Genomic DNA, 72,089 nt, shown 5'->3' on the forward strand with positions numbered 1-72,089 from the left:
CCGATATGTCAATCCATGACCTCCTCTTTCGTCGCGATGAAGTCACACTCAGTTTGGAGGAACAACACCTTGTATTCTGTCTGGGTAGCCTACAACCTGATGGCATGAATATTGATTTCTCAAACTTCCGGTAATGCCCCCCCACCTCCTTCACCTTTTCCCCATCCCCTTTACCCTTTCTCAACTTATCTACCTGTCTGCCTCCCTCTGGTGCTCCCCCCACCTTTTTTTTTTCTTCCATGGCCTTCAGTCCTCTCCTATCAGACTCCCCCTTCTCCAGGCCTGTATGTCTTTCACCAAGCAAATTCACAGCTCTTGACTTCATCCCTCCCCCTCCCAATTTCACCTATCACCTTGTGTTTCTCCCTCCCCCTCCCCCCACCTTTTAAATCAACTCCTCCGCTTTTTTTCCCAGTTTTGCTGAAGGATCTTGGCCCGAAACATCAACTGTACTCTTTTCCATAGATGCTGCCTGACCTGTTGAGCTCCTCCAGGATTTTGTGTGTCTTGCTTGGATTTCCAGCATCTGCAGACTTTCTCTTGTTAAAGACAAAGTTACTAAACTCTTCACTTTTACCACGCCCCCACCTACGTGACTAACTACCGGAATAAGCATAATAGACGTGCTGCACTAAATACAATGCAGATAGAGAACAGATACATGGCTCCTGATGACTTGATCTGTGGATAGTATGCAAAACAAGATTTTCACTGCAGACATGGAAATAATAAAAAAAACACAATTTACCAACATACCACTCGAAGATGAAAGGAGGAAGATCTGAGGGATATGTTTTTTTTCCACACTTTGAATGGTGGATGCCTGGACTGTGTTGCCAGGGATGGCGGGAGAGGCAAATATGACAGACGCGTGCAAGAGGCTAGACACACCCACTAAAGGAAACATCAAAGTTCAACGTAAATTTATTATCAAAGTACATATATGTCACCAAATACAACCCCGAGATTCATTTTCTTGTGGATGTACTCAACAAATCTATAGAATAATAACTCTAACGGAATCAAAGGCCGAATCAACTCAGGCGTTCAACCAGACTACAGAAGACTGTGCAAATACAAAAAAAAGAAATAATAATAATAATTATTAAATAAACAATAGGTATGGAGAACATCAGATGAAGAATCCTTGAGTCTATGGGTTGTGGGAAATGAAGTTGAGTGAAGTTATCCCCTTTGGTTCAATAGCCTGATGGTTAAGGGGTAATAACTGTTCCTGAACCTGGTGTGGTGGGTCCTGAGGCTCCTGTACCTCCTCCTTGATGGCAGCAGCGAGAAGCGAGCATGGCCTGGGTGGTGGATGCTACTTTCCTGTGACAGCACCCCATGTAGATGTGCTCAATGGTGGGGAGGGTTTTACCCATGATGCACTGGGCTGTATCCACTACCCTACGTCCACTCAGTCAAGGCCTCTCAATGTTCGATATGTTTGAATGAGATCCTCTTCATCCTTCTAAGCTCCATCAAGAACAGGCTAAGAGCCATCACGCACTCCTGACACATTAACCCTTTTATTTGTAGGATCATTCCCATGAACCTCATGTGGAATCTCTCCAGTGCCTCTCTGATGCTCATGGCTAGAATTAACTCTTGCCTCAGCTTTGGATTTGGACCCACTGTGATTTGCCTATCGCCACAATAGGTCTAGAATGGCTCGACCTCACTGTCTCTCCACACGGTCTTGCATTGCATGGACAATACAAACACCTACATCAGGATGATGCTCATTGACTATAGCTCAGTCCTAAAGTTCAAAGTTTGAAAGTTCAAAGTAAAATTTATTATTGGTGTATATACACGTCACCACATACAACCCTGAGATTTTTTTTCTGCAGGCATACTGACTAAATCTATAGAATAATAACTGTAAACAGATACTGATCCTACAGTCCTGCTTGAAAATTTACAGAACTTGGGCCTTTGTACCTCCCTCTGCAACTGGATCCTCGACTTCTTAAGCAGAGACCACAATCTGTGTGGATTGGTAATAACATCTCCACCTTGCTGACGATCAACACTGGCACACCTCAGGGACGTGTGCTTAACCCACTGCTCTACTCTCTCTACACCCATGACTTTGTGGCTCAGCATAGCTCAAATGCCATTTATAACTCTGCTGATGATAGTAGAATTTCAGGTGGTACAAGCAGGCATACAGGAGTGAGACATACCAGCTAGTTGATTGGTGTCACAGCAACAACTCAGTGTCAGTAAGACCATAGAGCTGATTGTGGACTCCAGAAGGGATAAGAAGAGGGAACACATACCAATCCTCACAAAGGGATCAGAAGTAGAGGAAGTGAGCAATTCCAAGTTTCTGGGTGTCAATATCTCTGAGGATCTAACTTGGTCCCAACGTATCGATGCAGCTACAAAGAAGGCAAAACAGCAGCTATATTTTGTCGGGAGTTTAGGGAAATTTGGTTTGTCAGCTCAAACACTCCAAAATTTCTACAGATGTAGGAGAGCATTCTGACCGGTTGCATGATCATCTGGTATGGGGGTGGGGGGGCGTGCGGAGAGAGGGGCTACTGCACAGGATCGAAGTTAAGCTGCAGAGAGTTATAAAATTAGTCTGCCCCATCATTGCCTCCATAGTATTCAGGACATCTTCAAGCAGCGGTGGTTCAGAAAGGTGGATTCCATCGTCAAGGACCCCACCGCCCAGGACATGACCTTTTCTAATTGTTAAGATCAGAAAGGAGGACGAGGAGCCTGAAGGCACACACTCAGTGATTCAGTAACAGTTTCCTCCCTTCTGCCAGATGATTTCAAAATGGGCATTGAACCCAAGAAGACTACCTCGCTACTTTTTAAAACATTTCTGTTTTTGCATTAATCTTAATTTAACTATTTAATATACACAAATTCATTAAAAAAATATTTATCACGTATTTCATTGTACTGCTGCCTCAAAGTTAACAAACTTCAGGACATAGGCCGGTGATATTAAACCTGATTCTGATTCTTCGATAAGGGGCCCAAAACATTTCTCACAATTCTCCAGGTAGGGTATAACTAAAGCCTTATAAAGCCCCAGCATTACATCCTTGCTTTTATATTCCAGTCCTCACAGAGTGCTGGGTGCCTCGAATGTGCTTCAAGGGGTGGTGGAGGAGGCAGATATTACAGAGGCAGTTAATAGGCTTTTAGATGGATACATAGGTACCCAGGGGATGGAGAGATATGGACGCTCTGTAGGCAGAAGGGTTTAGTTTAGTTTAGTCAGACATTTAATTACTAACTTAGATCAGCATAACATGATGTATTGCATTTCCTGTTCCTGTGCTGTACTGTTCTATATATATATAGATCTGCACCTGGAAAGTCTTCACTCTCCAGGGCGCAGGCCTGGGCAAGGTTGTATGGAAGACCGGCAGTTGCCCTTGTTGCAAGTCTCCTCTCTCCACGCCACTGACGTTGTGCAAGGGAAGGGCATTAGGACCCATACAGCTTGGCACCAGTGTTGTCACAGAGAAATGTGTGATTAAGTGCCTTGCTCAAAGACACAACACGTTGCCTCAGCTGGGGCTTGAACTCACGACCTTCAGATCGCTAGTCAAATGCCTTAACCACTTGGCCATGTGCCCACAAATATATATGGCTAGGGTGCCTAAGCCTTTTTGCACAGTACTGTAGTAATTTTATGTAAAACAAAACAAATTTCATGACATATGTGAGTGATGATAAACCTAGTTCTGATATAGGGCTCTGTTGTAGACTGAGAGTGGGAAGGGGACAGGGAGAAGGGAATCATGGTTGGGAAAAAGGGGAAGGGAGTGGGAAGCACCAGAGAGACATTCTGTAATGATCAATAAACCAATTGTTTGAAATCAAATGACCTCGCCTGATGTCTCAGGGCTGGGTGTGGCTGCACCCTCACCACTCCACCCCCCCGCTCCTGGCACTCGTTCTCTGCCTCCTGTCCCACACCCCTCCTGTAGTGCACCACCTTCACCATTCACTGTTCCCAACATTATTTGCTCCTGCTAGATTTACAAACTTGTTGTCCACTGTATGCCGACAAATACAGTACTGTGCAAAGTTCTTAAGCACCCTAGCTATATATATGTGCAGAATACCATATATGTCACCGTATACAACCCTGAGGTTCATTTTCTTGCAGGTATTGACAGGAAAATAAAGAAATTCAATAGAATCAGTGAAAGCTATACATAAATAAAGACTGACAAATAACCAATGTCCAAAAGGGCAAATTGTGTAAATATTAATTTAAAAACTGAATGGAATAGTACTGACAATGTCAGTTGTCGAGTCCTTGAAAGTGAGTCCATAGGTTGTGGAATCAGTTCAGTGTTGTGTGAGTGAAGTTACCCACCTAGGTCCGGGAGCCTGATGGTTGAAGGGTAGTTGTTCCTGAACTTGGTGGTGTAGGACCTGAAGCTGCTATACCCCCTGCCTCAGAGGAAATGGCCTGGATGGTGGGTAGTGGTCGGGGGTGGTGTTCTCAATGATAGACACTGCTTTCTTGTGGCAGTACTCCTTGTAAATGTGCTCAGCGTTGGGAAGGGCTTATCCTGTGATGGATTGTGCCATGTTCATTGCATTCTGTAACCTTTTCTGTTCCTGGACTTTGGTGTATCTATACCAGCCCATGATGCAAAAGATCAGAATACTCTCCGTTGCGATCTAAATTGTAAATGTGATGCAAACCCTGGATACACTGGATGCAAACTACGTAAATCTCTGGAGCTGAGAGGTGGCATCTCTACACAGTGCGTCACTGGAACACCATCACTGGTTACATAATTTTATGATGGGATCATCAAAACAGAGTAGGAATTCCACAGTGATCGGCAGGGCCCTGGGGAGTGTTGTAGAACAGAAGGGCCAAGGGTACAGGTACATGCCTCCCCTGAAGGGGTGAGATAGTTAGACGCGATGAGGGGAGTCTTCGGGAGCTTTGATGTTTCTTTCATTCATTCTATGGGTTTCTTGCTTCATGGATGTCTGCGAAGAGTAAGAATTTCAGGCTGTACACTGTATACATTCTCTGACATTAAAACGAACCTTTTAACCTTGAAGGCAGGTTGGCACGCTGACCTTTATCAGTCAAGGCACTGAGTGCAGGAGCTGGGACGTTATGTTGCAGTTGTTGGAGATATATCGTGAGGCTGCAACTGCAGTATTTTTGTGAGGATTTGTGAGGATGTTGCCAAGACTCAAGGGAGGAAGTTATGGAGAGAGGTTGGGCAGGGTGGGACTTGACACTGGAGTGCAGGGATGTAGAGAGGGTGGATACAGTCTTTTCTTCAAGAATTAGAGATTTTCTTCAAGAATTAAATGGCTAGCTCTATTCCACTCGAAAAAATTATTTATAACTTAAGAGATAAATATATAACATTTTTGAATATTTGGCACCCTTATTTACAAAAGATAGGATGGCATATTTAAGTGGTCCGATAAGGATCTTGGTCCCATGGAGAAAGTAACGAATAAGTATACCAAATTTATTTTGAATTCCATGGAGCATGTGGAAACCTTCCAATACCCAGGCGGCTCTCTTTTTTTTCTTCTTTTCTTTTTTAGGTAGGACTTTATATGGGGGGGGGAGGGTTAAGGGGAGGGGGGAGGGTAGATATTATCTTTTCATGTATTCCTTTTGAAAACTCAATAAAAATTATATAAAAAAAAGAATTAGAGGTTTGAGGGGAGAAAGGAGAGATTTATCAGAGACATCGGGGCAACGTTGCACACAGAGAGGGTGGTCAGTACTGTATATGGAATGAGCCGCCAGAGGAAGAGGCTAAGGCAGGTGCAATAACACTTCTAAAAGCAATTGGCAGGTACGGTAGGTGTACAGAAAAGCTTTAGAGGGATGTGGGGCAAACACAGGCAAATGGAACCAGCTTAGGCAGACATCTTGGTCAGCATGGATGAGTTGGCTGAAGGGCCTGTTTCCATGGTGTAGAGGTCTTTGACTCTATAGGACAAATTCTTATAGCACAGGATAGAGTCATGGAGTCATATAGTACTGCAGCACAGAAATAGGCCCTTCAGCCCATCTAGTCCAGGCTGACCTGATCCTATTCACTAGTACAGGAGCAGGGAGGTTCTACTGAAGTTGTACAAGGCCTTGGTGAGACCACACCTGGAGTGTTGTGTGCAGTTTTGGTCCCCTAATCTGAGGAAAGACATTCTTGCCATAAAGGGAGCACTAAGAAGGTTCGCCAGATTGATTCCTGGGATGGCAGGACTTTCATTTGAAGAAAGATTGGATCGACTAGGCTTATACTCGCTGGAATTTAGAAGATTGAGGGGGATCTTATTGAAACGTATAAAATTCTAAAGGGATTGTACAGGCTAGATGCAGGAAGATTGTTCCTGATGTTGGGGAAGTTCAGAACGAGGGGTCACAGTTTAAGGATAAAAGGGAAGCCTTTTAGGACCGAGATGAGGAAAATCTTCTTCACACAGAGAGTGGTGAATCTGCGGAATTCTCTGCCACAGGAAACAGTTGAGGCCAGTTCATTGGCTATATTTAAGAGGGAGTTAGATATGGCCCTTGTGGCAAAAGGGATCGGGGGTATGGAGAGAAAGCAGGTACAGGGTTCTGAGTTGGACGATCAGCCATGATCATACTGAATGGCGGTGCAGGCTTGAAGGGCTGAATGGCCTACACCTGCACCTATTTTCTATGTTTCTATGTACCTGGACCATATCCCTCCAAACCCCTCCAATCAATGAACTACTCTTAAATGTTGAAATTGAACTGACATCCACCACTTCTTCTGGCTGCTCATTCCACACTCTCAGCACCCTCTGAGTGATGAAGTCCCCACTCAGATTCCCCTTAAACATTTCACCTTTCACCTCAAACCTATGACCTGTACATTTTGTCTTGTCCAACCTGAGGGGAAGAAGCTAGTTTATATTCTATCTATCCATACCCTTCGTAATTCCGTATACCTCTGTAAGAGCTTCCTTTGTTCTCCTGCGCTCCTGGGAATAAAGTGCTAAGCTATTCAACCTTTCCCAGTCACTCAGGTCCTCAAGTTCTGGTAACATCCTTGTAAATGTTCTCTGTACTCTATTCGATCTTATGAGTATCTTTCCTGTAGGTACATGATCAGAACTGGACACAATACTCTAAAATTGGCCTTACCAATGCCTTGTATAAATTCAACACATCATCACATCTCCTATACTCGAATCACCTGTAACAAAGGATGCTTTGAATACCTCTGTGAGAGCCCCTGCAATTGCTGCACCAGCTTCCCATGAGATCCGAGGAGAAGCCTTGAGGCCCTGGGGACTTATCCATCTTAATTTGCCTCAATACTACAAGCACCTTCTCCTCCCTAATTTGTATTCAGCTCCATGCTTCGGTGAGCAGACTGATCTTCAAGTTTGTCCGACCTCCACTTTCGCTCCAGGCAGAGTCGCAGTGAACCTCGTCTGCACCATCTCCAAAGCCCGCCAGATCCTTCCGGAACCTGCATCCACCACTTGTGCTGGCAGCTCGTTCCCCACTCTCACCACCCTCTGAGCGAAGGAGTTTGTTCCCCTTAAACATTTCACCTTTTACCCTTAACTCTAGTCTCATCCAGCCTCAGTGGAGAAAGCCTGCTTGCACTTACCCCCTCTACACCACCCCTCTTAATTTTGTATACCTCCAGAAGACCACTCTGCACTATCCTGCGCTCCTGGGAATAAAGTCTGACCCTGTAATACAAGTCGTCATGTCCATAAGACAAGACAAAGACAAAGGAGCAGAAGTAGGCCATTCGGCCCATCGAGTCTGTCCTGGCAATGTCCGTGTAAAATTTCCCTGCTCTCCTTCAAGCTTGTTGATACCACTTGAGCAGAAGTTTGCGGAAATTCTTAAAAAAAGTGTTAAGGCACATCGTTTAGGCTTCTACTTGCAGAGACCACCAATACTATTCTTAGACAAGTAACCCGGGCTGTCAGTAAGTTCTTCATTTGCCTCACTGTGGTTTCCACAACGTTATTCCATTGTATGATACGAACAACTGCGCATCTGAGCTATGTAGTGTCAGGAGCTGCTTTACGCTGTGTTTCAGGGTAAGGGAGATCCACACAGCACAGGAAGGTCATAGAATCGCAGGGCATTACCGCAAGGATATAGGCCCTTTGGTACAACTGGTCAAGTTCAAAGTGCAAAGTGCATTTATTATCAAAGTATGTATACATTATACAACCCTGAGATTTGTCTCCTTACAGGCATTCAGAAAACAAGAAACCCAAAAGAACCCATTTTCAAAAAAGACTGACAAACACCCAATGGGGGGGGGGTGGGGGAGGGAGAGGGAGAGAAAGAAAGAAAGAAAGAATCGTGCAAACAAGAGAAATAAGCAAATAGTATTTGGAATGAAAGTGAGTCCTCAGACACAGAGCCCTGGAGCAGGCCCGGAGCCTCAGCCTCAGTGCAGGGGAGTAAACTTGGCAGAGCTGCGAGCAGAACCACCCCACGCCCACCCAGCTAGCCCCACCGTCCTGCATTCGGCCTATAATCGCTCTAAACCCCTCCCATCCATGCACCTACCCGAGTTCTTCTTAAATGATACCACTGTGCCTCAATCACTTCCTCTGGCAGCTCCTTCCATACACTCACCACACTCTTTGTGAAAAAAGCCATCCTCCCCATGTCCCTTTTAAACCTTTCCCCTCTTGCCCTAAGCCTATGCCCCCAGTTTTGCTCTCCCCTACCATCCACACATAATGTGTCCCATAATTTTAAACATTTCTTCCAGTTCGCCACTCATTCTCCTGTGTTCTAGTGGATAAAGACCGAAGTTGGCCAACTCTCCCTATAACTCAGGACCTATGGTCCTGGCAACATCCTTGTACACCTTTTCTGCACTCTTTCCAGTTTAACATGTCTTTCCGATAACAGGATGACCACATGAATGTGGCATTCCACATGATGCCTCATCAGTGTCTTTATTTTTTTTACAAAACATACTTTGTAGGGACCGGAAGTCCTCACAAAGGACAGTGAGAATGGCTGAGAGGATCACAGGGCTCTCCCTACCCACTGAAGACATTTATCAGCAGCACTGCACACACATAGACCTTAATATCATCAAGGATCCCTCCCATCCATCCAGCATCCTCCTTGACTTTCTACCACCATTCAGGAGACTCTGATGCACAATGACAAGAATGGTCAAGGTGGGAAAACAGTTTCTTCCCGCAGGCCGTAAGGCTTCTGAACTCCCTGTTGCATTGCATTTGAAGATCGCCGGTTATTCTGTTTTGAATATGACAATATTTAATTTATGCAGATGTGTAATCCATCTGTAGATTTCTTCCTTACTTTCATCAATTATTATGTGTTCTATGTACTACTGTGCTTTACACCCAGCATCAGAGAATCGTCTTGTTTGACGGTATACATGTGTATAGTTAAATGACAATAAACTTGACTTGACTTTATGCATAATAAAATATTTACAAGAATAAACCATACAATGCCTTTTTATTGTTTGCATTCATAATCATTGCTTTCTCTACTGTATCAATAGCACTGTTGCCACTCAATGTGGCCTCTGGGGGGCTTCCTTGCTCAACCTGGCCCCTCCCTCTCCAGTAGGAGAAGAACCTACACTGTGGTCCTTGCAGTCAGCTCTTTCAAGTTCTTGGGTGGCAACATCTTCGAGCATCTAACATGGTCCCATTATGTAAACACGAGGAAATCTGCAGATGCTGGAATTTCAAGCAAAGCACATAAAAGTTGCTGGTGAACGCAGCAGGCCAGGCAGCATCACTAGGAAGAGGTACAGTCGAGGCCCGAAACGTCAACTGTACCTCTTCCTAGAGATGCTGCGTTCACCAGAAAGTTTTATGTTTGTGGCTTGGTCCCATTATGTGTTTGGCAGACAAACTCGGAGGAAGACTCCTCACCAGCTCTCATACAACTGCAACTTAACAGTTCAGGACAGGTCAATTTCAATGTTTAGGAGAAGTTTGGATAGGTACATGGATGGGAGGGGTACGGTGGGATATTGTCCTGGTGCAGGCCGATGGGAGTGGGCAGTTTAAATGCTTTGGCATGGGCTAGATGGGCTGTAGGGCCTGTTTCTGTGCTATACTGTGACTCTATAACACTCCAGTTTCATGAAGGACTGTGCGCCAAGTGCCTCCTTCAAACCCTATCTTTCCATGGCACGACTATGCATTTGTACCCCAAGGTCCCTCTCTTGTACAGCATTCCCTAGTGCCCTACCATGCACAGAATGCACTCACTCTATTAGCTATGCTCTGCTCCTAACAAAGTGGCAGCTGAGTGTATGTTCGTGGTTTTCTGCTGCTGTAGCCCAGCCACTTCAAGGCTCCTCGTGCTGTATGTTCGGAGATGCTCCTCTGCACGCCACTCTTGAAATGCGTGGTTATTTGAGTTCCTGTCCTCTTGAACCACTCTGGCCGCTCTCCTCTCACCTCTCTCATTAACAAGGCGATTTCGTCAACAGAACTGCCGCTCACTGGGTGTTTTTTTTTGTGTGTTTGCCCTACTACTCTCTGTAAACTTTAGAGACTGTTGTGCGCGATCAGGAGATCAGCATTTTGCGAGATACTGATATCACCCCGTCCGGGGCCAGTCAATCATCCCACTGTCGAAGTCACCCATTCTGATGTTTGAACAGCCTGCATACTTATTATGCTTGAGTTGCTGCCGAACGGGGTGGTTTCAGTATCACAGAAACTGTTGATTTCCTGGTGTTTTCACACACAACAGTCTCTAAAGTGCGAAAAAAAAAACATTAAATCCAATAGGCGGCATTCTGTGTGCGAACAATTAAGAGGCCGATTCACCACATTGGCTGCTTGTCCGCCCCGTTGGGTGCGGTCTTTTTGTTGTGCTTCTGGGATTTGCTGTGTATACCGGCAAGAAGCCAAGTCTCAGGGTTGTATATATGTTGACAAACAAGTATTTTGTCCTTTCATGATAAATTTACTTTGAACTTTCATCATAAACGTTTAAGTCATTGTCTTCCCCTGTGTTGTTGCAGTAGTGTAGGTTCAGGATGTTTCACACCGAGTGGCCTGCTTCATCGCTCTCCCCACACTGACCAATGAAAACCATAAGACATGGTGAATAAGGCCATTTGGTCCATCCCGTCTGCTCCGTTTTTCCACCATGGCTGATTTAATACTCTCCCCTACCCCTAACCCCATTCTCCTGCCTTCTCCCTCGGACTATTTTCGTTAGGTCTCATTTTGCATTGCGGCAGGATCTCGGCATGAAACGCCGACTGTCCGTTTCGCTCCGTAGATTATGCCTGGCCCGCTACGTTCCTGCAGCCCTTTGTGGGAAATATTAACAAGGTGTAACGCCGCCCCCACCCTGTAAATACCCATTTGGGAGTCAGAGAGAATCCAGTGGATTTCATGTACTTCCCCATCTGAAAGGGGTTGGTAGGGTACGTTGTACGAGTGCCTTAGCGAGTATAATCTGCAGGCTCACACCTCTCTCTTAACAACCACTTTATAATGCCGGATAGCAGCCCTAAGACTCAGAAAACAACCCGTTGTTCTACCGGCAGCTGCTGATGGTGACATCACTCTTCCTCTTTCTGCCTCTGCAGATTCATTTCAATTGCCATTTCGGCGCTGCTGGGATCCCGTCGCGCCTCTTGGACCGAGCCGCCTCCGTGCGCCTCCTGCGCACTTACCTGGAACTTCCGGTATGTCAAACCGTAGTTTTCTTTTCTCTCCCTGGTTGTAAGGAAAAGGGTGCCTGAACTTAAATCTCTCTGCAACTCTCTGCGGGAACGCACGAGTTCTCGACTGGACACAGCTTGATGTATTTAGCGCTGTTAACTTTCATTTCAAGTTTCTTTCAGTCTACAATTTAAAAACAAAGATGATTTTGAAGGCATTGGTCGAAGGGCTGAGGGCTGGCTGCATGCTTCTTGCTTGTGGCTGGGAGTTGGGGTTGGGCCAGACTGGCAGTTGGGGCCGTTGATTGAGTGGGTGGGGACTTTGGCGTGGAGGAGCCTAGTAGTTTGGAAAGGGTTAGTTTGTAGCCTATGGCTGCAAAAGGTGGCGGGGGGTGGGGTGGTTTGAGATTGAAGGAGGAGGACCGGAGACTGTGGAATACTCCAGAAGTAAGGGTAGTGAAAAAAGGGGTGCATCAAGTGAAAGACCAGAAGCAATGGGGGACAACAAATTGAGGAAAATGGGTGAATTGGAGGAATTTATTCTGTATAAAATTAAAGATCAGAAGGAAGGGGAAGGAGGTTTAGAACCCTTAATCCTTTGAAAGTGGCAGCAGCATTAGAGAACCAAATAGGTAAGGGATTCCAGGCCAAGATTTTGTCTAATGGATTGCTGAAAATTTGTTGCAAAGCTATTGACCAATATAACAGTGCTAAAATGGTGGGAAAGTTGGTTGTGAAAGTGGAGTGTATTACTCCGAAAGAAAGGAACGAGTTGGGGGGGTGGGGTAGTGTATGGTATTCAGTCTGGCATGACTGAAAAGGAAATTTTGGACAATATTAAAGGTGGTTGAGTGATTGAAGCCAAACGATTAAAATCAGAAGATGGTAATTGGGATTCCCCTGTTCCTCTGGTTTTTGCAGGTGATGTTCTTCCAACTAGAGTCTATCTTGGGTGCATGTCTTATCAAGTTAGAGAATACATTAGGCCTCCCTTGTGCTGTTATAATTGCCAGAGATTTGGACACGTTGCTGGTTCACGTTGAGGTAAAAGAAGATGTGTGAAATGTGGAGAGGATCATGATATTAAAGCATGTAAGGCAGCGGTGCCTAAATGCAGTAACTGTGGAGGAGACCATATAGCGGCGTTCAGAGGATGTGAGTAATTTAGTAAGGCAAAGCAGATTCAGGATGTTAGTACCCAACAAAAATATCATATACTGAAGCAGTAAAGAAAGTTGATAGAGAGCAAAGGATAAGTAAATAAAAGATTAGAATGATGGGGAGTCAGTTCATTTCGAGTTCTCCAACTATGGTTCCTTCAGGCATGTTGTTGATGACTAAAGAGTCTTTTTTGGTGTTTGTTGTTGATGTACTGGTCGGGGCTAAAACTACAGCCAAGAGATTGGATATGATAAAACTAGTTGTTGAAGCTGCAGAGAGATTCCTTTATATAAAACAGATTTTGCCAGAGAAATTACATGAGTATATGACAGACAAACAATCACTGAATACTTCCCAGTTGTCAGGGTCAGAGAGAATGAAGGAGCTTTATATGGCTGAAGAGGGCAATACTTAGTATTGGGGTGTTTTTAATATGACAATGGAATGCAAGAAGTTTATCTGCAAATGGTCAAGAATTAAAAAGATTTGTTAGAACTTTTAGAGACAAGCCTGATTTGATCTGTATACAGGAGACATGGTTAAAGCCTCATTTAGATTTTGTGATCCCTGGATATGATAGTTGAGAGCTGACTGAATGGGTAAATCTGGTGGAGGGTGTGCAACTTTCATAAAAACAGGACTCCAGTTTACAAGACTTGATTTTATATCTAACCTTGAAATTGTGGCTGAGGAGTTTTGGAGCTCTTGTGGTCAAATAACTTTGATTAACTTTTATAATCCAGGTAATATGATGTTATCAGATTTGGATGAAATTATGAATAAGGTAAGATCCCCAGTAATCTGGGTTGGAGATTTCAATGCCCATAATCCTATATGGGATACTGAAAGTAAAGATAGTGATGGAGCGGTAATAGAGGAGTTTCTAGATAAATACAACGTGGTACTGATAAATGACGGAAGGCCTACAAGATTTAATATTGTAAAGAATACTTGTAGTCACTTAGACTTATCTATCACTTCCTCAAACTTAGCTAGGGTTGGGGAATGAGATGTTATGCACAGATACACACTAGGAAGTGATCACTACCTATGTTATGAAGATTTGGTAGAAATTTGATAGTAGAAGTTGAGGAGAGGTCTGCTAGGTATAATTTTTCTTTGACCCATTGGGATAAGTACCAGGAGACAGCTGTGGATATAATAGAAGAGATTAATAGCGAGGGCTCCATAGATGATTGGAATGAATCCCTTCGTTCTATAATTCATAAAGTTGCTCAGTTGACTATTCCGCTACGGAATGTTCCTAAGGCTCGAACACTAGTTCCATGGTGGAATAAAAGTTATGATATAGCAGTAAGGAACAGAAATAGAACTTACAGGAAATTAAGAAAGTACCCAGTGTTAGATAATGTTATGGAGTATAAAAAGGAAAGTGCAATAGCAAGGAGAGTAATTAAAAATGCAAAGAGGGATAGTTGGAGAAGATTTTGTGGAACCCTGAGCCCTGAGGCACCCATAAAGCAGCTATGGACGATCATTCACAGAATGTCAGGGATATATAGGAAACCATCTATCCCAGCTTTGCTGGAAGAAGATATTGAAGCTGTAACCAATTAGGAAAAGGCTGATATGTTTGTAGAGGTGTTCCAAGCATTACACAGTTCTGGAGAGCTAGGTGATTTGAGAAAGGAAATTATGTTAAAGGAAAGTTGGAAATTGTACAGGAGTTTGGATGATAATAGCTCCAAAATTTGTTTTTCTCCCTTCAGGAATTGCAGGAAGCTGTCCAATCAGGTTCAAACACTTTTCCTGGTAGGGACCGACTGCGTTATGAATTGCTTAAACATTTAGATGACTCTGTATTAAACGAAATACTAGCTTTGTTTAATTCAGTGTGGAAAGAAGGAAAATTACCAGTAGAATGGAAGCATGCGGTGTTGGTTCCAGTTTTAAAGCCAGGTAAGGATGCGTCTAGTCCTAGTTCGTATTGGCCTCTAGCTTTAACGTCAGTGCTTTGTAAAATTATGGAGCGAATGGTCACCAACAGACTTGTTCATTTTTTGGAAAATAAGGGACATTTTGCTGCCTATCAAAATGGTTTTGGAACTGGAAGATCAACAACGGAATCTGTTGCACTTTTAGATCATGATATTAATAAAGTGTTTCAACTAGAGAAGTAATGGTAAGTGTATTTCTAGATATTGAAAGAGCATATGACTCACTGTGGAAGGATGGCTTATAAATTAAACTCTATGATGCGGGAATTAGAGGTTGAACGTTTAATTGGATCAAAGATTTCCTTAAGGAAAGGACAATTCAAGTAAGAATAGGCGGAGCAAGCTCCAAGTCAGTTAAAATAGGTAATGGTACCCCTTAAGGAAGTGTCGTTAGTCCAGTTCTTTTTAATGTCATGATAAATGATATCTTTGATCAGGTAGGGACAGGATTTGGCAAATCATTGTTTGCAGACGATGGTGCAATCTGGAAAAGAGGAAGAAACGTCAAGTATATATTAGAGCAGGTACAAAAGGCTTTAAGGTCAGTTGAAAACTGGGCTAATAAATGGGGTTTCAGAATTTCTGCTTCTAAGTCCAAATATATGATTTTCGGCTTAGAAGGAAGATTCCTGATTGTGAATTGTATCTATACAATTCTCCACTAGAAAAAGGCAAGGTATTCAAGTTTTTATTTGCCTGGTTTGAAGAAAGACTTACTTGGAGGGTTCATATAGATATAACAACTGGAAAGTGTGAGAAAGTTTTAAATATTATGAGAAGTATTGCTGGATGCGACTGGGCAGCAGGGCAGGAAACTATGTACTTAATATATCTAGCTATGATTAGATCAGTTACAGATTATGGTTGTATTGCTTATGGTTCCACTGGTACAGCAGTGCTTGGAAAACTAGACACTGTGCAGTCCAAAGCACTTAGACTCTGTTGTGGAGCTTTTAGAACAACATCGGTCCCGGCATTATGTGTGGAGATGGAAGAAGTGCCTCTGCACTTAAGACAAATTCATTATTGGGCAGAACTAAATAGATTCAATCACAACTGTCCGCCAAAGTGTCTTTTGCAGGGGAAGTCAGAGTGCCAAAGTAAAATTGAAAGATACGCATTTTTAGATTTGGTTAATAACTGGGCTGTGAAATTGAAACTGACTGAGGAAGACATAATTGACCAAATTTGCTTGCCACCCATCCTTTTTTGGCTCTTGCCAGAACCAGAAGTAGACATAGTCCTCCGTTTTCAGCTTCAAGGAAGCAGTGTGATTTCATCAGTTTTGATCACAAATGAATATTTAAATAATAAATGGGGATCTTATCTGAGGATTTTTACTGTTGGCTCAGTGGACCCAGAGAGCAGTAGGACAGGATTTGGGATGTATGTGTCTCAACTTGGAGTTAATGTTGGTCACCGGGTTTCAGATGGTGCTTCTGTCTTAGCAATCGTCTGGGCCTTATGGTGTATAGAAGACTCTCGACCACGTAGGGGTGTCATTCTGCTGCTGCCTTAGAGGCTATAAGAGGGAATAAATCAAAAGCTCATCCTGACATAGTTATTGAGATTTTCTTAGTGTTGTTTAGAGTAGGGAAGATGAGTTGTGCAGTTAGATTTTCATGGATACCTGGGCATGCTGGGGTGGAGGGAAATGAAATTGTGGATGGCATTGCAAAGTCTTCCTTACAGAGCAGACAAGTAGAAATTAGAGTTCCCCTAGGCAGAGCAGAATTGAGAAGTAGGATTAAAAAACAGTATAGAGAAGAAGTGACAGAAGGATTGGAAAATGAATTAAGGGGCAGGCAGTATTTTTCTAGACACCCACAAGTTTAAAAAGGTCTCAGACTGTCACCTTTTAAGTCATAGAGGTATGGTGAAATTAACAAGGCTTGGGTTGGGGCATTGTGGGTTAAACTATTATTTAAAGATAATAGGAAAACATCCTACTGGATTATGTGACTGTGGTAGTCCACTGTCTGTCCAGAATGTTTTGCTGAGCTGTAATCGATACAGAATTGAAAGAAGCATACTGTTCAAGAGGCTATCCAGCTTAAATTTATTTTGGTTTTCTATTACATCTTTGTTTGGCCATGAAGAGAATCAACATCTGATTGAAGAGTTTATTATTCAGTTTATACGTAAGACTAGGTTGTATTCGAGAATTTGAGTTCCTTGAAGTTCTATAATTAATTATACATCCTGCGGAGGCCTGTAATAGACGAAGAAGAAGAAGACGAAGAAGAAGAAGGCAGCATTGGTCAGACTGATCTTGGAGTACTGTGAGCAGTTTTGGGCCACTTTTCTAAGAAAGGATGTGCTATCATTAGAGAGAGTCCAAAGGAGAATAATCCCGGAATAACGTATAAGGAGTCTTTGATGGTCCAGGGCCGGGGAGTTTAGAAGAATGAGGGAGGATCTCACTGAAACCTATCGAATTATGAAAGACCTAATAGAGTGGACATAGAGAGGGTGTTTCTTATAGTGGGGGAATCCAGGACCAGAGGGCACAGCCTCAGAATAGAGAGACATCCATTTACATCAGAGATGAGGAAAACATTTATTTAAACAGAGGCTGGTGAGGGCTCAGCCTCAGATTAGAAGGATGTCCCTTTAGAACAGAGATGAGAAGGATTTTTTTTTAGCCAGAGGGTGGTGAATCTAAGAAATTCATTGCCACAGATACCTGTGGAAATGAAGTCATTGGGTATATTTAAAGTGGAGGTTGACTGGTTCTTGATTAGTGAGGGGGTCAAATGTTACAGGGAGAATGATGCAAGAGAATGGGGCTGAGAGGGATATATTAAAACAGGCTGATGGGGTGGAGATACATCTCTAACAGAGGAGAAGTAAGGCGCTCCTTCCCTCTGCTAGCCTGGCAGGTCACCCTTGGACAAGGTGTAGCCTCCCCCGCCCACCCCCCTGTCAGAGTCACGTGAAGCCATGGGAGCTGGTGGTGGATGGTTATATGAGCGGCTGGTGCATCTCTCAAATCCTGGTTATGCGACCACTGATGCCAGGCAGACAATCTCTGAGGAGTATGTTTGGGGTCACCCGTCTTGTAAAGTCACTGCCCAGAAGAAGGCAATGGCAAACTAGTACAGCAGAAAATGCCAAGAACAATCACGGTCGTGGAAGGACCATGATTGCCCATGTCATACAACATGGCACATAATGACTGACTGATATTGAAACAGGAGCGACTGCACGTGATGGACTTGGAGTAGTGTGTGCAGTTCTGGTCACCCAGCTATAGGAAGGATGTCATTAAGTCAGAGAGGGGGCAGGAAAGATTCACCAGGATGTTCCTGGGACTGGAGAGATTGAGTTATAAGGAGAGGCTGGACAGACTGGGACAGTTTTCTCTAGAACGAAGGAGACTGAAGGGTGACCTTCTTGAGGTTTATAAAACCACGAGGGGCATAGATAAGGTGGATGGTCACAGTCTTTCTCCTAGGGGAAGGGAGTCTAAAACGAGAGGACATGGGTTTAAGGTGAGAGGGGGGAGATTGAAAGAGGACCTGAGGGGCCACTTTTCTGCATAGAGGGTGGGGTGTGTATGGAATGAGCTGTCAGAGGAAGTGGTAGAGGTGGGTACAATTTTGTTAAAACTCCTCAGAGGTTTCTGTCCTCCCCACCAATGGTGGTGGAGGGGCATCATTGGACAGAATGGTGGCGATAGGGAAGTGCTTGAGGATGGAAGACTGGAGGGTGACAGGAAACTGGAAGTGAAAAGTGGGGGACAGTGATAGATTGGCCACTCACAAGGAAAGCTGGGGCACGTTTAAACCCGCTGCTCCCTGCGACCTTGTGTGATGACCCTTTGAATGATTTCATCAGTACTTCCGAGAAACGTTCAATGCCACTCAATGTCCTTCCATATCTCTGCACTCTCATTTCTGGAAAAGAGGAAGCGGTGATTTCATCCTTGATGTCAGAAGACTGATGTAAATACTTGTACATTTTCCACGCTCTGTGCCTTCCACAGGTTTCAACATCAGCCCTCTCCGCATATAAAATTCCAACTTTTTTTTGGTATGCTTTTTTTTTAATGAGACTATGCTGGTCAGTTCCACGTCCTGTAACTTCCACAGCATTTCTGCACCAGGCGTCTCAGAGTGTAAGATTCCACCGTGCTGCATGTTTTGTTTTCAGAGGATCTCAAATAGGTCCATGAATGTGCAGGGCATGGCAGGGTATGGGCATTGTGTAAGCAGAAAGGACTAGTTTAGTCAGGCACTGGCTTAGCACAACATCTTGGGCTGAAAGGCTTGTTTTTTTTCACAGTACTGTTCTATGTCCCATCTAGTACAGGTTAAGGATCGCAACCCAATGTGTTGACTGTCCCTTTCTCTCTGAATGATTCTTCATTATCAAGGTTCAGAGTAAATTTATAATCAAAGATCATATATGTCACCATATAAAGCCCTGAGATCCATTTTCTTCGGGGCATGGTGAATCCAAGAACCATAATAGATCAATGAAAGACTGCACGCAACAGGACAGAAAAACAAATCACGATCAAACAAGGGTTTAAAAGTACATAGAACATAGAACAGTACAGCAGAGTACAGGCCCTTCGGCCCACAATGTTGTGCTGACCCTCAAACCCTGCCTCCCATATAAGCCCCCCACCTTAGATTCCTCCATATACCTGTCTAGTAGTCTCTTAAACTTCACTAGTGTATCTGCCTCCACCACTGACTCAGGCAGTGCATTCCATGCACCAACCACTCTCTGAGTAAAAAACCTTCCTCTAATATCCCCCTGGAACTTCCCACCCCTTACCTTAAAGCCATGTCCTCTTGTATTGAGCAGTAGTGTCCTGGGGAAGAGGCGCTGGCTACCCACTCTATCTATTCCTTTTATTATCTTGTACACCTCTATCATGTCTCCTCTCATCCTCCTTCTTTCCAAAGAGTAAAGCCCTAGCTCCCTTAATATCTGATCATAATGCATACTTTCTAAACCAGGCAGCATCCTGGTAAATCTCCTCTGTACCCTTTCCAATGCTTCCACATCCTTCCTATAGTGAGATGACCAGAACTGGACACAATACTCCAAGTGTGACCTAACCAGAGTTTTATAGAGCTGCATCATTACATCGCGACTCTTAAACTCTATCCTTCGACTTATGAAAGCTAACACCCCATAAGCTTTCTTAACTACCCTATCCACCTGTGAGACAACTTTCAGGGATTTGTGGACATGTACCCCGAGATCCCTCTGCTCCTCCACACTACCAAGTATCCTGCCATTTACTTTGTACTCTGCCTTGGAGTTTGTCCTTCCGAAGTGTACCACCTCACACTTCTCCGGGTTGAACTCCATCTGCCACTTCTCAGCCCACTTCTGCATCCTATCAATGTCTCTCTGCAATCTTTGACAATCCTCTACACTATCTACAACACCACCAACCTTTGTGTCATCTGCAAACTTGCCAACCCACCCTTCTACCCCCACATCCAGGTCGTTATAAAAATCACGAAAAGTAGAGGTCCCAGAACAGATCCTTGTGGGATACCACTAGTCACAATCCGCCAATCTGAATGCACTCCCTCCACCACTACCCTCTGCCTTCTGCAGGCAAGCCAATTCTGAATCCACCTGGCCAAACTTCCCTGGATCCCATGCCTTCTAACTTTCTGAATAAGCCTACCGTGTGGAACCTTGTCAGTTGCCTTACTAAAATCCATATAGATCACATCGACTGCACTACCCTCATCTATATGCCTCGTCACCTCCTCAAAGAATTCTATCAGGCTTGTTAGACACGATCTGCTTTTCACAAAGCCATGCTGACCGTCCCTGATCAGACCATGATTCTCTAAATGCCTATAGATCCTATCTCTAAGAATCTTTTCCAACAGCTTTCCCACCACAGATGTAAGGCTCACTGGTCTATAATTACCCGGACTATCCCTACTACCTGTTTTGAACAAGGGAACAACATTCGCCTCCCTCCAATCCTCTGGTACCATTCCCGTGGACAACGAGGACATAAAGATCCTAGCCAGAGGCTCAGCAATCTCTTCTCTCACCTCGTGGAGCAGCCTGGGGAATATTCCGTCAGGCCCCGGGGACTTATCTGTCCTAATGTATTTTAACAACTCCAACACCTCGTCTCCCTTAATATCAGCATGCTCCAGAACATCAACCTCACTCATATTGTCCTCACCATCATCAAGTTCCCTCTCATTGGTGAATACCAAAGAGAAGTATTCATTGAGGACCTCGCTCACCTCCACAGCCTCCAGGCACATCTTCCCACCTTTATCTCTAATCGGTCCTACCTTCACTCCTGTCATCCTTTTTTTCTTCACATAATTGAAGAATGCCTTGGGGTTTTCCTTTACCCTACTTGCCAAGGCCTTCTCATGCCCCCTTCTTGCTCTTTTCAGCCCCTTCTTAAGCTCCTTTCTTGCTTCCCTATATTCCTCAATAGACCCACCTGATCCTTGCTTCCTAATCCCCATGTATGCTGCCTTCTTCCTCCTGACTAGATTTTCCACCTCACTTGTCACCCATGGTTCCTTCATCCTACCATTCATCTTCCTCACTGGGACAAATTTATTCCTTACATCCTGCAAGAGATCTCTAAACATCGACCACATGTCCATAGTACATTTCCCTGCAAAAACATCATCCCAATTCACACCCGCAAGTTCTAGCCTTACAGCCTCATAATTTGCCTTTCCCCAATTAAAAATTTTCCTGTCCTCTTTGATTCTATCCTTTTCCATGATAATTATAAAGGCCAGGGAGTGGTGGTCACTGTCCCCCAGATGCTCACCCATTGAGAGATCTGTGACCTGACCGGGTTCATTACCTAGTACTAGATCTAGTATGGCATTCCCCCTGGTCGGCCTGTCCACATACTGTGACAGGAATCCATCCTGGACACACTTAACAAATTCTGCCCCATCTGAACCCTTGGAACTAATCAGGTGCCAATCAATATTAGGGAAGTTAAAGGCACCCATGATAACAACCCTGTTATTTTTGCACCTTTCCAAAATCTGCCTCCCAATCTGCTCCTCTGTATCTCTGCTGCTACCAGGGGGCCTATAGGATACCCCCAGCAGAGTAACTGCTCCCTTCCTGTTCCTGACTTCCACCCATATTGACTCAAAAGAGGATCCTGCTACATTACCCACCCTTTCTGTAGCTGTAATAGTATCCCTGACCAGTAATACCACCCCTCCTCCCCTTTTTCCACCCTCTCTATCCCTTTTAAAACACTGAAATCCAGGAATATTGAGAATCCATTCCTGCCCTGGTGCCAGCCAAGTCTCTGTAATGGCCACTACATCATAATTCCATGTATGTATCCAAGCTCTCAGTTCACCACCTTTGCTCCTGATGCTTCTTGCATTGAGGTACACACATATCAGCCCTTCTACCTTACTGTCTCTACACCATTTATTCTGCTTCTCTTTCCTCAAAGCCTCTCTGTATGTTAGATCTGGCTTTACTCCATGCACTTCTTTCACTGCTCTATAGCTCTGGGTCCCATCCCCCTTGCAAATTAGTTTAAACCCTCCCGAACCATGCCAGCAAACCTACCTGCAAGGATATTGCTCCCCCTCGAGTTCAGGTGCAACCCATCCAATCTGTACAGGTCCCACCTTCCCCAGAAGAGATCCCAATGATCTAAAAATCTAAAACCCTGCCCCCTGCACCAACTCCTCAGCCACGCATTCAACTGCCATCTCCTCCAATTCTTACCATCTCTGTCACGTAGCACTGGCAGCAATCCTGAGAACGTCACCCTTGAGGTCCTGTTCTTCAGCCTTCTGCCTAATTCCCGAAACTCTCACTTCAGGACCTCATCCCTCTTCCTGCCTATGTCGTTGGTCCCAACATGTATGACGACTTCTGGTTGCTTTCCCTCTCGTACCAGGATGTCATGCACCCGGTCAGAGACATCCCGGACCCTGGCACCCGGGAGGCAACAAACCATGTGGGTGTCCTTCTCATGTCCACAAAATCTCCTGTCTGCTCCCCTGACTATAGAGTCTCCAATGACGACAGTTCTCCTCTTCTCCATCCCACCCTTCTGCACCACAGGGTCAGACTCAGTGCCAGAGGCCCTGCCACCGTGGCTCACACCTGGTCGGTCGTCCCCGCCAACAGTATCCAGGACCGTACTTTAACAGGTATGTCATATAAGGAGTGTTGGATGGCTCTGGACCTCGACTCTGAATTCTGAAGAATGAGGTCACCACGAACCATTGTGGTCCCTGCTGACCACATCTGCAGCAAGTGTTGGCGGCTTGAGAAACTCAGGCTCAAAGTTGATGACCTGGAATCTGAGCTTCAAGCACTGCGGCGCATCAGGGAGGGGGAGAGTTAACTGGATTCTCTGTTTCAGGAGGTAGTCACACTCATTAGATTAACTGCCTCAAATTTGGTTTGTGCTCAGGGAGAAGAGGGTGTGACTGCGAGCGAGGTGGGTAGTGGGATCCAAGAGACAGTGCTGGAGGAGCCTCAGCCCTTGAGCTTGTCCAACAGGTCTGGGATTCTTGCTCCCTGTGTGTATGAGAGTGGGGGCTGTAGGAAGGATGAGCATCCTAACTGTGGCACTGTAGTTCAAGGAGCCATTCAAGAAAGGGGAAAGAAGAGAAGTGTAGTGGTAATAGGGGATAGTATAGTCAGAGGAATAGACAGAGTTCTCTGTCTTGATAGAGCATCCTGAAGACTGTGTAGCCTGCCTGGTGCCCGGGTTTTGGACATCTTATCTGACCTGCAGAGGAATTTGCAGTGGGAGGAGAAAGATCCAGTTGTTGTGGTTCGTGTGGGTACCAATAACATGGGCAGAACAAGGAAAGAGGTTCTGCTGAGGGAATTTGAGTAGCTCGGGACTGAAAAAGCAGAACCAAAAATGTAGTAATCTACCCGAGCCACGTGCAAGTTGACACAGGGTGAAGAAGATTAGAGAATTAAATGTGTGGCTCAATGACCGGTGTGGGGGAAAGTGGGTTTGAATTCATGGGAAATTGGCACCCGTATTGGGGAAGGAGGGAGCTGTACCAATGGGATGGGTTTCACCTGAACCGTGTTGGGACCTGGATCCCAGCAAATCGCATAACCTGGGCTGTGGGTAGGACTTTAACCTAAATCTGGCGGGGGGCGGGGGTGGGTGGGGTAGGTGGTGGTGAGTGAGTTCAACAGATTGAAGATGTATGGATAAAGTAAAAATGAAAAGTGTGGATAAAGAAAAAGCAAAAGATAAAAGAGAGAGAAGTAACTATGGAGTGAAGAAATGATAAGTGCAAAAGGGTAAAAGATTACAAGATTTTAAAAGCACAATGAGTGTAAGGGCACTTTACTTGAATGCCCGCAGTATCTGAATCAAGGTCAGTGAATTTGTGGCTCAGATCAGTACAAAGAGATATGATTTATTGGCCATTACAGAGACATGGTTGCAGGATGGAGAGGATTGGGAATTAAATATCTAGGATATCATGTAATACGGAAGGATAGGCAGGAAGGTAAGTGAGGTTGTGTTCATGTGTTCAATCTCCATTCAGCAATTGATGGCGAAGAGTAAGAAGCTGTTCCTGAATCACTGAGTGTGTGCCTTCAAGCTTCTATACCCCCTACCTGATGGTACCAGTGAGAAAAGGGCATGCCCTGGGTGCTGGAGGTCCTTAATAATGGGCGCTCCCTTTCTGAGACACCGCTCCTTGAAGATGTCCCGGGTACTTTGTAGGCTAGTACCCAAGATGGAGCCGACTAAATTTACAACCTCTGCAGCTTCTTTTGGTCCTGAGCAGTATCCTCCCCCGCCCCCATACCAGACAGTGATGCAGCCTGTCAGAATGCTCTCCATAGTACATCTATGGAAGTTTTTCAGTATATTTTTTGACTTACCAAATCTCTACAAATTCCTAATGAAGTATAGTCGCTCTCTTTCCTTCTTTATGACCGCAACAATATGTTGGGACCAGGTTAGGTCCTCAGAGATCTTGACACCCAGGAACTTGAAACTCCTCACTCTCTCTACTTCTGATCCCTCTACGAGGATTGGTATGTGTTCCTTCGTCTTACCCTTCCTGAAGTCCACAATCAGCTCTTTCGTCTCACTGAAGTTGAGTGTCAGGTTGTTCCTGTGACACCACTCCATTAGTTGGCATATCTCACTCCTGTACGCCCTCTCATCACCACCTGAGATTCTACCAACATTGGTTGTATCATCAACAAATTTATAGATGGTATTTGAACTTTGCCTTGACACGCAGTCATGGGTATAGAGAGAGTAGAGCAGTGGGCTAAGCACACACCCCTGAGGCGAACCAGTGTTGATTGTCAGTGAGGAGGAGATGTTATCATCAATCCACACAGATTATGGTCTTCTAGTTAGGAAATTGAGGATCCATTTGCAGAGGGAAGTACAGAGGCCCAGATTCTGTAACTTCTCAATCAGGATTGTGGGAATGATGGCATTCAATGCTGAGCTATAGTCGATAAACAGCATCCTGACATAGGTGTTTGTGTTGTCCAGGTGGTTTAAAGCCGCGTGAAGAGCCATTGAGATTGCATCTACCATTGACCTATTGCGGCGATAGGCAAATTGCAAAGGGCCTAGGTCCTTGCTGAGGCAGGAGTTTAGTCTAGCCATGACCAACCTCTCAAAGCATTTCAGCGCTGGAGATGTGAGTGCCACCGGGCAATAGACATTAAGGAGCTTACAATTATTCTTCTTAGGCATTGGTATAATTATTGCCTTTTTGCAGCAGTGGGAGCTTCTGCCCATAGCAGTGAGAGGTTGAGAATGTCCTTGAATATTGCCACCAGTTGGTTGGCACAAGTTTTCAGAGCCTCACCAGGTACTCCATCGGGACCTTCCGCCTTGCAAGCGTTCACCTTCTTTAAAGACAGCTCAACGTCGGCCTCTGAGACAGCGATCACAGGGTCACTGGGTGCAGCAGGGATCTTCACAGCTGTAATTATTTTCTCCCTTTCAACGTGGGCATAGAAGGCATTGCGTTCATCTGGTAGTGAAGCATCACTGCCATTCATGCTATTGGGTGTCGCTTGTAGGAAGTAATGTCTTGCAAACCCTGGCAGAGTTGTTGTACATCCAATGTCAGCTCCAACCTCATTCAAAACTGTCTCTTCACCCTTGAAATAACCCTCCACAAATCATACTTGGTTTTCTGATACAGATTTAAATGCCACAGATCTAGCCTTCAGCCGATGACGTACTTCCTGGTTCATCCATGGCTTTTGGTTTGGGAATGTACAGTAAGTCTTTGTAGGCACACGCTCATCCACACAGGTTTTAACGAAGTCGGCAACCACTGCAGCATACTCATCTAGATTCGAAGATGAATCCCTGAATACAGTCCACTCCATCAATTCAAAGCAGTCACATTTAAGGCAGAGATTGCTAGATTGCTAATTTGAAATAGGGTTGCGGGTTGCGGGGAGAAGATGTGAGATGAGGTTAATAAGTAAAATGCCATGGTTGAATGGCGGAGCAGACTTTAGGTGCTGAATTGGTTTAAGAAAATCTTGGTTGGCATGGTCTAGCTGGGCTGAATGGCCTGTTGCAAAGCTGTGATTGCATGACTAAGTTCCATGTGCTCCCAATCTTCAGACTGCCATTTCTGGTAAATTTAAGTATCATTATTCAAATATGTTTTGTTGAAAATGTTTCAGGCACAGATGAATCATGCTTCCTCTTGTGGTCTTGTGCCTTAAGTAAATATATCTTCTGCACAATGTCGTTGACAGTTCACCATAGCCACAATCCACTGGCATTCTTTTCAAAGTTCAAAGATTCAAGTAAGTTTATCATCAAAGTACATAATGTACATGTCACCATAGACTGCCCTGAGTTGCATTCTTTTTGAGGGCATTCACAGTAAATAGTAAAAAAAAAGCACATTAGAATGAATGGAAAATGGCACATAAACAATATTAGCAACGAAAAACAACCAATGTGCAAAAGGCAAGTTATGCAAATTGAAAAAAGGAATAGTAATAGTAATACGGGACACAGAAAGTGATCAAATTACATGATAAAAAACCAATAAATTCAAGATGATAAATGCAGAAAATGCCAAATGAAACCAGAAACAATCCAAGATATTACAGGATCCTTTAGCAGTTTAATTAATCTGATTACTTATACAGGCAACCATGGCAATCATCATTCAAACAAATCTTGTTTAAAATACAAATTCATAAATGAAATCACAAATTATTATAAATGCAAGGCTGATCCATTTGTAGAATCAGAGTCCCACCAAAACGATCGATCCATTATTACAGATAGGACAATCCAAAATGAAAGTCCAGATAAAATAAAACAGGATACACATGCAAGAATTACTTACTTAATAGACATAGCCATTTCAAACAGACACAACTTACAGAAATCAGTATGTGAAAAACACCAGAAATATGCTGAATTAAAAGAGGGAATTGAAAGACTATGGAACATGATCAAGTTATACATTATCCTGATTATCTACAACTGGTGTCATCCCAAAGGCACTACACAATAACATTAAACAATTAGGGCTACACAGCAATATCTGTGTAAATCTTCAGAGAGCCACAATACTAAACACTACCAGAATAATCTGAAAGTTCCTAGCAATTGAGAAATAAGCGTGCTTGTCTATGCCTGTACCTTAGGTTTTACCAGCTTGAGCGAGAAAAAGTAACAATAATAATATTAAATAGTAAGACCATGAGTTATTTTCAACCCTCCCCCCGCCATGGACATTCCCAAGCCCAGCTGTGAAAGAAGGAGGGTTGGGCATGGAGCTAGCAAACCCATCCCATAAAAAGTTGGGCTTCTGCTGCACATTCCAGCTATTTTGATTTGTCATGTAGACCTGAGACAGTGTGAGGTCTTCTTTTGGTTTTCCTTTGGATTATCCCTGCTGTAATAGGGAGACTTTTGATTTGCATTAAGGAATGTCTTCTTTTGTAAATTTTTCAGGTATTTCCTTTTCCAAAGTTAAAAGGCACAATTCATCAGCATTTCCATGATTGGTTGTCCTCTTGAATTTAATATTATAACGGTGTCCTCCAAGAAACAGAGCACATCTCTGCATTGGTGTGGCTGCTGTTAGTGGAACACCTTTCTGGGGATTGAAAATGGACACCGGCAGTTGATGATCAGTAATGAGGGTCGACTCTCTCCCATACAAGTACTGGTTGAAACATTTTACACCCTGAACTAGACTCAAGGCCTCTCTGTCAATCTGTACATAAATTTTCTCTGCAGCAGTAAGGGAAGATGATGCACAGGCTATGGGGCATTCACTTCATTCATATCATGTAGCATGTCTGCACCTATAGCATAAGGTGAGGCGCTGCAGGCAAGCTTCACTGGATGATGTGGCAAAATTCACTGACATTAGATCATAATGTATGAGTACAATGCCTGATGCTACCACCCCATTTACTTCAAAGCCACCTCACACTGCTTTGTCCTCTGGCATTTCTTCCTGATCTGTAGTGAAGAGTTCAAGGGAGGGCAGCACAATAGCTAGGTTTGGCAGGAATCTGTTATAGTAATTGACAAATTCTAAAAAACGACCACAACTGTGACACGTCATTTGGTCTTGGGGCATCTACCCCTGCTTCAATTTTCTCAGCACTCTTATGTTAACCTAGTGCATCGATTGTGTGACCATAGTAAGTGATACTTGGTTTAAAGAATTCACACTAGTTCTGTTGTGCTCGATCTCATATTTATCTAATTGTCTTAACACTGTCTTGAGATTTTGGAGCTGTTCCCTGTCATCCTTACCGGAAGCAATTACATCAACCAGGAAGCGCAGAATCAAATATTGCTGTGATGATTTATGCTCTGGTATCAATTGTTTGGCGGCAATAAAGTAAAGTAACACTGAATACCTGGACAGCCTTGCAGCACCTGGTCCATAAATTTCTGCCACGGTGCAAGTGAAGATGTTACTTCAAAGATAAGCCTATTGTAGTGAAAAAAATCTTTGTGAGTGTTAATGGTGAGAAGCACTTTCAACTCCTCTTCCATCTTAAGTAGGTCTCAGCTAAGCTGACTTTGCTGAAGTTTTTCCCTCCAGAAAAGTTTGCAAAAGTATCCTTTATCCTGGGTGGAGAGTATTGATCTACTTTTAGTACTTGGTTGATGGTGACCTTAAGCTCACCACAGACCCTGAGAGACCCATTCTGCTTGGCTACTGGAATGGCTGCTGTTGCCCGTGGCCTCAACTCAACCTTGGAAAGAACTTGTTCAGTCTCTATTCAATCTAGCTCATGGGCTACTTTATCATGGTTGGATGGATGGATGGAGGGAGGGAGATGAATTACTACTGCAATATCTAGTACAGAATACAAGGATGTAATGCCGAACTTTTGGTTGGGTGTTTGGAGATTGTTGTGCATATTTGGGCCCCTTATCTAAGGAAGGATATTCTGGCATTGGAATGGTTTGAGAGAAGGTTCAAAGGAATGATCCAGGGATGAAGTGGTTAATTACAAAAAATAAAAGCATTTGATGGCTTTGTGTCTCTATTCCAGTCTCTGGGCAGGAAGGGTTCTGACCAGCTGTATCATCATCTGGTACGGGGATGGCAAAGCATCTGACCACAAGACCTTGCTACAGATTGTAAGAACTGCTAAGGGTAACATCAGGGTCTCTCTACTCCTACCCCCAGGACATACCTCAGAAGCATTGTCTTTTGCAGACCCCTCAGTATTGTCAAGGACCCCTTCCATCTGTCCCACTTTCTTTGATTCCTACTGTCAGGCAGAAGGTACCATAGTGTTAGAACAAGGACTGTTAAGCTGGGTAACAGCTTCTTCTCCCAGGCTGAATACCTTGTTACCACCCAGTACATATTATTTATGACAGCACCAGTAGCTGTAAAAATATTGTATACATGCACTTTATGTCAACATGTACGTCCACAGAATATTTTTTAATACTCTGTGTAATTAATTTATGTGCTGTGTGTGTGATGTACTGTGTTTTGCACCTTGTTTCCAGAGGAATATTGTTTCATTTAGCTGTATACATGTGCCCAGTTGAATGGGAATAAACTTGAACCTAACTGAACAGCTCTCTCTTCCAGAGCCCCCGGGGGCGGGTGACTGACAGCGTACTCGGGAGCGGACGATGGTCGGGAAGTCTCTCTTGCTCCTGTCCCTTCTCCAAGGTATCATTGCAACTGAGCACCCTCGCAAATGAAAATGCCTAGAGAATCACTGGGGGTGGGGCTCATAACACTGCAGATCCCGTGTCTCCCTTTTTAATCCAGGAATGACTCCATGTGACCGTTTTTTAAATCTGAGGCCCCAGCATTATAGAGTCACACGGCACAGAAACAGCCCCTTTCCTTCCGTGCTGTGCAAGGAGTCTTTCCAAGCGATTCCCATTTGCCCTGCATGAGGCTCTTGGACTCCAAACACACTAACCAGGATGCTCATGCAATCTCACTCCCTTCGCTCAAAGTTGGTCCATACTCTTATCAGCCTTTCCGATCCTTGTACCCGTCCAAGCGTCCTCTAAAAATTAATGTACTTGCACCTACCACTTCTAATGGCAGCTCATTCCATATACGGACCACCTTCAGCTTCTTCCCCTCCCCCAACCGATTTCTGAATGGACATTGAACCCATGAACAGTGCCTCACTACCTTTCGATTTTTATTTTGCACTACCTACTTAATTCAACTCCACACATACAGTAATTCAGTTTTTTTCTTTTCCTTTTATTATGTATTATGTTGTACTGCTGCCACAAAGACAACAATTTTCACGACATATGTCTGTCTAGGTACCATATCCGATGCGGACTTTGGTGACCCTGATTTTCCATATAGATCTATCCTTCATTTTTTGGATGACTTCCATTTCCTCGAAGTGTAGCCACCCGGCTATGCTTTTGATGCACATAAGCCGAGGTCTTCCTCTAGGTTTGCTCCCCTTGATCTTTCCAGAGAGAATGAGTTTTTCCAGTTCATCTTTCCACATGATATGTTCTAGGAATCTGAGTTGTCTTTCTCTTATTGTTGGTATGAGTGATCAAACTGCTTGGGCTCTTCTGAGAACTTCTTCATTTGATGTGTGTGTGGTCCATGATATTTTTAACATTCTCCTGTAGAACCATAATCCAGCTGCTTCTAGTCTCTTTTCCATTGCTGGGGAAATGGTCCAGCATTCACTTCCATAAGTCAGGATAGAATAAATGTAGCACTGCAGTATTCTGCTTTTAGTGTATGTGCTCATCTTTCTGTCTGTTAATATGGTCTTCATTTTTTGGAAAGCTTCTCTCGCCATTGCTGTTCTGTATTTGATATCTGTGTCGCACCTGCCATTTCTTGTTATTAGGCTGCCAAGATATTTGAATTTTTTGACTTGTTTGATGTTTGTATTTCCGATCTTGATCACACATTGTGGGATGTTTGTCTTTCTGGAGATGACCATGCTTTCTGTCTTCTTGGTATTGATTCACGACATATGCTGGTGATATTACATCTGATTCTTCTGAATCCTCTGGTTGAAAATGTTGTCCACCAAGTTCCCATTAAATCTCTCCCCTCGCATCTCAAATCTGTACGCTCTTGTTCTTAATTCCCCAAGCCTGGGGAAAAAGTGACTGCCTTTTCCCTATCTACGCTCCTTATGATTTTATGCACTCATCAATCTCCTCTGATCCAAGGAATAGAGTCCCAGCCTGCCTAATCTTTCCCTACAACTCAGTCCCTTGAGTCGTTGCAACCCTTGTTAATCTTCCCTGCATTCTTTCCAGCTTACTGGCATCTTTCCAACAACAGGGTGACTAAAACTGAACAGAATACTTTAGGTGCAGCATCACCAACATCTTGTCCAACTCAACTCCTGTACTGAGTGCCCTGACCTACGAAGGCCAGTATGCCAAATGACTTCTTCACTGACCCATCCAGCTATGAAGCCACTCTCAGGGATCATGTACCAGTACCCCGAGGTCCTTCTGCTCTCTGATATTGGCCAGGGCCTCGCCATTCACTGTGGAGGTCCTACTCTGGTTTGACTCCACGGGATACAATGCCTTGTACTTGTCTGAAATAAACTTAATTTCCAGTTCCTTTCATGAACTGCGATCACCATTTACACCATCTGCGATGCCATCTTCCATATCATCTGCAGACCTGTGTCCTATGTCTTGTACATCCGAGATGTTGATATACACTCAGTGGCATCTTTATTACCTGTACTGGCTCATTAATGCAAATATCTAATCAATCCATCAATGAGCAGCAACTCAGTGCATAATAGCATGCAGATATGGTCACGAGGTTCATCTGTTGTTGAGACCAAACATCTGAATGGAGAAGAAATGTGACCTAGTGACTTTCACTGTAGAACGATTTTTGGCGTCAGACAGGGTTGCCTGAAGCTGCTGATCTCCGAGCATTTTCATGCACAGCAGTATCTAGAGTTTACAGAGAGTGAGGCAAGAACCAAAAACATCCAGTGAGCAGCAGTTCTGTGCGTGAAAAATCTTGTTAATGACACAGGTCAGAGGAGAACGGCCAGACTGGTTCAAACTGAATGGAAAGTGACCGTAACTCAGATAAACTTGCCTTACAACAGATGAAGAAGCGCATTTCTGAATGCACAGCACAACAAATCTTGAAGTGGTTGGGCTACAGCAGCAGAAGACCATGAACATATACTCAGTGGCCACTTTAGTAGCTACAGGAGGTACAAAAAATTGTGACAACTGGGTGTATATAAAACAAAAACAACAAGCATGGTTCTAGTAGACCAAACAGGTAACTCATTTCATCGTCAGGTAGAGGACACCATGGGTGAGATGACAACAGTTGCCGGGGAGATGGATCAGACCTCAAATATATACAGAAAGATGCCAGAAAAGGGCCAGTAACATCATGAGGGATCCCACCCACCCCAGAAAAGGGCCAGTAACGTCATGAGGGATCCCACCCACCCTACTCATAAACTATTTGTCTCACTCCTATCAGGAATGAGGTTACTTAGCATCCACTCCAGGACCTCCAGCCTCAAAAACACTTACTTTCCCTAAGCAGTAAGGCTGATCAACATCTCCACCCACTAACATACCCTTTCACACCACCAACCACCACAACCTTATCATTTCTTGCCAGAGTCACCTTATCTACAGAGATTCCTGTGCCTAGCGTCACATTATGGTCATACATTCAACCTAAGTGCAGAAGCTATCTTATATATTTATATTTATTGTGCTTTATTAATTATTGCATTCTTTATCTCATTGTATTTTTTTGTGCTGCATCAGATCTGGAGTAACAATTATTTCGTTCTCCCTTTCAATTCTGTACTGAAAATGACATTAAACAATCTTGAATCATCTTTTCTGGTCCCCTTTCCATTCCAGGGGTGCTGTCGGGTAAATGGACCATGAGGGCCCTCCCCCATCGCGCCATCAGCAAGTCTTGCGTGGTGATCCCCTGCTCCTTCGACTTCCCCTCGAACCCTTACCTGTCCATCCACGGGGCCTGGTTCAAGTACTGGTACTTCTGGAAGTACACTGTCTATTACACAAAAGACCCCAGCTACAGGATGTCCGAATTTAAAGGGCGAGCTGAGATTGTGGGAAACCTGAGCAAGAAGGACTGCTCGCTGAGGATCGATAACCTCAGACCCAAGGACAGTGACGTCTACTACTTCTACGTGGAACTGGAAGGGTTCAACTCTCACACCTATGAACCACCTGTCCAACTCCAGGTTCTTGGTGAGACTCTTTCCATAGAAATACAGAAGATAGTGTTGGTACATGGCTTCTTCGTGTGATCGCATCTCAATACCAAAACTTTAAGCAGAGTTAGACCATTCAGCCCATCAGGTCTTCTCTGCCATTCCATCATGGCTGATCTACCATCCCTCTCAACCCCATTCTGTTGCCTTCTCCTCGTAACCTTTGGCTCCTTTGCTGAATAAGATCCAATCAACCTCTGTTTTAGATATACCCAATGACTTGGCTTTCTCAGCTATCTAGTGGTAATGAATTCTACAGATTCACCACCATCTGGCGAAAGAAATTCTTCCTCATCTCTGTTCTAAATTGCCACCCTTGCATTCTGAGGTTATGCATTCCGGTCCTGGACTCACTCACTATAGAAAACATCCTCTTCATGTCCACTCTATCGAGGACTTCCAATATTCAATAAGTTTGTATGAGATCCCCCTTCATTCCAACTAGTACTGGCCCAGAGCTATCAAGCGTTCCTCATACATTAACCCTTTCACTCCTTGTGAACCTCCTCTGGCCCCTTTCCAATGCCAGAACATCATTACCATCTTTCAAGATAAGGGGCCCTTAGCTAAGGACCCAGTAGCCCTGCTCTTGTGGATAGTGTGTGGCATCACCAACCACATTGAATGGCAGGATCTCCAGCTGAACTCATTCAAGAGCATCTGGAGTGCTGAGGTTATCAATGGACAGGAGCTTTAGTGGGGCCATAGAGTCATGGGGCTCTTAAGGAGAGGATTGGCACATTGAATCATGGAGGCTTAGAGTCATAGAACACAACAGCACAGAAATAGGCCCTTTGGCCCATCTAGTCTGTGCTGAAATTGTTTTCTGCCTTATCCCATCTACCATGTGACATCACCCAAAGTCTATCTTCATCCAATCATGTCGACAAGAAAGCTCAGGAACTCCTCTACTTGGATGTTCTGGAATGGAAAGTGCCATCCCGAGGACAGATGAGGTGGGGACAGGAAAAACAAGGAAGAGGAATGGCATTTTTACAAGTGACAGGGTGGGAAGAGTCAAGATCCCAGTCAATATTGGTGGTGAAATTGTGAACTGTCACAACTGTGTTACCTTTAAGGCTTATTATTGTGATCACTCTCCATGGTTTCTTGAAAGTGCTGACGCAGGTAGACAGGGAGGCAAAGAAAGTGGTCGGCCTGCTCATCCAGTTCCCTCGAAGTGGTGAGCCTTCCTGGCATCCACCAACTCCTTAGGTAGTTTGTTGGAGATGGGGGAGAAAAAAAAAAGTCTTCCTTGGATGACTCACAGATTTTGCTGTGTGGTAATTCTCCAGAACTTTCTGTTCCCCAGAGGTTCCTGACAAACCAGAGATCCTGCTGCCGGACACTCTAACTGAAGGCACCCCGGTGAATATCATCTGCAAAGCTCTCTATACTTGCCCTGACCACCGTCCCTCTCTAACCTGGAGTAAGCTGGCCAATTCCACCTTCAGCGAGCTTGGGGAGCAGGCAAGCAGGGAGATCTCCACTGTGCTGACCTTCACTCCATCCGTTGCTCACCACGGGCAAACCATTCGCTGTACAGTGGACTATTTTGAGACGAGTCATCGACTGGAGAGCTCCATCATCCTGAATGTGAGATGTAAGTGTCTGTTATAAAGTGTTAAGATTCAAGACTCAAGATTATTTATCATCACGCTTCAGTACCTGGGTGTAAAGGAGAACAAAATGATTGTTGCTCCGGGTCAATGCAGCACAATAGACACAATAAATTCTATAAAACACAATGCACATGTAAAGTAGAGGTGCATTGGGGAATGAAGGGTGCTGAGGGACTGTGCAGAGGAATGAATGATGTAGATGTAGTGATGTTGGGGTTTGGTGGGGAGGGTTAATGGGTGGAAGTGACGGCTTGGCGGAAGTAACTGTTTTGAGTCTAGCAGTCTTGGCATGGGGTGGCGGGGTAGAGATATGTCTCCACCAGAGGACATGTAAGGTAGTTCTTTTCTCTGCTAGCCTGCAGGTCACCCTTGGGCAAGGTGTAGCACCTGCTTAGCAGCCCCGACCCCCCCCCCCCCAATCACGTGAGCCATGGGTGCAAGTGGTGGGTGGTCGTATGAGCAGTCAGTTATGTGACCATTGACACCAGGCAGACAATCTCTGATGGGTATTGATAATGGCTGGGGAGCGGGGGGTGTCACCCATCTTGTAAAGACGCTGCCCAGAAGAAGGTAATGGCAAACAACTTTTGTAAAGAAAATTGCCAAGGAAAATGATGGTCAAAGACCATGACTGGCTGCGTAATGATGATGATCATGGCCCTGGCACGCATGCTACACAGCCTCCTCCTTGATGGGAGATGGACAAGCAGGAGGGTGGCCGGGATCCTTCATGATGCTGGTGATCAGCACCTTTCTGTACACGGGACATTGATGGCGAGTAGGTGGCGGTCGGTGATGTGTTGGGCAGTTTTGACGAAACCTCCTGTCCACTGCAGTGCAGTTTGCGTGCCAAGCAGTGATGCACTATGTTAGGAAGCTCTCAGCCATGCCCACTATAGAAGACAGAGGGCACGGATGTGCGTCGCCCAACTCTCTTCAGCTTCCTCTCTGTAGGCCGCCTTTTTGTAGTAATTGTGAATCCGTGTTGGATGGGGCATTGCAGACAGCTCAGGGCCAAGCCTGCGCACACGGTGAGCATGCATTCAGTCAAGGAGCTGAGTTCAAGACTTGGGAAGTGATGCTACAGATTTATAAAACGTTGGTAAGGCCGCATCTGGAGAACCGTGTGCAGTTCTTTTCGCTCCTTTACAGGAAGGGTGTTGGGACTTTCGAGAGGATGCTGAAGATGTTCACCAAGATCCCTGCCTGGGGTGGAGGACATACTATGAAGAGACATCAGACACACTTGGGCTGTGTTCCCTGGAGCAGTGGAGGCTCAGGATGGACTTGATAGAGGTTTTCATAAATATGAGGGGTATAGTAGAGTAGAAAGCTGGCATCTTTATCTGCAGGGACAAAATGTCTTGCACTGGGGGCATGCATGCAAGGTGACAGGGGGGTAAATTCCAAGGAGGTGTGAGGGGCCTGTTTTATTTTTACACAGAGAATAGACAGCACCTGGAATGGGCTGCTGTTACAGGAAGGATGTGAAAACTTGGAGAGGCTGCAGGAAGTGTTCACCAGGATCCCACACACCCAAAGTGCTGGAGGAACTCACCAGGCCAGGCGGCAGAATAAATAGACGACGTTTCGGGTTGAGAAACTTCATCAGGACTGACGTTGACTGTTCACTCTTTTCCATCGATGCTGCCTGGTCTGCTGAGTTCCTCGAGCATCTTGTGTGTGTTGCTTGGACTTCCAACGTCTGCAGATTTTCTCTTGTTCGTCACCTCGACACTGCCTGGACTAGAGATATAAGCTTTAAGGAGAGATTGGACAAATGTGGGTTGCTTTCTCTCCAGCAGCAGAGGCTGAAGGGAGTCCTAATGGAGGTTTACAAGATGTTGAGAGGCGTAGATAGAGTGGATAATTGATCTTTTGACCCCAGGGTCAAAATGTTGCGTGCATTAAAGAGGTAGGGGGAAAGTTCAAAGGGGATGTACAAGGCAAGTGTCATGACCTCTCTTGTGTTGTGGCAGCAGTATAGCGCCTGTACTTTCATCACTAATATGCCAATAATATTGTGTTTCAAAGATCCCCCCAAGAAGACCATGGCAGGGATGTCTTTACGTGGAATTGGCGCTGTATCTCTGAGTTGTTCCAGTGAGGCCAACCCCAGCGCCATTGGCTTCTCCTGGTTCAAGGTCTCCGGCACAGAGGAGACTGACCTGGAACTGGACAATGAAACCATTACTGTTGGCCTTGCCACCGGGAAGGAAGCCGTCTCCTACTACTGCAGGGCAGCAAATATTGTCGGGAGCTCTCGGTCCCCATCCGTCCAAATCCCAATGCAAAGTGAGTATTACTGGGGAAAGCAGTCAGTGGAAAGTGAAAAGGTATGTGACCAACAACCCCACCACTGCCAATCCTCACGACTGGAGAAGAGGGAGATGGAGGGAGGGTTTAAAGTTGAAAAAATATTTAATTTCATGAGCATATAAATTACATTGTAATTTAAAGTTACAATATTATAAATTGCATAAATGGGTGTTTGTGAAGAAAAAGAATTTCAGGATGTATATTGTATCCATTTCTCTGGTACTACCTATTGAAACTTATTGATTGAAATCTATATACTGCTCTGAGATTCATTTTCCTGGGCACGTCACAGTTGTGTAGTGGTTAGCACAATGCTTTACAGTACAGGCGACGCGGGTTCAATTCCCGCCGCTGCCTGTAAGGAATGTGTACCCATGACCGCGTGGGTTTCCTCCCACAGTACAAAGGTTGGTAGGTGAATTGGTCCTGTGATTAGGCTAGAACTAAATCGGGAATTGCTGGGTGGCACGGCTCAAAGGCCTGTTCCACGCTGTGTCTCAGTACATAATAATGTAAATAAAGTAAGTGCAGAGAAACACAACAAATTCAATGAAAAACTGCATGCAAAGACAGACAAACAATTGTACATATAAATACAATTATAATAACAATAAATAATAAATATTGAGTGGTGGGAGGGGATGGGCAGGAAGTACATGTTTGTCACCAGTGCCACCATACAGTACCTTGACCTTGCAGGCATTTACAGGTTAAAAAAAAAAGAAATAAAATAGAGTTTTACGAAAAAAAACTGCACATAAATCAACAGAGACGGACAAAAAATGCAAAAGAAGGCAAACAAGTAAAAGTAATGCTGAGAATAAGAGTAATGAGATGAGTCAAAGGCTGTATTGAAGGATAGATGGTGAGACCATATGATATAGAATCAGGATCAGGCCATTGGGCTCATCAATCATGCAAACACAGCTGATTTAAAAAAAAATTCTCCTGTCTTCTCCCTATAACCCTGAACCCCTCATTGTTTCAAAACCTATCAACCTCTATCTTAAATATACCCAGTAAACTAGCTTCCACAGCTGTCTGCAGCAACATATTCCACAGATACGCTACCCTCTGCTTGAAGAAATTCCTCTTCATCTCTGTTTTAAATTTATTCTGAAACCGTACACTCTCTCCTTTATCTGCTCCACCTCCACTCTATCTAGGCCTGTCGGAATCCAATAGTTTTCACTGAAAGTCTACCATCCACCCCCTGATCCTGCTTCTGAACTCCTCTGAGTAGATATCAGAGGTTGCAAATGCTGCTCATATGTTAAGAAAGTTGTGTGGTGTAGGAATAGGCCCTACTCTTCACTCAGTCTCTTCCAACCCATTGCTATATATTAAGTAGCTGCATTTAAAGATATTAAAGATTGGCTTTCTTCATCATACATACATCGAAGCGTACAGTGAAGTGCATCATTTTGCATCAATTACCAACATAGTGCAAAAGTGCTACAACGAAAGATGCTGCCTGACCTGCTGAGTGCCTTTAGCATTTTGTGCATGTTACTCTGGATTTCTGCATCTGCAGTACCTCTTGTGTTTTTAAGTCCTGGGTTCTGATGAAAGGTCTTGACCCGAAATGTCAACTCTTTATTCCTCTCCATGGATGCTGCTTGAGCTGCTGAGTTACCCTGGCATTTTTCTGTGTGTTACTCTTGTGTTTTTGATCTGCTCCTGATTGGAAAAGGGAGTTACAATGGCGTTGAGAAAAAAAATCAGCTGTGATTGAATGGAATAGAATCAATGGGCTGAATAGCCTAATTCTCTCCTGTACTTATGGTTGGGCATGCAGGGAATGGGGAAGATGTGCGTCATGCGCAGGCAGAAGAGATTGAATTTGATTCAACATTGTATCTAGTACAGACAGAATGGGCCAAAAGGCTTGATTCTCCCCTCCCACACTGAAATGTGTTGTTATTCATGTGCTGTAGATGAAGCCATCATCCTTCCCCCCTCGAGCTGCACCAGATATCCCACCAACGTGACCTGCTTCTGCATGATACAGTCCATCTCCCCGGTGAACACGACCTGGGGACTCCTGGGCCAGACGCTGGAGACGAAGGGTGCTCGTTCCGGCTCCTTGGTGACCAAGACGCTGAACATCCACTGGGAAAACCTGATGGTGGGCGAGACAGAGGGCGACAATGAGAAACAGAGCTGGGGCCCCGGCTCCGTGGTGACCAGTGCACTGACGGTCCATGGGGAGAACCAGACGTTGGGGACTGTGAACTGCTCGGTGGCAAACCCTTATGGGTTACCTCCCTCAAAGATGGAATTGAAGGTTCTGGTTGACAGCGGCAAGGGAAATGGTGAGGGTTGAGTCTCAGTGGCAGGGTAAAGGGCTGTTGGGTCTCGGGGTGGGGTCAGGGCTATGAGGTGTCAGAATTCATTTACCAGCTCTAGTTGTGTGTGTGTGTTCGTGTGTATGTTTCTGTATGTGTGCATGTACGTGTGTCTCTTTTTGAGTGTCTGTGTATCTGCATGCATATATATCTGTGCTTGACATGTGTGTGTTTGTCTGTGCCTGTGTGTGTGTGTGTGTGTGTGTGTGCATGCGCGCATGTGTACGTATACTTATTGTGTGTGTGTGCACGTGTTTTTACTTATTGTGTGTGTATGTCTGTGCATGTGTATTGTACTGTGTGTATATATACTGTCTGTATGTGTATTGTGTGTATGTCTGTCTGTGTATGTGTGCATGCATGTGTATTGTGTGTACGTGTGTGTGTGTATGTATGTATGTACGTATATGCAGAGTTTGCCCCTTCTTCCTGTGATGGCGTGTCTTTCCCTCTGGGTGTGAGTGGTCGCCGGCTATTTGGCAGGAATTGGGGAAGTGTGATTGGTAGAATTGTTCATAGACATTGAAAGACAAATGTTGTCCTATTTTAGAATATAAAATACAGAATAGCAGAGCAGAGAAACAGGCCCTTTGATCCACGGACAGTGCCGAATAAGATGCAGAATTAAATTAAATTCCCTTCTGCTTCACCTGGTTCTTATCTCTTCATCCCTGGATATTTATATGTCTGCCTAACAGCCTCCTAAACATCACTACTGCATCTGCCTCCATCACCACCCTTGGCAGTATATTCTAGGCACCCAACAGTCTCCGTGTTTTATAAGGTAACTTGCCCCACATGTCTCCTTTACACTTTCCCCCCTCTCACCTTAAACCTATGCCCTCTACTATTTGACATTTCAAGCCTGGGAAAAATATCTTGATGGTCTACCCAATCGATTCCTCTCATAATTTTATAAACATCTATCAGGTCTGCCCTCAGTCTCTGCAGCTCCAGAGAAAACAGCCCAAGTTTGTCCAATCTCGCCTTATATCTCATACTCTCTAATCCATGCAGCACCCAGGTGAACCTATTTTGAACCCTCTCCAAACTCTCCACATCCGTCCTGAAATGGGGCAACCAGAACTGCACAGAAAGTCCAAGTGTGGTCTGACCAAAGCTTTATACAGCTGCAAGTGACTTCCAGACTCAATGACCTTCACACGCAAGAATGTTGCACTTGAATGTGTTCAGTATACAGAATAAGGCAGATAATCTACTTGTAGCACGATTCCAGATTGATAGGTACGATGTTGTATCACTGACTCATGGCTGGAAGAAGATTACAGCTGGGAGCTAAATGTCCAAGGATACATATTGTATCGAAAGGACAGGCAGGAGGCAGAAGTGGTGGTGTTGCTGTGTTGGTAAAAATAAGAAATCAAATCATTAGAAAGAGGTGACATAGGGTCAGAAGGCATTCAGTCATTGTGGAAAGAGCTAAGCAACCGCAAATGTAAGATACCCTAATGGGAGTTGTATGCAGACCCCCAAACAGTATTAGGGATGTGGCCTAAAAATTACAACGGGAGGCAGAAATTCCTGATGGCAAGAGGAAGAAGAGAACATGTCCTGGATGGTGGAGGTTTCTAATGATGGAACAGAATTCCATGTAGATGTGCTCAATGGCGGGGAGAGAATGAAGTCCAGAGCATTGCATTTATTTCTGTTCAGGAAAAATGTGGAGGTTTTGGAGTGGGTCCAGCAGAGTTTCACCAGAATGCTGCCAGGACTAGAGGGTATGATCAATAAGGAGAGGTTAGCCAAACCTATGTTTTTCCCCCTGGAGCAACGAAGGCTGATAGAATACGTGCTACAGGTTTATAAGATTACGAGAGGCAATCTGTAGATGGAGTAGACAGCAGGTATCTTTGTCCCCAAGGTCGAAATGTCTAAAACAAGTGGCCATGCATTTAAAGATGTGTCGGGCAAGTTCTTTACTCAGACAGTGATGGATGTCTGGAATGAGCTTCCAGTGGAGTTGATGGAGGTAGATATGATAGAGGTGTTTAGAACATAGAATAGAGAATAAAGAACAGCACAAAACGACACAGGCTTTTTGACCCACAATGCTGTGATGACATTTTAACCCACTCCAAGATCAATCTATTCCTTCCCTCCAACGTAACCCTCCATTTTTCTTTCATCTGTGCTCATCTGAGATTCTCTTAAAGGCCCAAATATATCTGACTCTACAGCTAACACTGTAGTGTATTCCATTCAGTTACCACCCTTTTTCTTAAAGTACCTCCGAATCTCCCATATACTTTCTTCTTATCACCATAAAAGTATGCCCTCTTATATTATCTTTTACTGCCCTGGGAGACAGTCGATAACCATTCTGCACTTGCCTCTTGTGGCCTTACAACCACTTACAAGTCACCGTTCATCCCTTTTACTCCAAAGAGAAAAGACAAATTTAAGAGGCCCAAGACAGGCTGATGAAATCAAGTTACATCAACTTAAGTCAGGTTTATTGTAATTTAACTATATGCATGTATATTGTCAAATGAGACCAAGTTTCTCCAGACCAGGGTGTAAAATACAGGAGTGCATACACATAACACACAATAACTATGGAAAGTAAGGATAAAATCTACAGATGAGTTATACATATATAAACAAATAAAGTGCATAAATTAAGTATTGTAAGGCAGAGAACAGATTAACTGGTGACACTTCAAATGCAGTGCAGCAGGGAGTTCAGCAGTTTAATGTCCTGAGAGAAGAAATTGTTTCCCATCCTCACCGTTCCTGTTTTTATGCATCGGAGTCTCCTCCCTGATGGTAGAAAGTCAAAGAGGATACTGGATGGATTGGTTGGATCATTGATAATACTAAGGACCCTGCGTACACAGCGCTCCTGATAAATGTCCCCGATGGATGGTAGGGAGACCCCTATGATCCTCTCAGCCATTCTCACAGTCCTTTGTAGGGATTTTCGGTCCGATGCTCTACTCCTGTACCAGATGGAGATGCAGTTTGTCAGGAAGCTCTCAATGGTGCTCCTGTAAAATACGGTCAAGATGGGGCAGGGGGAGGGAGCCTTGCTCGTCTCAGTCTGCTTCGGAAGTGGAGGCATTGCTCTGCCTTCTTGCACAAGAATGGAGCAATATGGACACTGTACAAGGGGAATGGATTAGAATAGTCAGGAATTTAATTACTAGATCAAATAGTTTGGCACAAAGTCATGGGCAGAAGTCCCTGTGCAGCACTGCTCTGCACTCTGTGGCCAGCTTATGAGGTAGGTCTGCACACTTGCTCCTTAATGCAATTATGTAATCAGCCAATCAGGTGCTACTAACTCAATGTATAAAAGCATGCAGGCATGGTCAAGAGGTTCAGACCGAACATCAAAACGGGGAAGGAAGATGATCCAAGTGACCTTGGCCATGGAATGATTATCAGTGCCAGAAGGGGTGGGTTGAGTATCTCAGGAACTGCTGATCTCCTGGGATTTTCACACACAGCAGTCTCTAGGGTTTATAGAGGATGGTGCTCAAAAACAAACAAACAAACAAAAATAAAAAAAGAAAATCTCAAGAGAGGCACTCCTGCTGGCAAGAAATGCCTTGTTAATGAAAAAGGTCGGGAGGAAATTGTCAAGCTGGTTCAAGCTGACAGGAAGATGACAGTAACTCAAATAGCCATGCATTACAGCAGTGGTGTGCAGAAGGGCACCTCTGAATGCAGGACTCTGAACTTTAAAGTGAATGAGCTACAGCTACAGAAGACCACAAACACTCACTCGGTGGCCACATTATTAGGCACAAGGGATAGCTGATAAAGTGGCCACTTGAGTGTATGTTCAATGTTCTATAGTCAATACTACTAGGAAATAGCTTCAGACTTGGCTCTGATTATCACTCCTTCACTTCCAGCTCCTCCCTCAGATCCCGGATTCTCACAGAAGATCCCCATAGTCCCTTTTGCTGCAGTGGGAGGTGCCGTGTTGTTCATCATCTTGTTCACCGTTTGTGTCATTGTTAAGCAGCGCAGGAGATCTGACAAGTGAGTAGAGTCACAGAGTCACACAGTGCGGAAGCAGACCCTTCAGCCCAACCGGTCCATGCTGACCCCTCTTCCCATCTCTTCCAGCCCTAGGTGTAGCCGATAACCTTCTGAATTTTTCTCATCCGTGCCTCTTGAAATGTTAATTTACATACCTTCAACCACTTCCTCTATCTCCTTATTCCAAATACAGACCATTCTCTGAGTGAAATAGTTGCCCCTCAAGTTCCTACTAAATTTTTCCCCTCTCACCTTAAACCTCGGTTCCATGACCCTGGGGAAAGGGACTGCATTCACCCTGTGACCCTCAAAGTCCAAAAGTTCAAAGTAAGTTTATTATCAAAGTACATTTATATCACCGTATACCACCCTGAGATTCATTTTCCTGCGGGCATTCACACTAAATGCAAGGAAACGCAGCAGGATCAATGAAAAACTACGTACAATCAACCAATATGCAAAAGAAGACAAATCATGCAAGTACAAAAGGAAACATAAAACTTTTACAATGACAAAAAGGAATAAATAAATAATACTGAGGACGTGAGTTGTAGAGTCCTTGGAAGTGAATTGTGGAATCATTTCATTGTTGAGGTGAGTGAAGTTATCCACACTGTCTCAGGAGTCCGGTGATTGATGGGTAATAAGGTAAAGTTCAATATTTTAAACACCTCTGTCTCCTGTGCTCCAAGAAATAAATTCTAGCCAGTCCAACCTTTCTCTATAACTCAGCCCTTTGAGTAATTCCCTCATAGATCTTTTCTACACTCCTTCTATAGCAGGATGACTAAAACTGAACAAAATATTCCTTGTGCAGCCTCACCAGCGTCTTGTAACTCCTGTACTCTGAGTCCTGACTGATGAAGGCCAGTGTGCCAAACATCTTTTTCAACAACTGCCCTATCTACCTGTGTCTCCACTTTTAGGGAAGCATCTACCTGTACCCCTAGGTCCGTCTGTTCCACAACAAACCCACAGGGTCTTGCCAACTTTGGAGTCCTTCCCGTCAACCCTGTTAAATACCAGGGAAATCTGGATGCAGGTGCCTGCAGTGCCCTGGGGACAGAGTGTTACCCACCCATTTGCTCCAATCCAAGTATCACACTTCCTCCCTCATCAACACCCTTCCCCCAGATTCTCCCCGTCACTCCCACACACCGTGCACAGGAGGAGGGAGGCAATAAATTCACCGCACCTACACATTCAGTGCGATGTAGGATGGAACATGAGCATCAAGGATGAGTCAGAAAGTCACAGGAAGAGTGTGCAATTCCACTTGCAGCTGCATACAAAAACACTTTTGTACATCTGTTATTTATCAGTCTTTGTGTGTAGGGTTTTCAGTGAAAATGGCATTTCTTTGTTTTAGATTCAGAATCAGATTTAAAATCACAGGCATATTGAGTCATAGAAAAGTACAGCACAGAAATAGGCTCTTTCAGCCCATCTAGCCCATGCCAAACCACTTAACCTGCCTACTCCCATCGACCTGCACCAGGACAACAGTCCTCCATTCCTCTACCATCCATGTACCTATCCAAACTTCTCTTAAACGTTGAAACCAAGATCGCTTTTACCACTGGCGTGGGCACTCATTCCACACTCTCACGACTCTCTGAGTGACGAAGTTTCCCCTCATGTTCCCCTTAAACTTTTCACCTTTCACTCTAAACCTATGACCTTCAGTAGCAGTCCCACCCACTCTCAGAAGAGAAAGCTAGCTTGCATTTATCCGATCTATAGTTCTATAAAATCTCCCCTCAGTCTTCTATGGTCTGAAGAATAAAGTCCAAACGTATTCAGTCTTTCCATATATCTCAGCGTCTCCAGTCCTGGCAGCATCCTTGCAAATACCGTGAAATATTTTCCTTTAGGGCAGCTGTAAAGATACTCTAAATTACAAGGTTATATAATTCTAAATTAACTCAAATCAGTAAAAGGCAAAGAGTGCAAAATAATGAGGTAACAAGTCAGAAATCTAATGGCTGAGAGGAAGAAGTGGTTCCTAAAATATTGAGTACGTGTGTGTCTTCAGGCTCCTGTATCTCCTCCTTGACAGCAGTAATGAGAAGAAGACATGTTTCCAGGCGATGAGGGGTCCTTAATGCCAGATGTCGCTTTCCTGAGGCATCGCCTTTTGATGATGTCCTTGATGCCAGGGAGGGTAGTGCCCATGATGGACACTCCTATAGTGAATGCCACCATTAAATTATAAAGTATTTTTACCAAATTTACAGTTACAAAAAAGGAAGAGGTTCCATTAAAAGTTAAACCAGCCGAATGTGCACATAAAGGTTGGAGCTCATTTCTGAAGTAATTGGGGGTGCATCGCTTTACTGACACAGTTGACGCACAGTCTGCATGAAAGCCCCTAGCACAGTCTGAAGTTTCTTTGAAGACCATCTCAAATGAACTGGCTCTCTCAGAAGTATTGCCCCTGGGATGGCAGGACTTTCATATGAAGAAAGAATGGATGAACTGGGCTTGTACTCGTTGGAATTTAGAAGATTGAGGGGGGATCTGATTGAAACGTATAAGATCCTAAAGGGATTGGACAGGCTAGATGCAGGAAGATTGTTCCTGATGTTGGGGAAGTCCAGAACGAGGGGTCACAGTTTGAGGATAGAGGGGAAGCCTTTTAGGACCGAGATTAGGAAAAACTTCTTCACACAGAGAGTGGTGAATCTGTGGAATTCTCTGCCACAGGAAACAGTTGAGGCCAGTTCATTGGCTATATTTAAGAGGGAGTTAGATATGGCCCTTGTGGCTACGGGGGTCAGGGGGTATGGAGGGAAGGCTGGGGCGGTGTTCTGAGTTGGATGATCAGCCATGATCATAATAAATGGCGGTGCAGGCTCGAAGGGCCGAATGGCCTACTCCTGCACCTATTTTCTATATTTCTATGTTTCTTCCTTGGAGCCATTCATCCACTTAAAGAACTTCTTGCAACGGCAACTCTCCTTCCAACGTCATTCTGCGTCATCTTCCCTTGTTCTCTATTCTGCAGCTCCCGCTAAATAGGGCCCCAAACTAAACTACCCCTTCAGAAATCTCTTCCTGCCTAGCTCTCTGGAACCTTCACTACATCCACCAATCTTGATTGGCTGACACAACATTTCTAAGTTGGACAACGTGGCCTCTTATCTATAGCCGAAGGCAAAACACTCTTACCAGTAAGACACACTACTTTTAAGACCATAAGATATAGGAGTAGGCTATTCGGCCATAGAGTCTGCTCTGCCACCCAATCATGGGCTGATCCAATTTTTCTAGTCATCCCCACTTCCCTGCCTTCTCGCCATACCGTTTGATGCCCTGGATAATCAATAACCTATTTATCTCTCCCTCAAATGCACACAATAACTTGGCCTCCACAGCCAAACATGGCAATAAATCCCACAGATTTACCACCCTCTGACTAAAGTAATTTTACTGCATCTCTGTTCTAAATCGACTTCCTTCATTCTTGGTCGTGTCCTCTTGCCCTAGACTCCCCTACCATGGGAAATAACTTTGCCATATGTAATCCGTTCAGGCATTGTAACATTTGGAATGCTTATATGAGAACACCACTTATTCTTCTGAACTCCAGGGAATACAGCCCAAGAGCTGCTAGACGTTCCTTATACAGTAACCCTTTCATTCCTGGAATCATTCTCGTGAATCTTCTCTGAGCCCTCTCCAATGTCAGTATATCATTTCTAAAATAAGGAGCCCAAAACTGTACACAATAATCCAAGTGTGGTCTCACGAGTGCCTTACAGAGCCTCAACATCACATCCCTGCTCTTATATTCTATACCTCTAGAAATGAATGCCAACCAAGCATTCGCATTCTGCACCACTGACTCAACCTGGAGGTTAACCTTCAGGGTATCCTGCACAAGAACCCCCAAGTCCCTTTGCATCTCTGCATTTTGAATTTTCTCCCCATGTAAATATAGTTTATGCTTTATTGTCGCCAAACAATTGATACTAGAACGTACAATCATCACAGCGATATTTGGAACTGCCCTGGTTTGTGTATCACATAGATAGATAGGACGCAAGAATCCACGGTCGATCCTGACCAATGGAGGATATTAATTATGAAGGACTGAGTGCTCTACACAATTATTTAAATTAAAAAAAATCAAGAACGGCGATTGTATCACCTCTGTGACTTCAAACTGCGAGATGCACCCTTTCCGCACCGTGACTCTCAACAGCTTGCGACTATACAATCCTGCGAGAATAATTCTTTGTTTGAACCGGTTTCAGAACTTCTCTGGAAGCAAAGGATAGGCTTGAAATGACGTCGGGGAAGGAGAACAAGGAGGGCAAGAAATATGGATCGGAGTACAACCAGCAGACTGCCAGGCGCCAGGTAACTGTTGTCTCCCTAAGAGATGCCGGTGCGCCAAGTATTCCTTGGTCACACCGCCAAACAAGTGGAGATGTTTATCCGTTGGGTATAAATTCTCACTGTCTGTGCAGCTCCAGTTAGTGCCTTACGATCCAACAAAGTCGAACTTTTAAAATAGCAACAAAGGGCGACCTAGAAATTGGTGAACACAGGGAACAGTCCTGTGCAGGCCTTTCAGTCCAGAATGTCTGTACTGGCCTCGACTGCAAATTAAGCTCTACCCATATATCTGCATTAATGTGTTAAGTTTACATTTCTTCACATTGAACTGTACACATGTATACAGCTAAAGGAAACAACGTTCCTCTGGGACCAAAGGGCAAAACACATTACATACTGCACATAAAATAATATTTTAAAGGCATCCATTAGTCTTGCGAGACCTTGGATCTGCGCCTGGAAAGTCTTCACTCTCCAGGGCACAGGCCTGGGCAAGGTTGTATGGAAGACCAGCAGTTGCCCATGCTGCAAGTCTCCCCTCTCCACGACATCGATATTGTCCAAGGGAAGGGCATTAGGACCCATACAGCTTGGCACCGGTGTCGTCGCAGAGCAATGTGTGATTAAGTGCCTTGCTCAAGGACACAACATGTTCCCTCGGTTGTGGCTCGAACTCACGACCTTCAGGTAGCTAGTCCAATGCCTGAACCACTTGGCCACGTGCCCACACAAAATAATATTAACAGATAATAAAATATATTCTGTAGATGTACAAGCTGACTTATGGTGCAAACACATGTATGTACTGGTACTTTCCTAAATAGTGCGTACTGGGTGATAGCAAGGCATTTGGAAGTCTCACAGACTGGGGGAAGATACACTTATCCGGACTAACAGTCACTGTTCATGTACGGCAGTACCTTCTGTCTGGTGGTAGGAGGTCAAAAAGGTTGTGGAACGGATGGGACGGGTACTTGATGATGCAAAGGGGTCTGCAGTGCTTCACAGTGTATGTCCTAGATAGGATTGCAGGGGTTCCCAACACGCGGTCCACAGACCCCTCAGTTAATGGTAAGGGTCCAGGGCATAGAGAATGTTGGGAAACATCGGATTAGAGAGATCCCGATGGATCTATCAGCAGTCCTCAAAATCCGATGCTGTGCGATGCCTTGCAGTTCCCATACCATGCAGCTGATCAGAGCACTCTCGATAGTGCTGCGGTGGAATGTGGTTAGAATAGGGGAGGGGGATTTTGCTCACGTCAGTGTATGGAAGCGCTGCTGTGCTTGTCTATAGAACATGAAACTGACAGGAACTGGCCTTTGGGCCCACAATGTCCGTGCTGACCTCAGTGCCAAATTAAACGAATCCCATCTGCCTGCAGTTGGTCTGTATTCATGCATCCATATAAAATAGACAACGGGACATAGAACAGTACAGCACAGGAACAGGCCCTTCAGTCTATGATCTTGTCGTATGAATCAAACTAATGATGTAACATAAACTAAACCCTTCTGCCTACACAATGTCCATATCCCTGCATCTTCTGCATCTTCATATGCCTATCTAAGAGCCTCTTGAATGTCTCTATCGCATCTGCCTCCACCACATTCGATGCATCACTACCCTCTGTGTAAAACAAAAACCTTGTCCCCAACATCTCCTTTAAGCCTTCTCACACTTACCTGAAAGTTGTGCTCTCTAACATCGGAGATTTCCACCTGGGAAGGATGTGACTGTGTACTCAATCAGAATCAGGTTGATTGACACTGAGATATGATGTGAAATTTGTCGATTTACCAAGTGGCAAAGAGCAATACATAAAACTTCTGTGACACTCTGGTTCTGTCGGCTGTGTAAGATAAAGGGAAGGCTTCGCCAAATGTGGGAGATTGAAGTGCAAGCCCCTCAAATCTCCTGTTTCTGTGAATGCTGCATGATTTGTTACCCTGTTACAAATAAGTACAACGAAATAACAGACCCTACGCCACATACAGTGAAAATATTTAGCTTTATAATTCTTAATTTGACTAAAAGGTTAGTAAAGAAAAAGCAAAAAAAAAAAGAAATTTTAAATGAAACAGTCCAATACACACAAGTTGGAGATCACGGTTTCCCCTTCGCCGATCCTCCTTTGATCTCCCTGATCTTCACTGAATCTCTACCCCACTCCGGGTTAACTCCTCCGACCTCTTCTCTCCGGCGTCTTCTCTCTTCTTCCCTCGCAAAAGCCCCAGCCCAACCTCAGTGTCCCTCACCAGAGAAACCTCCCCCGAATCGGTTCATCCCAAATGGATGGCACACATTTCTCCTATCTCTTACCTTCAATTGTAACCCAAACAAGCAGCTTAACACAGGGAACAGAAAAGCATAACAGAGAAAAAAATACGAACCATGTTAACCAGGGCATTACACTGCTATAAGCTAAAATAAGAATTTATCTACAAAATGAAACAGTGCCAAACTGAGAGCAGAAGAGTGAGATAGTGTTGATGGTTCATGAAAAACTCAGAACTCTGGTGGTGAAAGTGAGAAGCTGCTCCGAAAGCACTAAGTGTGAGTCTTCAAGCTACTGTACCTTCTTCCTGATGGTGGTAATTAAAAGATGGAATGCCCTTAATGGCGAGTGTCCATCATGATGGATGGCGCTATCCCGAGGAATTACCTGTGTGGTGGAGAGGATTGTGGCCATGATGGGGGTGGCTGAGTATACAACCCTCTGCAGCTTTTTCACTCCTCTACATTCATCATCACTACCGTCATCATCATTACGTGCCGTGTTGTATGACGTAGGCAATCGTGGGCTTATGACCTAATTGTTCTTGATATTTTTTTTTCTACAGAAGTGGTTTGCCACTGCCTTAGTTTCTAGGTAATGTCTTTACAAGACAGATGACCCCCCCCCCACCCCACCCCAGCCATTATCAATACTCTTCAGAGATGGTCTGCCTGGCGTCAGTGGTCGCATAACCTGGATTTATGATATGCACCAGTTGCTCATATGACAACCACCACTCCCTCCCATGGCTTCACATGATCAAGGGGGTGGGGAAGGCTAAGCCTATACCTTGCCCAAGGGTGACTTGCATGTTAGCCGTGAGAAGGAGCGCCTGTGCATTGGCACATCCATACTGGTCGATGATACAACCCGTCAAAACACCTTCCACGGTACATTTGTAGAAATCTGTGCCCCTTATTTGTTATAAACCTCTATCAGGCCTCCCCGCAGCCTCCGCCTCTCCAGAGAAAACAGCTCGTTTGTCCAACTTCTCCTTATAGCTCATACCCTCTAAACCAGGCAGCATTCTGGTGAACCTCCTCTGCATGCTGTCCAAAGCCTTCACATCCTTCCTACAATGGGTGACCAGAACTGCATACCAAGTGTGTATTTCTCAAATCTTTATACAGCGCAACGTACCCATCTGACTCCCGCACTCGGTATGCGTCTATAGAAGTTTGTTTAAGTTCTAGATGACGTTCCGAATCTATGCAACCTTCTGAGGAAGTAGAAGCACTATCGTGCCTTCCTTGTCATTTCTCTTGCGTGTCATTACTCAAATAATTGTGCCCCTCACTTTTGCTCTTTTCCATTCCAGAAGAGGGTGTTTGAAGACCGGGACACCAGGTCAAGACAGCAGCAGATTCAATGCCCTGTCATTTACGAGAACACTGATACGGATGGTAGTGAGTTTTATGCAAATCTACAATGACTGAGAATTGGGATTAGAATCTGCAAAGAGAGGAGAAGAATGACCCAAAGCATTAGTCGATCAACTTATCATTTTATTTCCTTCCATCAGCTCTCCGACGTGCTAGAAAAAGCAATCCAAGTAGTCCAACCTCTGCTTTTCGCACAAACCCTCTAATGCAGGCAATATCCTGTTAAACCTCTTCTGCACCCTGTCCCCACCTGTAATGGGGCAACCACACCCCATACCCCCTGTAATGGGGCAACCGGACCTGCACACAATACTCTAAATATGGCCTGACCAAAGTTTTATACAGTTGCAACATGACTTGCTAATGTTTATATTCAATGCTCCGCATGCCGTCTGATTTCTTTATCACTGTGGCCACTTCTGTTGCAGCTTTCAGGGAGCTTCTGACTTTCTGATGGAAATTTGGTTTGTGGTTTTTGCAATGTCATTTTTGTACTCCCTGTAATACACTCAGTGGATACGTTATTAGCTACCCCTGTACACCTGCTCTTTAATGCTAATATCTAACCAGCTAATTATGTGGTAGCGAGTGAATGCATAAAAGCATGCAGCCACGACCAAGAGGTTCACTTGTTGTTCAGACTAACCTTCAGAAATGGAAACGAATGTGATCTACTTTGCCTTGACCGTGTTATGATTGTTGGTGTCAGGCGGGGTGGTTTGATTATCTCAGAGGCTGCTGATCTCCAGAGATTTTTCACACACAACGGTCTCTGAAATTTACACAGAATGGTGCGAAAAGAAAACATCCAGTCTGCGGTAGTTCTGTGGGCGAAAAAGCCTCGTTAATGAGGGAAGAATGGCCAGACCGGCTCAAGGTAACAGGAAGGCGGCATCAACTCAGTTGGACACACATTACAGAGTGGTGTGTGGAAGACCATCTCTTAACGCACAATACGTCGAACCTTGGATTGCACCGGCTATATCAACAGAAGACCACGAACATGCGGGATTACATTCCATTGCACTTTACTAGATGCTATTGAGCGTACATGGACTAAAGTATGCATAAGAAGAAGGTTCAGTTTCTTGTTAATTTTCAACGTGATCAGTGGCAACTCCGGTTGGTAGATTTCAAACAGCGTGGTCTGAGGAGCTGCTGAGATGTAACAACCCGTTCATTGTGGGACGAGCGGACACGGATGATGTTTCACTGAGGGCCAGAGGAGCAGTGACAGGGTTCGAAATGCCCACATCGCCAGATAAGGAAAGAGATTAAAGGTGATTTTTCCTTGGTATATATGCTAACATAAAATGGAAGTCTACAAGACAAAATGGTGTAAGTTTGGAGTAGGTTTGTTTTGAGTAGGTACAAGAGAACTACCGTAGAACAAGCAGCACGGTACTGCAGTGATTATCACACGCTTTACAGTTCCCGCCATTGCCTGTACATTTTCCCCGTGATCACCTGGGTTTCCTCTGAGTCCGGTTTCCTCCTAAAGTCCAAAGATGAACCGGTTGGTAGGTTGATTTGTCATAATAAGTTGTCCCATGATTAGGCTCGGATTAAATCAGGGGATTGCTGTGCTCGAAGGTCCGGGAGTAAATAAGTAAATAACTTTAAAAAATTTAAAAAAAAAACACTCCGCAAGAATGTTTTGAGAGCCCTCAAGCCTACAGAATTAATAGTGGAGATTGGTGAAAAAACAGGTTTGTCTGAGGAAGATGAGATCATTGTGCAGGCGCAGGTACCAAATACGGGAAAGTGCTGGGGTGATAATTATGCTTTGAAGGAATCTTAAAGAGTCTAAAACAGGGCACTTCTTTTGCGCAGGGAGAGAGCGTTGTATTAGACTAGGTCAGGACAGGGACAAGTATGTCAAGGGGGGTTAGAGTGTGTCGAGTCAGAGTTAGAGAGGGAGAGAAGGCTGTCTCTCGCTCAGTGGATAATGAACAGTATTTTGATTTCTGTACTGCTACTACTGTAGACACTTGTTTTTCTTTTTCATTTGAAATAATGCTATTTCTAATAAACCGTTTCCTTGTTCTTTATCACGTGTGCAGTGTTTCCCTTTTGTTTGCGGACACCTTCAGCTGAATCAGAAAAGAGCACAGAATGATTTTTAAAAATAATTTTCAGTGCAGATCCCCGTCTCAGAGTGACTGCGTTGCAACACAGGCAAGAGAGCATAGAACGTCTACATTATAACGTAGTACAGTCTAGGGGTGCTGCTTTGCGACCCTCTGCTGAATAGAACGTAGAACAGTACAGCAGATGAGTAGGCCCGTCTGTGCCAGCGATGATGCCAAATTAAATTAATCTCGTCTTCCTGCACGTGGTCCATATCATTGCATTTCCTTCGTATTCGTGTATCAGCCTTCATTATGTAACCATATAACAATTACAGCACGGAAACAGGTCATCTCGGCCCTTCTAGTCCTTGCCGAACTCTTACTCTCACCTAGCCTTAATGCCTCTTACAGACACTATCGAATCTGCCTCCACCATCACTCCTGGCAGTGCATTCAAGGCAATCACCATTCACCATATAAATAAGAACAACATTACGTGCAAATCTTGAACTTTTCCCCCGTTCATCTTTAACGCATGCTCTCTAGTACTTCACATTTCTCGTTCGTTCGTTATGTGCCGTGTCCTATGATATGCACGATCATGGTCTTTCCATGACCGTGATTATTCTTGGCAAGTTTTTTTCCTACTGAAGTGGTTTGCCATTGCCTTCTCCTGCGCACTCTCTTTCCAGGACGGATGACCCCTGCCATTATCAACACTCTTCAGCGCTTGTAGCGTTGAACCAATTGTTCAACAGCAGGGACTCCCGCGTCAAAACTATTGCTCAGGGAAGAGCAGTGGCTGGAACCTCTTTTGGCATTGAAAGGTGGACATGACAATGGAAGATGACTAGGGGTTATTGTGGTAATCTCTGCCCAGAACAATTGGGAGCCCCAGGGCTTGGGGTTGGAAGAGGCAAGGCAGCGCAGGGTTGTCTCCAACTCCTGATTCATTCTCAGTCTGGCAGTTAGATTGGGAGTGGAAACCAGTTAAAAGATTGGATGTGGCTCTCACAGGAGAACAGAAGGCTTTGCGAATACGAGACTACAGTCTTTGATTGGACACTACGTCCCGAGGGAAGCCGTGCAGACTCAGCACGAGTTGAAACATGAGAATGGCAGTCTCGCGAGCCGATAGGAGCTCACGGAATCCAGTGACGTGGGCAGCCTTGGAGAATCGTTCACAACCACCAGACTGGTAGACTATGCATCAGAGGGGGCAGAGCAGTGATTAAATCCACCAAGAGGTAGAACAAGGGGTAGTGAGGCACAGGCACCGGACAGAGCAGACCCGCAGGGCGCTGACGTTACGTCTTGTTTTGGCCACAACTGGGGCAGGCGAGACGGAGTTGTGGACGCCCTGGGACATAGGTGCATGCCCCAAAAATCGCTTCTCGATAAATGGCAGGATCCGTAAAAACCCTGTATGTCCAACCAGATGGGACGAGTAATCCCATTCCAATACTCTGGGGCGCACCGTGGCAGGGTCAGATAGACAGTTGGACAGCCCTCAACGCCGTCTCTATTGCGCAGATCATTCGAGGAGCAATGCACAAGCGAGGAAGGATGGGCTCTGGATTGGCATTGTCTTCTGAGATGTCAAATTGGCGGGAGAAAGCAATGACCTTGGTATTCTTACTGCCAGGACGGTAGGCAAGGGTGAAATTAAACCGAACGAAGGTTTAAAGGTCATTCACAAGACGTCGTCGGGGAACCCTCTGGATATGCTGGATGGATAAAAGGCCCTACATCCAGTAACTTCTGAAAAGTTATGTATATACTTGTTGTTTCCCCATGATAATGGCTGTCCCCACACTCGTGTAGACCTTTTAAGAATTCATATTAAAAAAAAAGTGCGTGTATTTTGTCCATTCCCTTAATATCTTTCACGAATTATGTTATACCATGCTCCCACTTGATCCATAATTTATTACCTTAAAACAATGGAGCGGAATCGATAGGCTGAATGGCCTAATTCTGCTCCTAAATCTTATGGTCTTACCGTCTTCGTTCTGCCCCAACTGCTGCACTCAACCCCTCGACAAATGGAAATATCTTCTCCCTGTCTATTGTGCCAAGGCTCTTCATGATGAAGGTGATGATGATGATGATGATGGGGATAGTGATGGTGATGACGATAACAATAATAATAAGTTCAATCGCCATAAGAAGTTATCACTACAAAAAAAGAGAGTTGACCAGTGGAAGAGCATGATCCTCCATGGAAGATCCCCACGATCTGAGTAGAGTAGATGTCGACAAGGAAGCGTCGAACGCACGGCTCAGAGTTGGAGACTTCTTCCCAGAAACAGGAGGGTCCTGTGTGGCAATACAGGACCAGGCGTTTAACACAAAAATATCAAAATGCATAATAAAAGATTAACAAATTCAAGACGATAAATGCAGAAAATGTCAACAGAACCAATCCAACACGTTACAGAATGCTGCAGTAGTTTAACTCAATCTGATAATTTACGCAGGAACAATCAAGTGGAAAACATCATTCACCAATATTTTGCTTTAAAATACAAACTCATAAAAGACATCATACCTTACTATATTGTAACGCTGATCCAGCTTTAGAGTCAATGTCCTACAGATTATATTACAATATATTATTTACTGGTAGGACAATCCTTAATAACCATCCAGATTTAATATTACAGGATAAACAAGCAACAACAACTTACTTATTAGATATAGCCGTTCCAAGCATACATGACTTACAGAAATCAACGTGAAAAACACTAGAAATATGTTGTATTAAAAGAGGAAATTGAAGGACTATGGAAAACGAACAGGGTATACATTGCCCCAACAGTAATATCTATTACTGGTATCAACCCAAAGTTACTACACAATAACATTAAAGAATTAAGCCTACACAGCAATTGTTATGTAAATCTCTAGAAAGTGACGCAAATTCGCAATACACAGCCAGGAAAGAAATGCCAAGTCTTTCAAAGCCAAGGGTGGAAGAATGTGCTTCATGATCAACTCCTCGTGGTGTACAAACGTGGCGGTGGAGTTCCCGTCCTGTTCACCAGACCTAGAGCACAGCGCCATCAAATGCTGTCCATTTTACCTGCCGCATATTTTAGCAATCTTTTTGGAAGCGGTGCACATCCCTCCTCAGGCCAATGTCAAGCAGGTTCTAGATGTCCTGAGTGATGTAATTAACATGTCACGGTCCTCATCGGTTACTCCTTTGGGTCCCTTTAAATTTACTTTGTGTCACGATCAGGACTGTTGACTGCTTGTTTTCCTTAATTCATTGTTTCCCAGTGTTTCTTGGGCACTGTAATTAAAGGCACTTGAGTCTCAGCTGAACGAGCAGTATTTACTGTCGGGCTTAGAGCTGCTCGGTGGGAGATCGTCATCGGACATCACCGGAGCAAGTTACCCTGCCGGAACGAGCCGGGTTACATCGCCGGAGCAAGTTACCCTGCCGGAACGAGCCAGGTTACATCGCCGGAGCTACTCAAGTCTTCTCCCCGAAGCGAGTGCCAGTAAGTCGCCTTTCCTCACTGGAACCAGCCTGTTAAGTTACCTTGCCTGATGGAGCCACTAAGCTACCTCGCCGGAGCGGGTCTGTCAAGTTAACCCGTCGGACTGAGACTAGAGCCGCTCTCTGTAGTTCCTGGGCCGCGTCAAGGGCTTGCCATTACTTGGAGCTATTTCGCGTCAAGGTATGAAATGCCTATCGTTGTGTGGTACGGTCTCTTCGTGTTCTTGTTGTCATGGACCGATCCGTGAAGTCCACATTCTGGTTCACAGTCTGGTCCATGAACTCAGGACTCCGGGTCTTCCAGCTGTCCCTTGTTTTGATTGAGTTAATCAGAGGCACCGGATTCCCATCTTGGGGCTTGGCATATAAGTGGCCTTGGGGTCTAGTGTGGGCTGCTGGTTTGTCTTGTCAAGATTTCCTGGGAGCAACCTGCTGGAAGGCTGGGGTGGCCACTTGCCATCACTGGCCGCATGGGGGAACCATCCCCTCATGGAGCCTTGCTGTCAGTAGTTCGAGCTGTCTTTGTGGTATGGATTCGCCGTTTCCTGGGCCAGTTGAGTGGCCGTCAGCCACTCCGAGCTAGGTAGGGATCCGGCTGTTTTCGTAGCCAGCCGAGGTCGCTGGCCGTAACTGCGACTTGGAGCAAACCCGATGCAGAGATGGAACTGTCTGTCGTTCTTCAGTGTTTGTCTCTTGTCCTCGCTTCCGTGGGGTCAATCAGGCCGTTCTGCCGTTGCCCTGCGGAGGGACCTGTCTTCTCTTGTCTTTGCCTCTGTTGGGTAAGTCCGATAGTTCTGCCGTTACCCGACGGATGGTCCTGTCTCATGTTGGTGTCGTGTTAAAGATGAGTCCCGGCTTTTCGAAGGATAAGTCCCGGCTCTATGTTGATGTACAGTTCCCAGTCTGCCTCCGAGCTCCATCCTCCGAGTTATCAGCCTCTGCATTTCAAGGCCCCAGCCTGTCTGCAAGCTCAAGCCTCAAGGCCCCAGCTTCCAGTCCTGTGGTCACGTCATATCTTTGCCTGGTTCTGGGGCCTGAGCCCGAGGCAAAACCTAGGTTCTGGGTCCTTGTCCAGTCTCTGGCTCGGGGTAGCAATTTTCTCAGTGTCCAAGATTAGCCGGGTGAGCTGCCTCAACGACTATCATCCAGTAGCACTAACATCTACGGTGATGAAATGGCCTGAGTGGTTGGTTATAGCTAAAATCAACTTATTCCTCAGCAAGGACCTGGGCCTTTTGCAATTTGCCTATCACCACTATAGGTCTATGGCGGACGCAATCTCACTGCCTATCTAAACGCTGCTTTAATGATACTTTTTAATCTATTTTAGCCACTTCCTCTGGAGTCTCGCTCCATAGACCCACCGCCCCCTGGATGATTAAATTGACCATTAAATCTTTTCCTCTCACCATAAACCTGTCCGTCCTAGATTTGGATTTTCCTACCTCGGGGTGAAGACTGTTATGATCCCCTTTATGAATGTCTCTCACAACTTTCACTCAAGTCGCTGATCATTCTCCTATATTCCAAGATCTATCCCGGCGAACCTCTGCTATGCATCTGCGGCCTGCTAGTTCTGGCAATATGCTCATAGATGTTTTCCATAAGCTCTTCATTAAAGTTTAACCCTAAAATTGGCAAACAAAACTATTTTGTCACGCGACCAGCAACAATGACTATAGAATCGAGTCAGGTTTTGAAAACAAACATAAACATTTATTAAACTCTGCTCAACAATAGCGAAAAGTATTCAAACGACTAACTTAACTGGAAGTTAACTGCTATACGGCAACTCTGGAACAGTTCTTAAAATGGTAAATTCGAACACAGTCTTAAAGTGGTAAATTCGAAAGTCCAAATGATTTGTACAACCAGGAGAGAACTCTCTGGAAACGGATTTCTTCGAAGTTTCTGCTGATTCTGTCCAAAGGATTCACGCCGAAGGAAATAAAACGACTTAAAGGAACTGAACCTTTCCTGGAGAATGATCACTGCAAAAACTTTCCTGATCTTACAGGGGTTATCTCAGATGCAGGTCACTATTTCTGAACGAAGATTCAAGAAGGTCGATCCTTTATGAAACCGCCGAACGACACCAACTTTACTCGATCCTTCGGGTTCCCGTAGTTTAGTAAGGTCTTCACTCTCCAATACTAGACTTGCAATAGAAAGTAAAACACCACTTTAAAACGAAACTGCGTAATGAGACGAATACGTAGCACAACGGAATAACTGACGAATTAAACAACGAATTAACTGCGTAACAACAGTAGTTTCCCGTTATATACCTGTTGAGTACATGTCATCACGTGACTTCACACTGGTCGGAAAATTACATCACCCCATCATAAGACCATTACATCATGCTCACAAGATACTCAATTACATCATGATCATAAGACAGTCACAAGATACCCACGAGATATGTAGCAGTATACATTAGTCCAAGAGCGTGTTCACCAACTGCCACTGCTTAGTGCTGTGATGAGAGGTTCAGCAGGGTCACAGCCTCAGGGAAGAAGCTCTTCCTCCGCCTGCTGGTGCGGGAGCGGAGGCTCCTGTAGCGCCAACCGGATGGGAGGAGAGTAAAAAGTCTATGGTTAGGGTGAGATGCATCCTTGATAATGTTTTTCACCCTGTCCAGGCAGCTGCATGGTAGATGTTCTCAATGGTGGGCAATTGGGTGCCGATAATCCGCTGGGCAGTTTTCTCCACACGCTGGAGTGCTTTGCGGTCCGATACGGGACAATTGCCACACCACACTGAGATGCAGTTGGTGACTATGCTCTCAATGGTACAGTGGAAATCTATGGAGAATGGAGGAAGTCACTCAATTAGTCCAGTTGATCAGGTGCTTAATGACGTTCTATAGTATTGTTATTGTTTTTATTTTGTTTTATTTCATACACGATGTAGTGCATGAAAAATATGCAAGAAACTTTTCATTGTATCAGTACATGTGACAATAATAAACCAATAAGAATACCAATTTTTCTTCTGTTGCGAGGATATCTGCAGAGTAAGAATTTCAGCTTGTATATTGTATACATTCTCTCATATTAAATGGAACTATTGAATATATCTTAGAGCCATGGACTCTGCTGTGGCGTTGACACGCCAGTGCAGGCGGGCTGCGGAATGGGTTCAGCAATTCTGCTCGTGAGTTCGTGAGTATGCACGAGCACGCTCACGAGCACAATTAGTTCTTCATTGCGCTGGGGTTTAACTCACTTTCTCTCATTCCAGTCTTATCGAGACTTGACCAAAAGCACATCAACGTTTATGCTCCCTGCTTCACTTCGTCCACGTCCGAGAAAGAAGACCAGCGTTCATTGTTTTTGTTTCCCTTCAAACTCTGCAACGGTTCTTATTAAAGTTAGTGAACTGTTGACCTGTTTCAGTGTCTCCCGGTCTTTCCGCACTTGGGCCATATTCGTGTTATTTGACAGTTACCATTCACCATACTCATTAGGTGTCGTATAATATAGGGAATCATGGTCTCAAGACCATAAATGTTCTTTGCAATTTTTTTTTCTACAACAGTTTATCATTGCTTTCTTCTGGGCCGTGTCTTTACAAGACGGGTGACCCGACCCATTGGCCATGCTCTTCAGAGATTTGTCTGCCTGGCAGCAGTGGTCGCATAACCAGGACTTATGATATACACCAGCTGCTCATCCGACCGTCTGCCGTGTCTTTACTTGACCCTGATCGGGGGCGAAGCAGGTGCTACACCTTGCACAAGGGTGACCTGCAGGCTAGCGGAGGGAAGAAGCACCATACGCCTCCTTTAGAGATATAGCTCCACCTTGCCACCCAAAATACCATTACCAAAATCATACCAGGAGTAAAGGAAGAGACTCCGTTCCTCTCAACCAGTAATACAAAGAAGTAAAATAAGTTTGGAAATGGTCAAATTACATCATATGAAAATGTTGAATAAATGGCCTCCAAGACGTTTCGAATTTAATAGAGGGATCATAAACAACACTTCTATTTTTTTCCAAAGTTAAACACAGCATAGTTTGAGAAAACCAATGAAATGTGGTAGGAGGATTAACTTCTTTCCAATTCAGCAAACTGGATCTTTTAGCCATTAAAGTAAGAAATGCAATCATCCGACGTGCTGAAGAGGTTAAATGATTTTACTTCTTTGTAATATTGGTTGAGAGGAACGGAGTTGTCGACACTAAGGTTTTCCCTTTGCTCTTTTCTTTTCCGATGTTACAAAACAGCCCATGTTTTTTAGTTTAGTTGATTAATTCTGTTTAGATTAATTTTTTTTGGGGGGGGGGTTATTTTTTTTTCCTTTTTCATTTTTTTTTAGATATTTTTGGTTTATATTCATTTGTATTCTTTATGATTAGGAGTTTTATTATTTAAGTGTTATCTGGCTTTATAATCACTTACTCTAATTATAACAATGTATTCCCAATAACTTTGTACTACCACCATGTTATGTTTATTTTTATGAAACTAATAAAAAGATTAAGAAAGAAAGGAGTAAAGGAAGAGAAGTCACGTGAATAGTTAAAGCACGCATAGTTTATTGGGTTTTGGGATACACAAATAACAAGCAGTGAAGCAACTAATTAGAGGAATGATCATTTTTACTTTTATTGTCTATACATTAAGGTCAGCCTTACCATGTATTCAAAAGGGTGTGGGAGTGAGGAGTTGTTTGAAGCTACCAATTGTATTTGAACTCTGGTGTCAGGAACTTTGTTCTCCCTCGATAAGAGTGGAAAGCTGCCCACCATCGAGGCAGGCTGAAGGGACGTTGCCTGGAGAAGGCGGCATCTATCGTTGAGGACATCTGTGGCATTCACGCTTCTGGTGACGTGGAACAGACGCCCTAAGACCCACTCTCAACGATTCAGTAGCAGCTACTGCCTTTTCACCATCAGATTTCTGAACTGTTCATGAACCATGAACTGCTACACCTTCTGACGTATTATTTGTAAATTTATGTCGTTGTACAAATTTCTTGTAATCTAAGTCAGTGATTATAAACCTGATTCTGATTTTGAATCGGAGAACATTTGCACGGATAAATGTTATAATGATAGATCATCAAAAGAGCAATCCAAAAGACATCAGGGCAGATGCTCGAGGGTGATAAACGGAGTTACAAAGTCTCCCAGGCCTGGACTCCGATTATCAAGGAATGTGATAATGGAACCATTAGGGAAGAAGTAACGGGCGGATAGAACCAGACTGGGACAGGTAATCGACGTCATAAGTATATAAAACAAATCTGCAGTGTGACAGAGTGGTGAACGTTGAGGAACAATCTGAAATACTCATTTATCAATTGTTAGGAATGTTTGGAATATTCTAGTGGTGTTTAGTGTTGTGGCTTTCTGAAATTTTATATAGATATTACTGTGTAGCCCTAATTGTTTAATGCTATTGTGTAGTGCCTTTGGGCGATAACAGTTGGACATATTACTATTGAGACAATGTTCCAAAGTCTTTCAATTTCCTCTTTTAATTCAGCTTATTTCTGGTATTCTTAACGTATTGATTTCTGTAAGGTATGTGTGTTTAGAATGGCTACATGTTCTAAATAAGTGGTTCTTGCTTGTTCGTCCTTTGTTAGTATATCCAGACGGTTATTAATGGATTGTCCTATCTGTAATAACAGATCGGTTTCAGTATTATTACTTTCCTTTTGTATGTAGCCCCCCTGGCCACCCTCAGGGTCGCTCGGCTCGCTGTCGTCTAGGGAAACAGCCTCGGCCCCGCCAACCTGGGTAATTCGTTTGTGTGGATGCTGTGTGAGGTACCCCACCCCGCCCAAATAGCAGACATTACACCAGATGCAATTAAATGATTTACAGTTTATAGATATTACTGGAACTATATAATTAAAAGAGAATAAAATATAAAAGGAAAATAAAAGGCGCCACACTTATCAAAGTTCAATCTCTTCGTGCACAAAAACCGTTGGAGCTCAAGGACTTTCTTCTTCACCCTGCGACCCCCTCGGACCACCTCGACCGGCCGCCTGGGACCAACAACGGTGGTCGACCAGACGCTCCACACAAGTCCGTCTCCGTCTCCTCGCCGAACGCCCCGCTCGGGGTCCGACCCCGTTAGCGGACTCACAGCACCTGGTCCATCCTCTGTCTCTCTCTCTCCCGCCTTCTGCCCCAAAACCCCGCGCATACAGTATCTTCAAATACACCAAAACCATAACAACTATCCCAATTGGTTAATAGCACCCTCTTATCTCCCTCTAAACCACAATAAGCTGCTAGCGCAAACTTTCTCAGCGTTAAAGCACAACAAAGCTGCATTCCCCAGATTAACATAACAAAAACGCCATTTTAATTAGCCTCCGCAGTAACATAAAAATCGAAACCCCCTTACACTCTCCCCCCACCAAATAAAGTCATGTCCTCATGACTTCTAAATAACTCGCCACCCAGTCCTACAGACACACAACACACACATACACAGATACACACAGTGACAGTGCTCCCCAAACAGTGGACCTTACTCCCGTCCCACGGGCGCTAAATAGGCCAACCTATCTGGGAGCTTCTTAACCCTCTGAGACCTCCGTACCCCCTCACCTAAACCCACAAGGCTCAGACACTACTAGGGATACCTCGGGCCTGCTTGCCAACTCCTCTCTCACTCAGGCCACCACTACAGCTCGGAGCCCCCTGTCCCGTGGCCGGGGCCCCGCCTCTCCTCCTTCCTGATCCTGCCGTAACTCAGACTGCCCACAGCTAGCCCTCCCCACTACATCTGACTCAGTGGGAGAAGGGCCAAAGGTCTCTTCCTCAATCACGGGGAAGTTAGCGAAAGGCAGCATGTACCACATGTGCAGCACATCATCCTTCGAATCCGTATTCTTCCTCATTCCTTCGATCGGTAGCTGCTGTTTGAGTTTCTCCAAACTGAAACATTTAGCTGGGGCTACCCCTTCAGCCTCCTGCAGTCGAGACGTCAGCTTCTTCGGGGACTCCTTCAACTCTCGCCACAGCCTCAGCAGTTCTGACTCAGGGTTCCTGGCCATCTCAATCTGGGACGCAGTTACCCCACCAGCTTCTTCCACCCTGACTTGAAAAGCAGCAGTTAAAGGATGTTCAGCCTCCGGTTGTTTCTTCCTGAGGGCGTCTTCCAGGTCAACTTTCAGTTTTTCCACTTCATTTAAACTCGCGATAGTCATCTTCAGGTTCCTTTCAAGCGTCCGCCTCCCTTTTCCGAGATCGGTCCTCCATTTCTTTACCTCCTCGGGAGTGTAGTCAAACTCCCCTCCCTGGGCTCTCGGTTTTCTGTTGACCTTAGTCAGAACACTTCCTTGATCTTCCCCAACTTGTAAATCTTCCAATCTGTTCTGAATGGACGTCTTGAGTTTCTGCTGATACCTTCGAAGGTGGGTCATTGTTTCTTCTCGCTGGATTAACTCGTCAGTATATGACCGCAGTGCGGTGCAAATCCCCTCTCTTCCCTGTGTCTCATTCAGATTGACGACCTGGGTTTCCATCCCCCGGTCCACCACCGTCTGTCCCAACACCAGGAAGTTCAACTGGTATGTCGGGTCATTTTCCTCACATTGCACCAAACTCCTCCGGCCAAAAACTCCTCCACATTTGACACTTCGCTTCAGTCGCCCGGGCTCAGCCACTCGTCTCGCCTCATAGTCCCCCAAGGCGAATCCAAGCTCTAGGCGGTCATCCACATACGTCAAAACTCCACACACCTTCACTTCCCCCACGGTTTTCCTCATGCCCCGCGGGAAGGATGCAGGGGCTCCGGATATGCCCTTGGGCATCTTTTCGGATCGGAAGAATCCTAGGGAACTAATAAAGGCCATCTTCGGCTCAACAGCCGCACTCCTCAGGATCTGGCAACATCCACCCCTCAGATGCAGCACATTAAACCACGTCGCATCATCCACACACACGCTGCCTTCATCTTCCACGCCGCCAGGGTCTAGTTGCCGCGACCTCTCTCTCACTGAGGTGTCTTCAGCGGTCAACTCCCCTCCCTCGTGGTGGTTCGGAGCAACTACTAAGAGGGTCTCACCCTCAGCTACTTTCCCCAAGCCGTACCACAGCTGGGTCTCGTTTAAATTCGGTACCGGCTCAAGGCTGCTACACACGTCCTCAGAAGCAACTCGACACGCTGGGTGCCGAGACAATGCCCCCATGAACTCCAGGGTCATTAACCAATCATCGTCTTCTGGATAACTACTACCACTAGTACCCAAAGTCTCCGGTGCCCTTGCGGTTGTCAAGGGTAAATGCTTCAGACACCGGTTGTAAAACGAACTGTCCAACAACTTGATCTGTGCGTCGGGGTCGAGGATAGCTTTAGCATCGCTTCTCTCTATCCATAGCGACACCCTGGGGCGTGGCCCCTCTAAGCCTTCAGGAATAGGGTCTTTTCCTTGCGGAAGTTCAGTGGTACATTGCTAGGAACGTGTTTCCCCAGAGACCGCAGGCCGTACCCCCACTGGGCCTCCACTAAGTTTCCCGACACCTCTCTGATCAGCTGAACAACTGATCCCCTGAAATGATCCCCATGGCACTACAAGCAATTTAGCCGCCCTCCTCGCCAGAGAAGACACACTGAAAACTTTCCCCCCTCTTTCAAATAACTGACAGCTGTCACTACGGTGTAAGTGAACCTGACAGCTCTAACACCGTCACCAGCCCGCCTACTCAAACTTTCAACCAATCCCTGTCGCTCTCCCTCAACCAAGCACTGCCACTCATCTAACAACTGAGAGATCCGCTCCGCCCACGTCTCACACGTCTCCGCCCCTCCTGGGGTGGACACTATCCCCAGTGCCAGGCGGAGCCTGCCAGAGCTAGAACATTTATTCGCAGACTCTACCTCCAAATCAGACCACTCTTTCCTCTCTCTCCCAACTGCATGGACAGCCCCGAGTGCCACCTCTAACTCGTCAATGCTAGTCTGAACTCGAACGAAGACCGCACCCACAACGCATACAGCAATCAACAGCAAATAACCCACAGAGACACACATTACAGATTTAATCAGGGCACCCACACAGCATACCAACAGACTCAAGCATCCCGGACAAAGCCCCCACAATGTAGCCCCCCTGGCAACCCTCAGGGTCGCTCGGCTCGCTGTCGTCTAGGGAAACAGCCTCGGCCCCGCCAAACTGGGTAATTCGTTTGTGTGGATGCTGTGTGAGGTACCCCACCCCGCCCAAATAGCAGACATTACACCAGATGCAATTAAATGATTTACAGTTTATAGATATTACTGGAACTATATAATTAAAAGAGAATAAAATATAAAAGGAAAATAAAAGGCGCCACACTTATCAAAGTTCAATCTCTTCGTGCACAAAAACCGTTGGAGCTCAAGGACCTTTTCTTCACCCTGTGACCCCTCGGACCATCTCGACCGGCCGCCTGGGACCAACAACGGTGGTCGACCAGACGCTCCACACGAGTCCGTCTCCGTCTCCTCGCCGAACGTCCCGCTCGGGGTCCGACCCCGTTAGCGGACTCACAGCACCTGGTCCATCCTCTGTCTCGCTCTCCCGCCTTCTGCCCCAAAACCCCGCGCATACAGTATCTTCAAATACGCCAAAACCATAACAACTATCCCAATTGGGTAATAGCACCCTCTTATCACCCTCTAAACCACAATAAGCGGCTAGCGCAAACTTTCTCAGCGTTAAAGCACAACAAAGCCGCATTCCCCAGATTAACATAACAAAAACGCCATTTTAATTAGCCTCCGCAGTAACATAAAAATCGAAACCCCCTTACATGTATTTGCACAGTTTATTGCTGTTTGCAAATAGGTTTGTTTTCCATCTTGTGGTATGTGGTCTTTCATTGATTCTATTATGGTTCTACTACTGCGTATGCCGGCAAGAAAACGAATCTCAGGGTTTTGTATGGTGACGTATATGCACTTTGATAATAAATTTACTTTGATCTTTGAATCTTGAAGCGGGTGATCTACAGCAACGGAAGACCACGCACAAACACGCAGTGGTCACTTTATTAGGTGCAGGGGATATCTAGGAAAGTGGTCACAGTGTTCACGACAATGCAACAACATGTAACATACTCAGAAGGAGTATGACTCAAGACTCCTTCTTAACTGACTGTTTAATGCTCCGGGCCAACAGTGACTAGTGGAACAGTTATTCAGACAAACTCGAAAATAGAGATCACCAGAGCTTATCTCTGGGTTTCTATTTACAGAAGCTACGTGTTTCATTACACACTTATACACCTAGAGGGCGGCATAGAGCCCAATCCGGTTACTTCTGCGACTTAAGTCTGTTTAATATTTTAATAATTAAGATGAACGGATATTTCAAGGCAAGTTTGAGGCGCATCCTGAACTTGGACTGGGTGACCACATAAATAAAGGAGTTCGTGCAGGAGCTTAAGTTCAGGAATATGTATCCGACGCGTCGGAAAATATATTCGGAGTCATTGTAATTGGTCCCTCTCACGTTATAATACAGGAAGTTTATAACGTACAATGACCATAGAACAACGAAACTACCGCAGATGGCAAACAAGAGAACAATAGACTTCCTTCTGCCTGCTATCTCTGGGTCACTGCGGTTGCTTTGACCCCTCAGACCCTTGCGAAGTTGACTGGCCACCAGAATGTGTTTGACCGTCAGCGCATTGAACAGGAATATTAAGGCGAAGGGGAGCACCGGGGTGAGAGTCCTATCAAGCCAGACAAAAGCCCGCCATGCCGCCGCGGTGTAGATGCTTGGCTTTGGAATACAGTACCAGGGTACCCCGTTGATGGTTATTATAGGTATAATGGCAAAGTAGTATGGGATATTTTTCAAGCAGAACAGAACGCCGGTTATCACGAGCACCGTCACTGCCGTTTTCTCGGTACAATAGCTCGTTCTGAGCTTGGGGCAACCAATGGCGATGAACCTGTCGAAGGTGAAGGCAACCGTGAACCAGACTGAGAGATCCAGCGCCGCACGTCTGAGCACGCTCCGCACACTGCACCCAGGGGTGAGATCCAGGAAGGTTCCCGGGAAGTAGTACTCCTTGAGCCGCCACAGTAGAACATCAGTCACCACCAATAGCAGGTCCGACACCGCCATCGCCGTGAGATACCGAGTGGTGCAGGCAGAGAGGCCGCAATTTCCGCCGGACAGAATCAAAATCGCCGCTACATTTACTGCAAAAGAAGAAGAAGAAAAGAACTTATAAAAGAGCAGATAACAAAAGGGCTGTATGTTCACCTCATTCTATAGATGACAGTAGAGAGCATCCGAACAAGCTGCATCACTGTATGGTACAGAAACCGCACTGCAGCGGGCAGGAAGGATTTGCAATCGGTAGTCAAAGTTACCCAACACATCACTGGCACCGGCTTACCAACCACCAAAGACATATATACAGAAAGGTGCCCGAATCAAGTCCAGTAACATCATAGAGCGTCCCACCCACCCTCCTTATGAACTCTATGTCCCACTCCCATCGGAGAGGATTCAACATTAGATCCACGCCAGGACCACCAGACTGAAGAAAGCTACTTTCACCTACTCAGTAAGGCCGATGAACGCCTTCACCTACTAACCCCCCACCCCCCCGCCACACCCTCGGGCACCATGTTAGCGAAGCGGTTAGCCCCACGCTATCACAGCTCGAGGCTTTCCGAAGTTTGGTGTCCGGTGTCCTCTTGAAGGAGACTTTGTACGTTCTTCCCGTGGAATGCTTTGGTTTTCTTCAAGTGCTCTGCTTTCCTGCCATAGTCCGAGGTCGTACCAGGCAGGTCAACCGTTCATTCGAAACTGTCCCGAGATTAAGTTAGGATTAATCGAGGTTGTGGGATTGCTGGGGTGGCGTGGCTCGAAGGGCCGGAAGGGGATCGCTAAATAAATACAATATAAATATAACCTTACCATTTCCTCTCAGTGACTCTGTGTACAGACACTGCTGGGTCTAGCGTCACTACATAGACACATAATCAATCTATGTATATAAGCTACCTTATGTATTTATATTTATTGTGCTCTATCTTATTGTTTTCCGGAGTAAAAACTATTTCGTTCTCCTTTAAACCTGTGTACTGCAAATGATATTAAACAATCCGGAATTTATACGTACAGAGGAAACGACGATTGAGATTGGAGGCCGACGACTTCATGCTGGGACAGATTTGGAACCCTGAGAGGGAGACGAGCGTTCCTGGAAAGCAGGAAGAATCACAGGCCTGGAATGGGACCGGTTCTAAGAAACGTTACGCGCGGTGGACACATTAGACAAACAAATCGTCCACCACCTCCCCACTGGCTCTATCTACAGTTCTCGCTGCCTCAGGAACGTCGCCAACAAGATCAAGGACCACCCCCCCTACCTCTACTCCACTCCGTAATTTTTCACTACTTAGTTATCACTAAAGTTCACAGAGATTTTATGTTCTTGCATTTTATTGTTGCTGCAGACCAACTAATTTCACCCTGTGCTATATACAATAGGGTTCTTTAAGGTTGTTACAGCCGTGGTGGGGGAGTGGGTTGGGTTTGTGTAGCAGGGATAAGCTTCCACTACTTATTAAATGTCCCAAAGGCATGCATCCTGACAAATAAAACTCCTGGCCTTCACGTGTGGCTTAGCTACTAAACCTGGCGGGAGTTTCTACTGGCAGGAGAAGAAAGGATAAATGTGGCTTACTGGCGCCTGAAAACTAATTGTTCCCAGCAGATAGGGCTCGTCAGTCGTGGTTGGCAGTTCATCTAGGACACTGGAAACTTTTATCTCAAACCTTGCGGCTATACAACTCATTCTTCCCGGAAAGACTCCGGGAAGAAACCACGAGGATAATCCGGAGCTGGAGTCTCTAAATCGAGTTCAACGCTGACTGATAATTCCCGCGACGCTGCTGGTACCAAACTGTACAGTTTCTGCCGTTCCTTTGGATTTATCAGCTGCGTAGAGAGGTGGACCCTGTTGTATGGGCAACAACTTGCTCTCCAGATCGTACTGCCATGGCCTGCGTATCGCCGACAGTGTTATGCAAAATTCTTAAGCACATGTAAAAAAATATGTAGATTGATGATGCTTCAAAAGTAAGTAGATGGAAATTTCCTTAATATCAAAAAATACCACAGGAGCAATCAACAATAACAAAAACTAAATCAAATCAATAGTTAGTGTGACCACGCTTTGCCTGTAAAACTGCAGCAATCTCTTAGGTACACTGTCGTGCAGTTTCATAAGATAATTGGCTGGTATGTTGTTCCAAACATCTTGGAGAACTTGCCATGCTCACTCTTGCCAAGGTACAAGAATTTATGACATGAAGGTTAAACTGTCACATATGCGCAGCATTACCTTTTAGTATAGTAGTCCTTCGCCCGGTTTAATTCCCTCTACGCCCAGTTAATCAAGTTAACTGTTTCAGTTAATCAGCTCAGTTCATTCAACTGATTATGTCATTGATCTAATTGTTAGTAATGATGCACCGGGCTAAATACAGTACCAATAAAGTAATCAAATTTTATTTGAAAACTGGTCTATGACTTAATATGTTACTTTCTTTATCAAATTGTAAAAGAAAACTTCCGTAATTCTTTTTCTTTTGGAAAATGAATGTTTGGAAATCTTTTCTATTCACACATTAATGCAGACGACAAAAATAGACATCTAAAACAAAATTTATATTAAAAATTTCTTTGTTGCCCAAGGCTTTTGCACAGTAATGTGGACAGCTAGGACGCAATAACCATGGTCAACCTCACCAACAGAGAGTCTCACTTTTTACAGTTTTGTTCTTCACGTTATGCTGCCAGCTCGTTGCCACATATTGTTGCTCTTCAGATTTCTATACAGCACCGTCCTCTTACTTTAAATCTTTCCCCTGTAGTGTTTAATCTCCAACGCTGGGAAATAGATTATGTGAATTCATCCCTTATGATTTCATAATTTCATGCACGTCTATAAAATCACTCCTCAGTCTCCTACTCTCCAATAAATAAAGTCCCTTCGCGCTCAACCTCTCCAGAAAAGGCAATCTCCCAAGTACTAGCAACAATATTGTGTATCTTTGGAGCTGGACACAATCCTTCAAGTGTGGCCTCACCAGCGTCTTGTACAAATTCAACATAATGTACCAACTTGTATGTTCAATGTGGCGAATGACTACGACCAGCTTGCCAAACGCCTTCTTTGCAAAGTTCGTCAAAGCATAGGTAGGTGATGGAAAGCTGTTGGTGGACTAAGATTCTCATACATCAGCGATAACTGAGGGGTTACAGTACCGGTATTAGAGCACCAGTGAATTGGGTTCGATTCCCGCCGCTTTCTGGAAGTAGTTTGTAACTTCGTGACCCCGTGTGTTGAATGACACTTTCATAGACCAAATTCCAGTAAAAATGCAATTCGTAACTAAACCAGTAAAAAAACGCAAAGAAACTACGGAAAGTAAGTGTTCATCGTGACTTACTCGGGACACCAATGGATGCCAGTATCGTGTAAAATATTTTTTTCGCAGCGTAAAATCTTTGCAACATTGTCCTTCAGTAAGTTTCGCCCTCCTCGTTTCTCAGCCAGCCTCTGTGATCAGAATTCTGAGCACATGCTGTCCAATAAATGTTGCGAGATCTCCACAGGGACCGACACGTGAAGCGATACTCAAATTATTTTTTTCACATAATTGGAATGAAGAGTAAAC

The 72,089-nt window shown here is 44.8% G+C and overlaps 2 protein-coding genes across 6 annotated transcripts in view; one reads left to right on the forward strand and one right to left on the reverse strand.

The window, feature by feature from the left end:
• The first annotated feature begins 11,496 nt into the window (after window positions 1–11,496).
• LOC140190062 (sialoadhesin-like) lies at window positions 11,497–53,890 on the forward strand. Of its 5 annotated transcripts, none has more exons than XM_072246504.1 (10): window positions 11,499–11,687; window positions 22,853–22,941; window positions 29,866–29,949; window positions 33,156–33,512; window positions 34,848–35,138; window positions 37,192–37,452; window positions 39,414–39,791; window positions 43,706–43,835; window positions 48,095–48,200; window positions 51,776–53,890. In XM_072246504.1, the coding sequence occupies exons 3-10, from the start codon at window positions 29,910–29,912 to the stop codon at window positions 51,887–51,889; spliced, it is 1,677 nt and encodes a 558-aa protein (XP_072102605.1). In that variant the 5' UTR covers window positions 11,499–11,687; window positions 22,853–22,941; window positions 29,866–29,909; the 3' UTR covers window positions 51,890–53,890. The 5 variants fall into 5 exon arrangements, 4 of the variants coding, with proteins under 4 accessions (XP_072102605.1, XP_072102607.1, XP_072102608.1 ...); XM_072246507.1 differs by lacking the exon at window positions 11,499–11,687 and adding an exon at window positions 14,622–14,744; XR_011883530.1 differs by lacking the exon at window positions 43,706–43,835 and having other exon boundaries at window positions 11,497–11,687; window positions 51,776–51,863.
• A 13,802-nt stretch (window positions 53,891–67,692) lies between these two features.
• Window positions 67,693–72,089, reverse strand: part of LOC140190142 (probable G-protein coupled receptor 139) — a 4,926-nt gene continuing 529 nt past the window's right edge. The window contains exon 2 of the mRNA XM_072246651.1: window positions 67,693–68,591. Within this exon, the coding sequence (XP_072102752.1) occupies window positions 67,693–68,591 (899 nt within the window). The remainder of the gene's footprint in view (window positions 68,592–72,089) is intronic.

This window comes from Mobula birostris, chromosome 29 (assembly GCF_030028105.1).
Source record: "Mobula birostris isolate sMobBir1 chromosome 29, sMobBir1.hap1, whole genome shotgun sequence".
In the NCBI taxonomy this organism is placed as follows: domain Eukaryota; kingdom Metazoa; phylum Chordata; class Chondrichthyes; order Myliobatiformes; family Myliobatidae; genus Mobula; species Mobula birostris.

Excerpts from the sequence above, each read along its gene's own strand:
- LOC140190062 (XM_072246504.1), top strand. The coding sequence starts at position 29,910 with ATGGTCGGGAAGTCTCTCTTGCTCCTGTCCCTTCTCCAAG. Across the intron at positions 29,950-33,155 it reads GCTCCTGTCCCTTCTCCAAG|GGGTGCTGTCGGGTAAATGG; the intron begins GTATCATTGCAA and ends TTTCCATTCCAG. Across the intron at positions 35,139-37,191 it reads CATCATCCTGAATGTGAGAT|ATCCCCCCAAGAAGACCATG; the intron begins GTAAGTGTCTGT and ends TGTGTTTCAAAG.